The sequence below is a fragment of the Triticum dicoccoides genome, chromosome 4B (genome assembly GCF_002162155.2).
Source record: "Triticum dicoccoides isolate Atlit2015 ecotype Zavitan chromosome 4B, WEW_v2.0, whole genome shotgun sequence".
NCBI lineage: Eukaryota > Viridiplantae > Streptophyta > Magnoliopsida > Poales > Poaceae > Triticum > Triticum dicoccoides.
In genome coordinates this window covers 127,362,479-127,434,567 of record NC_041387.1, presented here as the reverse complement: position 1 = coordinate 127,434,567, position 72,089 = coordinate 127,362,479, and the positions used below count along the sequence as shown (strand labels likewise).

The window sequence follows — 72,089 nt, the reverse complement described above, 5'->3', positions numbered from 1 at the left end:
ACATGGAGTAATGAATGCGGTCTTCTCCTCATCCTCTTCTGCCATGAAGATCTGATGATATCCTGAGTATGCGTCAAGAAATGAAAGCAAGTCACATCCGGCCGTGGAGTCAACAATCTGGTCAATGTGCGGCAAAGGAAATGGGTCTTTGGGACAAGCTTTATTAACATCGATAAAGTCGATACAAAGCCTCCATTTCCCGTTTGCCTTGCGCACGACTACAGGATTGGCCAACCACGTAGGATGGAGCACTCCTCCGACAAGGCCTGCTGCTTCCAGTTTCTTGATTTCTTCTGCGATGAATTCTTGGCGCTCCACTGCTTGCTTCCTGACCTTCTGCTTGACGGGCCGCGCATGAGGACAAACGGCAAGGTGGTGCTTGATTACTTTCCTGGGAACACCGGGGATGTCAGACGGTTGCCACGCAAACACGTCGACGTTCGCCCGCAGGAAAGCAACGAGCGCGCTTTCCTATTTAGGGTCAAGAGTGGCACTGATGGTGAAGGTACCACCAGTGCCGTCCTCCTTGGCGGACACCTTCTTGGTCTCTGGCGGAGCTGCCATTGCCTTCTTACACTTGCCGGTGGAGCTCGATGGTGCATCCTCGACGGTAGCGCAGTACTCCGAAGAGGTGCGCTTGCCGGAGTGGGCATCAGAACTCTTGCCGGACTTGGTCTTCTTCTTCCCCCCGGGAGCTTCAGCGGCAAGTGTCTTGCATTCTGCTGCAGCTGCTGCTTCCCGGTAGATCTTGTCGGCGCAGATAAGAGCATCCTTCTTGTCGCCAGGGACAGAGATGACACTTATCGGGACTGGCATCTTGAGCACGTTGTAGGCATAGTGAGAGACTGCCATGAACTTGGCGAGCACTGGATGGCCGAGTATCCCATTGTAAGGCAATGGAAAATCAGCAACGTCAAAAGTGACCCTCTCAGTCCTGAAGTTCAACTCGCTGCCAAATGTTACCGGCAACTTGATCTTTCCCTTTGGCTTGCTCCTTCCCGGGTTGATTCCTTGGAAAGTGCCAGTCTCTTCGAGCTCGCTGTCAGGGATCTGGAGTTTCTGGAGTACCGCGGAGGAGATCAGGTTCAAGCCAGCCCCGCCGTCAACTAGCATCTTAGTGACCTTGAGGTTGCGGATAGTTGGTGAGACCAACATCGGCAAGCACACGACCGCAGTTATGCGATCAGGGTGGTCCTCAATATCAAAGACGATAGGCGTGCCGGACCATCTCAGAGGCTTGCGTGACTCGATGGGTGGTTCTGCTACATTGACTTCCCGCACCCACTGTTTGAGCTGGCGGTGTGAAGTATGCAGAGAAGCATCGCCGTCAATGCACAGGACCTCTGTGGCTTTCTGAAACTCCTGCTCATCAGCCTCGTCATCATCCATATCTTCATCATCGTCGTCGTCTTCATCCTTGTCGCGGCCGCGGGGAGGCCTGTCTCCTTGCCGCTGCTTGGCCTTGCCGCGGCGTCCTCCCAGGCCGGGACGCTTCTTGCCGGATCCTCCAGTACCTTCCTGGGCCTTCTCCTTGTCGTGTCGCTCGTACTCAGCCTTCTGCTGCTCGACAAGCTGCTCGACCTTCTTGCAGCTCTGGAGATCATGGCCCTTGGTGCGATGGATCTTGCAGTACTGCTTGCCAGAGCCGTCCTGCTTGTCGGCGGCTGCCACAGCTTCGGCTTCCTTGGCGCCACCTCCGTTGCCGGACTGCTCGATGACTAGCACATCTTTGCCTTTCTTCTTCCTGTTGTTCCGCCGCCGGTTTTTCCTTGCCGGGGCAGCATCCTCGCTGTCAGATCCTCCTGCTCTTGTATTCTCTCTGGGGAGTTTCCTCCCTTCCTCAGCACGTGCACACTTGTCGACCAGGCATATAGCTCACTGACGTCTCTGATCTTGCACATCGCCATTTCCTCCCGCATCCTGCGGTTACGCACGTTCTGATGGAACGCGCTGATGACCGCGGCAGGGTGGACATCTGGGATGTTGCACTGTACTTGGCTGAATCTCTGAATATACTTGCGCAGGGGCTCTCCTTCCTTCTGGGCGAGCAGATGAAGGTCGCTCTCTTGGCCATGGGGCTTGTGGCCGCCTGTAAAGGCGCCGACAAACTGATGGCACAGATCCGCCCATGAGGATATGGAATTGTCCGGCAAGTGCATGAGCCAGGATCTGACATTGGGCTTGAGCACCAGCGGGAAGTAGTTGGCAAGGATCTTGTCATCTCGCCCCCCGGCAGCTTGCACCGCGATGGTGTAGATGCTGAGGAACTCTGACGGATGCAACTTGCCGTCGTACTTCTCTGGTACGTCTGGCTTGAAATTCTTTGTACTGGGCCACTGGACTTGCCGCAGCTCACGAGTGAACGTAGGGCAACATACCGCGTACGGCAAGTCGCCTGGTTCCCCTGGCGCATGCATGTCGACAGTGGGCCCAGCGCGCTGGTCCGATTGACGCCGCACTTCTCTTCGACGCTCGATGCGAGTACGAGCGTCTTCTTGCTGTCGTTCGTGAAGAACTTGGCGCTGATCGCGACGAGCTCGTGGATCTGATGACGCGGTGGAGTCGTCGTCGCGGTTGACCCGGCGAGTCGGTGATCTTGGCCTTCGGGGTGGGGAGTGCATGGTGGTTGCACCCCCACCGGTCTTGTCGCCATCGGCTCGTGCCTGGCAGTCTTGCCGCGGCTGCGATGTATTCGGCTGCCGTGGCTTGTCGCCGTTGGCGAAGCCGATGAGACTCTGAATGGTGGCCCTCCATTCGTCGATCTTGTCCGCCGTTGGAGGGTAATCCAGGAGCAATTGAGCTCATGCCAAAGCTTCTTCCAAAGTTTTGGGTGGCGGTGGCGAACGGTGCGAGGAGCGGGATATGCTCGGACTTCTAACTATGTTAGAAGGAGCAGGATCCCGTCCAGGCGACCGTGTCTTGCTCGTGCCAGCATGTTGGCGCGCATGCTGGTCTTGAGCATCCCGAGATCCACTAGCTCGATCGCGGTCCAACGAACGTATGGTACCGCGAGTACCATGACGCTGTCGGTCCCGCGCCTCCTGAGATGGGCGCGGTGCATGTACGGACGCCGAGGTCTGCGCGGCCTTGTCCTTGGACCTGGCAGCGGCTTGAGCTCCCTCGTTGACGCCCGTTCCTCCGCCGGCGTCTACCCCACCACCCGTTTGCTCCGGTGGCGGTGGGATCGACGTGGACGGAGCAGCCACCTCCGAAGCCTTCTTCTTCGGTGGCATGTCGATGAAGATGATGAAGAAGATGCAGATCTAGCCCGCGTGAACGCCGGATCGGGTTCACACAACCTCGACGCCCCCTACCTGGCGCGCCAAAGATGTCGTGGGAACGAACACCTATGGGACCGGAGCCCCTTTCGGTCCGGCGGGGGGCGGAGATCGCACGAAGAGCGGATCGAGGCGAAGCACACGAGCGGTTTACCCAGCTTCGGAGCTCTCCGGAGAGATAATACTCCTACTGTTGCTTGTCTGGTTGTATTGAGTTCTTGCTTGAGAGCGTGGATGTTTTCTGGTTTCGAATGCCTCCCCCCTCCTCTACGTTGCGCATGGGCCTCCTTTTATATGCTCAAGGGGTCACCGACAGGTGGCAACGTAGGCGAGGGCAAAAATGTAAAAAGAACTGCAGTTGGTATACCTACTTGCACAGTGTATCATACCTAACCCTGACGGCAGGGGACAAAGGCATTAAATGCCCGTCTACGTCGCCCAAACAGTGCAAAAAGGGACCATCAGAGGCGCCACCGCTCGCCACGATGGCAACCTTGTCAGTGCCGCTTGCCACCTCGCACCGCTGGCTGCACAGCTTCTTGCCACGCGCGCCTAGAAAGGCCCCAGGGTGACACGTTGGTGGATGCGCTGGAGCACGGGTACAGGATGGTGGCTTGCCGCGGCAAGCGCCTTGCCGCGGTTGTTGTCTTGTCGCGTCCGGAAGCTTGTCGCTCACCGGGCCTTGCCGGGACGCACGGCGCGTCGCGGCAAGTTCTTTGAGATGCCTAGGTTGGCCTTCCTGGCAAGCTCCTCTTGACGGGGCCTTGTCTCCTTCCCGGCAAGCTCCTCTTGCCGGGGCCTTGTCTCCTTGACTTGAACACTTTGTTCTTGAATGGCTCCAAAGGAACCACGGAGGACCTTGGCGGTGACCCAGCAAGCCTTGCCGCGGGGCGCTGCGACTACCCGTGCACAAGTTCGGGATACCAGGGTACCCCTACTCTAGTACACCGACAGCTTTAGGAGAGGAGATCTGTATATTGTTGATTTCTCTACAGGACCACAACCAGCCGTGTGTCTACTTGCAAAAGCTTCAGAAGGCTGGCTATGGCATCGACGACTTGGTCACGCAGGCATGAGGAATTTGCACACACTTGCGAAGAAGAAGCATGTCATTGGCATTGAGAATGTCAAATTCCTCAAGGATCACTTGTGCGGAGCCTGTGAAGCTGGAAAAATGACCAAGGCCAAGCATCCAGCGAAGACTATCATGGCCACTACCCGTCCATTCGAATTGCTTCACATGGACCTCTTCGGACCTAATCATTACTCATCAGTCACTAATGATGCATCTCTATATGGCTTTGTTATTGTTGATGATTATTCTCGATATACATGGGTACACATTGTCACTTACAAACATGAAGTGCAGGAAGTCTTCAAACGATTTTCCTCGAGGGCTTCAACCAACTTTGGTGTGAAGATCAAGCACATCAGAAGTGACAATGGAACTGAGTTCAAGAATTCCGGTCTTGATGCCTATCTTGATGAACTTGGTATTACTCATGAGTTATCTGCTCCCTATACTCCTCAGCAAAATGGCGTCGTGGAGCGCAAGAACAGAACTCTTGTTGAGATGGCTCGCACTATGCTTGATGAATACAAAACGCCTCAGCGTTTTTGGATTGATGCAATTGATACTGCGTGCCACATCATCAACAGAGTATATCTTCACAAATTCTTCAAGAAGACTGCCTATGAACTCCTCACTGACAAGAAACCCAATGTGAGTTATTTCAAAGTCTTCGGTGCTAAATGTTGTATTAGAGATCCTCACCACAACTCTAAATTTGCACCGAAAGCACATGAAGGTTTTATGCTTGGTTACGGAAAGGACTCGCACACCTACAAAGTCTTCAACATTGTTCTTCACAAGATTGTTGACACTGTAGATGTGCGGTTTGATGAAACTAATGGCTCGCAAAGAGAGCACCTACCTTCTGTGTTAGATGAACCAGCACCTGAGGATTCTATCAAGTTCAAGGCAACTGAGGATGTCATTCCTACTAAAGAATCTGCTGAAGAATTCATTCCTGTTCATGAAGAACGTCGAGCTGATGCACCTGAAGAACATGATGAGGAAAATGGTGCTGAAGAAAATGCTGACCAAATTCCTCAGCGACAACCAGCTCATCCTCGCGTTGCAAAATAAGTACAAGTGGAGAAGATCATCGATGACATTAGCGCACCAGGTCCTCTCACACGCTCAAAAGCTTCACATTTATCTAACTTTTGTGGGCACTATGCTTTTGTCTCTATCACAGAGCCCACTAAGGTAGATGAAGCATTTCTGGAGCCGGAGTGGATTCAGGCTATGCAAGAAGAATTACATCAGTTCGAGCTTAACAATGTCTGGGAACTGTTCAATCGCCCAGATCCTCGCAAGCATAATATCATTGGCACAAAGTGGATCTACCGCAACAAGCAAGATGAAAATGGCCTTGTGTTGAGGAATAAGGCACGACTAGTAGCTCAAGGCTACACACAGGTTGAAGGAATTGATTTCGATGAAACTTTTGCACCTGTTGCTAGACTTGAGGCTATTCGCATATTACTTGCTTATGCTAACCATCATGATATCATCTTATATAAAATGGATGTGAAAAGTGCATTCCTCAATGGTAAGCTTGAGGAAGAAGTATATGTTGCTCAACCCCCAGGTTTTGAAGATCCAAAGAATCCTGACAAAGTCTTCAGACTCAATAAGGTCCTCTATGGCCTCAAGCAATCCCCTCGGGCGTGGTATGATACATTGAAGGAATTCTTCGTGAAGAATGGCTTCACACCCGGTTCACTCGACCCTATTCTCTTTACTAAATCCTATGATGGTGAACTGTTTGTGTGCCAAATATATGTTGATGATATTATCTTTGGCTGTACTGACCAACGTTATAGTGATGAATTTGCCTATATGATGAGTGAAGAATATCAAATGTCTATGATGGGAGATTTGAAATTCTTCTTAGGTCTTCAAATTCGTCAGCGGCGCAATGGCATATTCATATCTCAGGAGAAATACCTCAAAGATGTACTGAGGAAATTCGGCATGCAAGATTGCAAAGGCGTCAAAATTCCTATGCCTACAAATGGCCATCTATGCACTGATGAAAATGGTATTGACTTCGATCACAAGGTATACCGCTCCATGATTGGTTCTTTATTGTACTTATGTGCATCTAGGCCAGATATAATGCTTAGTGTTTGCATGTGTGCCCGATTTCAAGCTGCACCGAAGGAATCACACCATAAGGCTGTGAAGCATATTCTTCGATATCTAGCTCACACACCAACACTAGGGTTATGGTACCCCAAGGGCTCTGCTTTTGATCTCATTGGATATTCTGACTCTGACTATGCTGGTGATCGTGTGGACCGCAAGTCAACATCTGGCACTTGTCATTTCCTCGGACGATCTTTGGTCTGTTGGTCCTCGAAGAAACAGAACTGTGTATCACTGTCTACTGCTGAAGTTGAATACATTGCTGCTGGCTCTTGCTGTGCTCAACTGCTTTCGATGAAGCAAACCCTCAAGGACTATGGCGTCAACGTGAAGAATGTGCCTCTCCTCTGCGACAATGAGAGTGCCATCAAGATTGCTCACAACCCAGTTCAGCACTCGAAGACAAAGCACATTCAGATTCGTCATCATTTTCTTCGTGATCATGTGTTGAAGGGCGATATCTCCATCGAGCACATGAAGACTGAAGAACAGCTAGCTGATATCTTCACTAAGCCCTTGGATGAGAAGAGATTTAGCAAGTTGCGGTGTGAGCTAAATATCTTAGAATCTTCGAATGTTCTTTGAAAAGGACACACATCCTAACACTTATGCAAAATTGATAACTTAGATGGGCAACACATGAAGAAACGTTTTTCTTCAATCAATGAAGAATAACACTCTAAGTGTGAAGAAATTAATGAAGAATTTGATTCTCAGAACCCTACGACAATTGTACGCGGTGTCTGAAATCATCATTCTTATACGGTGGGTCACGCCACCACAAAAAGTTGAAAATCTTCAATTTGAGTTTTTCCTCAATTTTTGAAATTCTTCAGTTTTTCAAATTCTTCAACTTTGCAAAATCTTCACTGGTTCCGTCGTTTTTCTTCATTGGCTATATATATATATGAGTTTATGTCCTCTACAGCATTCACTTATGGCTATTTCTTCAAGTTGCGTTTTCTGCTAGGTGAATGTGATCGGACCCTTCCCCCTCTATGCTATACTCAACCCAATCTATTCACAAATTCTTCATGTGCATTCTAATTGAAACTCGTTCAAAGTCTTCACTAAGTCCTTGTCAGCTGAAGAAATTAAGAACGAAACTTTAAAACAAATCTTATCCAGTTTTTCGGTTTTGCCGCTCAAACCGTTCCGCATCCCACGATGCATTATTATATTCACCCACGATCTTACACGATCTCATCTGCACAGTACGTGGGTGATACATGTCGCGTGAAGGAGAAAGGGCAGGGGCATGTTCATCCCAAAATCTTCGGGCGAACAGTTTTTCACCGTGGCTATAAATACCCCCCTCCCCTTCCTCACTTCATTTACTCCGCTCGGTCGCTGTCTCTCGCTCGAGCTCCTCAAACCCTAGCGCCGCTGCTACTTCATCGTCGCTGGTGAGGAAGAGCTTCACTGCCTCGACCTCGTCGCCGTCGTACTCGCGCCGGTTGCGGAAATCTTCACTCCGCCGCCGTCGTAGCTGTCTCCCTTTGCCAAGTTAGGACGTGGGAGATCTAACTTGACGAACTTCACCTCTGTTCATCTCAGTTCGTCGTGTTCTTCAGTTCGGGTAATTAAAAGTTACTTTTATTACTCACTTTGATTCTCAAGCTTTCCTGAAAATCTTCAAAGGTGTTTTATTCTTCAAATCTTCACACAGATGAACACCTCACACACTGTATGCTCTTGATCCATTTCTCTAAGCACTCATTTTCTTCAAGATTCCTCAATTGTGTGGATTTTCGATCTGTACAACTCTGGAACCTAAGACAAAGAACGCTTAGTGAAATTCCTCAAGGCTCAACTGGTCAAATTCCTCAAAACTTGTCTTTTCGAAAAACCTTCTGAGAACGCATATGACCTCTCCAAATTACTCGCACCTACACTCTGTTCACAGGTACTCATGTCCGCTGCTGAATCACTAGGTTCTCATCAACTTAACTCATTTGCAGCGTTCCTCAAAGAAAAACTGCATACTTCTTCAGAGTGTTCAATTGTTCAAATTCCTCATCTGAAGAATATGGCTGAAGGAAAGAGACTGCAGAAAGGAGGAAAGAAACCTGAGGTCATGACTGCTTTCGAAATCCCTGATGACATATACAAGGATTATTGCACACCTGATGAAGCCAAATTTGGCAAAGAGAACAAAAATCAGCGCAAGGTGCGCATTCAGAGGATTGAACGGAGATGGGCAAGAGAATGGAGGGAATACAGATATGTAACTCCAAAGTACATGAAGAAATTCGCTTTAAATCCTCCATGCCCAAGAGCTCCATTGGCACCTGGCCAAGTAGCTGATCCCACCAGCATCAAGCGTGGTGAGGACTTTCCTGAAGAATGGGCTAGGCGCCAAGCTAAATTGGCAAGACAAGCCAAGGAGGCAGTGAGGAAATTCAATAAGGATTCTGCTGCTGCTACTGAGGCCTCGGTCAAGCCGAGGAAATCAATGCCAAAGAAGCCTGCTCGCAAGCCAAGTGCTTCACCAACAGCGCCCTCACGGCCAAGTTCCTCAGCTATGCCCTCACGGCAAATTCCTCAGACCGACACTGCTCCACCAAAGTCCTCAACTCCTGTGCATCTGGCTACATGTCAAAGGACTACGGGTTTCTTGATTGCTTCTGGTGTCTCAGCAAGTTCCTCGGCTGCACCAATGTCCTCATCAGGCCCCACACTATTGAAGACTAAAGCAACAGCTGGACGCGGTCCTTGGCCAAGTCCAAGGAAGAAACAGGTCGCATTCCAAGTGCCCTCTGATGATGAAGCTTCTGATGAAGAACTTGCAGAAATCATCAGAGACAGGCAAGTGAAGGCTGCTAGAGCCAAAGGCACATCTGTGCCACTGCTTTTGGATCCGAGGAAAATCCTCGATTACATTGACCTCTAGCACAAGGATCCAAACACCCCCATGCCTGATTTCCAACTGACTCCTGGTCAAAGTCACATGCTGACCCATTTCATCACTCAAGAGAAATGGAAGTTTGAAAAGGCCAGAGAAATCAAGAAGGCTCAATACAGGAAGGAGAAGCTCCTGAAGAAAAATGTTGTCAGAATGACACCTAAGGAACTTCTCCAGGCTCAGTCTGAAATCCAATCCCTCAGCAAAGACTTCGATGCATACTATGCTGATTGGCAAGGAGCCAAAGTGAGATTTGTCAACCTGACGAAGAAAATGCCAACTGTTGCAGCCCCATCGCAACAAGAAAATCCTCAGGCTGCAGACTCTGCTCAGCCTGCTGAAGAACATGCCAGCACCGCTGATGACTTTCAGCCTGCTGAAGAAAATGTAAGTTCCAGGGCTGATGACTCCATTCCAGCCGCTGATGAAATTGCCAGGGCATCCACTAGTGGTGCGCCTGAAGAAACTGAAGAGATCAGGGCAACTGCATCAGTTGCGCCTGAAGAAAATCAACCAAAGTCCTCAGCTCCTCCCGCGCCTACACCAACTCCAATTCTTCCTTCTGCCTATGAAGTGAAGAAGACCAAGGCTGCAGAGCGAGCTGCTGCGAAGAAAAGGAAGGCATCAGCTGCGTCAAATTCTTCGGTTGTGAAGAAAATGAAGCCTATGACCAGCTCTCTTGAACATCCAATTGATGTCGTTCCGATTTCCTCCATGTCATCAAAGGAAATTGTTCCTTTTGGAGAAGATTACAAGATTCCAAGCGGATCTGATGAAGAAAATCATTCTGCTGCTTCGTCAGAGCAGATTGATGAAGAAATTGAAGTCGATACCATCCCTTCAACTACAGTCAATTCCTCACTTATGCCTTAGTTCACAGCTGAAGAGGCTGGTGTTGAGGAAATTGAAGATGAAGATGTGGATATTGGATGCTCCACACCAGTGATGAATGATGACTTTTGGGAAAGTCAGCATCCCAATACTCCTCTCTTCACTCCTATTCAACAGATTCCTCAGTCCCCGGCAACCACAGTTCAAATGGGCTCTGAAGAAACTCATCCCACTTCCTCTGTTCATGAAGATATTCCAGCCGCTAGTGCTGAAGAACCTGCTGCTGCTGATCCACAGATTGCACAAGAAGAGGAACCAGAAATTCCTCAGCCTGAAGAACCTAAGCTTGTGATTCCTGAGGTAGTGATGCAACTCACTGACATTCCTCTGCCAAAACCGAAGGATCCGTTCTCAAGCAAACAGAAGTTCAAGGCTGAAGACTTCTTTTCCGAGCATGTGTTCTTCACTGACTACAACCCATATGACTCTGCTCGCATAAGGAAGAGGCGTTTCTGGACTGCCAGTCAAGCCAACTTCTATTCCTCAGTGCTGTTTGACAAGGACAAAATCTTCGATCATGAACATATTCCTCACGTGGATATGGAATCTCTGCCATGCTTCGAGCCAGTCCTCAGTGTTATTCATGATGCAGGATTACTGAATTTCTGCACTGACATATGCGATTGGAATGAAGAACTCATTCTTCAGTTCTACGCCACACTGCATATCACTGGAGACGCTGAAGATGTCAACTCATGGGTGTTGGATTGGATGACCGAAAACACTCACTACAAGGCACCGGCAACTGAATTGCTTCGTGTCCTTCCTCTTGATCCTCCCCATGACAGTGCACATTGCATCTACAATGACCCTGAATTGTCAAATCATTATATGCAAGTGCTCATGAAGCCTTTGAAGCTAGGGCAGGCCCCACGAACCAAATTCCTCGTCAAGGAATTGCTCTATGTGCCTCGGACTGTCTATCGCATCCTGACGAAGACAATGAGTCCTATCAAAGGCCACGACTCAAATGATGAAGATGTCGTTGGCATCATGAAGAACATGCTTTTCAACATCATTCATGGCGTTCCCGTCAACTTCCATGATTTCTTCATGAGGACTCTGGCAAATGTTGCTATGTCACCTTTCGAGCTGAAGCCCTATGCGCCTTGGATTATGAGATTCATAAGGGCAAGATCTTCACTGAATTACAAAGCTGACACTCTGAACCATGGTAGCTACTTGCCTCCCATTGAAGTCCTCAAACGGACAGTTTCTTCAGCTGATGATAAAGGCAAGGCAGCTGCTGTGATCGATGAAGGCATTCGTCCATTGGATGGTCAATTTTGCCTGGCTACATTTTACTCTACAAATGATGACTCTGCCACACACGATACTACGGCAGGCCCTACTCCAACAAACAACCCCGACAACGCTGGCGCTCCTCCATCAACTTGAAATTCTTCAGGGGCGTTAGTCCTCAGTTTCACTCCTTTTGGTCATTTGATGCCAAAGGGGGAGAAATCTGAGTTAGTCTTCAAGCGGGTCTATACTAAGGGCGTTTTTTTAAGTTACAACTCTCGTTCTTCCGAAACTTTTATTGGATCGAGTTGTAATCTTAAACCCGGTGGTGCCCTGATACTTTTGGACAGTGCTCTGATACTTTTGATGCACTGTGCTCTGATACTTTTGATGCTTTCGGCATGCTTATTCCTCACTAATATTATTGCACGCATGCTGAACTTCATCAGGCACCATATTTCATCATGCATTTCAAATTCTTCATATTATATATCAAATGCATGTATGAATTACAAGATATAGGGGGAGATCTCCATGATTCAACTCTTCAAATGTGCATTGCCTCAAAAGCAAATTCCTCACTATGCACATCTTCAGGGGGAGTTCTTCTATATCTTGTAATCAAATTCCTCAATATCAGTATTTACACTTCATATGTTTATCCCCGTTGAAAACTTAACCTATGTTGTCATCAATCACCGAAAAGGGGGAGATTGTAAGTGCATATAGTGCCCCTTAGTGATTTTGGTGTATTGAAGACTTATAGGTTAAGGGACTGATGCATTTGTGAGTGTACACAGGTCTATAAGTCTATGAGGAGTATGATATTTACAGAGAAAGTCGACCCCTAAAAATGAAGTTCTTCAACTGAAGACTTTGATATTCTGAAGACTTTCTGAAGACTTTGAAAGTGAAGAAATTGGTGTGACCTTGAAGACTTGCTATTCACTTGAGGAACATGAAGCGTGACGACTTTTGTTTTCGTAGTTTCATTTTCTCTTTCTTGAGTCATAGGAAACACCGTACTGTTAAAGGGGGTCGAGGAAATACTAAGGAAAAATTTCCATGTGATGCTCAACTCAAAATCCTACACCTACCAATCCCTTTGAGTGAAGCCATTGGAAATCTCATACAGTTCAGTCAAGTTCTTCAGTGACAGAGACGCAGTTCTTTTGGTCACTGATGACTTTGCTCTGACTGAGGAGTTAGGAATTCGCCAGTGCGAATTGCCTACACAGTGAGGAATATGATAGCCCTGAGGAATTTGAGAGTCAAATTTCCGACCGTTGCTGTGCTGCGCGCCGGCTGTCCCAAAATATCTTATCCACCTAACGGTCATATCATTGAAGGGCATTTATGTCTTATCATGCCGGGCTGCTCCCTAGGCTATAAATAGCCGCCCCCTACAACCACTAGTTGGTTGGCTGCTCCGAGAGAACTTGACACTTGTCATTTGAGAGCAACCCATCCTCCGAGGACTTTGAGCGAAAATCATCAAGTGAGGAAAATCCCAAAACCAAACCCCCACAAACCCAAAGTGATTGAGCATCACTGAAGAAATTGATCCTGCGTGGATCCGACGCTTGTTACCTTTGAAGACTGTGCTTCTTCCAGACGGTTAGGCGTCAAGGTCTAGAGCATCCAAGAGGAATTGTGGATCGCCGAGTGACCAAGTCTGTGAAGGTTTGGAAGTCACCTGAAGACTTACCACGAGCGATTGGACGAGGCCTGCGTGGTCTTAGTTCAAGGAGAATACGGTGAGGACTGGGTGTCCTGAGTTGCGGCTCAGTGACTGGGTGTCCGGGACTGCGTGTCCTTGAGTTTAAATACTCAGCCGCTCCAACCAGACGTACAACTGAGACAGCAGTTGGAACTGGTTTACCAAATCATTGTCTTCACCAACTAACTGGTTCTATTTCCTCAACCCTTTCATTTCCTCATTACTGTGTTGAATGTTTGTTCATATCTGTGCTTGAAGACTTTGACTGAAGACTTTCTCAAATTCCTCAGTTCAATTTCTTCAGTCTGTTTGTCTTCATCTTGTGTTATCCTGTGATTACGCTTTCTGTACTCTGTGCTTGTCTTCATTTCATCATGATGACCATGCTTGTATTCTGTTATGCTTACTTCTGAGTACTTATTCCGCTGCAAGTAGTTCTTCGCTAAGGAATTTCCTCACCAGCAAATTCCTCAGTGAAGAATTCATAAAAATCGCCTATTCACCCCCCCTCTAGTCGACATAACGCACTTTCAGAGTCGGTCTACTTGTCACGGACGTGATGCCTATATTCATGATCATTGCCTTAGATATCGTCATAACTATGTTCTTTTCTATCAATTGCTCAATAGTAATTTGTTTACCCACAATATGCTTTCTTTCAAGAGAGAAGCTCTAGTGAAAACTATGGCCCCTGGGTCTATTTTTATCATATTATTTTCAGAACTATAAAATCAAAAACACAAAAATACCTTGCTGCAATTTATTTACTTTTATCTTATTTTGCACTTTTACTTATCTTTTATATCTATCACTATCAGATCTCATCCTTGCAAATAACCGTGAAGGGATTGACAACCCCTTTATCGTGTTGGGGGCAAGTATTTGTTTGTTTGTGTAGGTGCAACGATTGGTGACTTGTGTGTTCCTCCTATTGGATTGATACCTTGGTTCTCAACTGAGAGAAATACTTATCTCTACTTTGCTGCATCACCCTTTCCTCTTCAAGGGAAAAACTAACGCAAGCTCAAGAAGTAGCACGAAGAATTTCTGGCACCGTTGCCGGGGAGGATCAACATCAAGCCTACCAAGTTCCCATCATAAACTCTCATCTCTTGAATTTACATTATTTGCCATTTGCCTCTCGTTTTCATCCACTTCTAAAACATTTTCAAAAAAATACAAAAATATTTTTTTGTTGCATTTTTCTTGTTTGCTTCTTTGCTTACTTTGAACCTATCATCATGAGTGATTTTGGTATGGCACAAACAGATGATGGTAGAACTCCTAAAATTTGACGTTCTACTAATCTGGATGCTAAAACTTTTGTTTTGGGACAAGGGAATGTTATAGGAAAAGGTGCCATCCAAGAATTCTTTAATTGTGTTGGAACTTTGACTTGTGATGATGCTCCTATACTTAAAAGAACTAAAACATATGCAGAAGCTGTTTCAGCACTTGTTCTTAAACTTGAGAAAAGATTCATTTGTACTCATCCTACTTTGCAAAGATTGTTTCATGAGTTGATTGTTATAAAAGATCTTAGAGCTAAGAAGATAGATACCCTTGTCCTTATGAATGAGTTTGACTACATAGTGCGGGAAGCTAGGGAGATTTTTGACTTTTATGATATGAGCCATGAAAAAAGGGTAATAGATGAGATCATTTACAATAGTGATTATTTATTAAGACATTTTCTTGGGAATGATCGCATCTTTATGAGAACCTTAAAAAGGAAGTTCCCATTTTGGATATGATCCAACAAGTTTTCACTTATGTTAATCAACAATATTCTTGGATTGTAGTCGGTAATCAAAGGGGATATGAAGATGGACAACTTGATAATGCTAAAATTTCTATCGATGATGTGTTTCATGTTATATTTGAAAAGCCTCCTAACAAAAACACATCTATGGGAACTAAGAAGAAAGAGGACAATACCTAGATCTATGCAATATGCCTAGCTAGAGGCGTAAAACAATAACGCTTGTTGGGAGGCAACCCAATTTTATTTTATGTTTTTTGCTTTTTTCTTCTGTTTTTCAATAAATATGCAATTATACTTCTGTTATGATTGTGTTTTAGTGTTTTAGTTAGTGTTTGTGCCAAGTAAGACCTTCGGGATGATTTGGAAGATTGTTGATTTGATTCTGTGAAAAAATAGAAACTTTTGCGTATAGTAGCAGAATTGTTAAAAAAATAGAGCATGATAAAATTCTGATTTTTTTACACTTTATTGATATACAAATTTCCCACGTTGTCCTAATTTTTCAGAATTTTTGGAGTTACAGAAGTTTGGATAAAGTCCATATTACTACAGACTGTTTTGTTTTTGATAGATTATGGTTTTATTGTGTTGTTTGCTTATTTTGATGAATCTATGGGTTGTATCGGGGGGTATGAACCATGATGAAGTTAGAATACAGTAGATATAATGCAAATTTAAAATTGGAATGAGTTTACAACGGTACCTAAAAGTGGTGATTTGCTTTATTATACTAACGTATCTCACGAGTTTTATGTTGAGTTTTGTGTTGTGAAGTTTTGGGTGAAGTTTCAGTGGACAACGGAATAAGGAGTGGCAAGAGCCCAAGCTTGGGGATGGCCCATGGCACCCCAAAGTAATATTCAAGGACAACCAAACGTCTAAGCTTGGGGATTCCCTGGAAGGCATCCCCTCTTTTGTCTACAATCCATCGGTAAATTACTTGAGGCTATATTTTTATTCACCACATGATATGTGTTTTGCTTGGAGCGTCTTGTATTATATGAGTTCTTGCTTTATTTGCTTTTTAGTTTGTCACAATCATCCTTGATGGACACACCTTTTGAGAGGGACACACATCAATCATGAATTTTTTAGAATACTCTATCTGCTTCACTTATATTTTTTGATCCAGCTAGTTGCTCTAGTGCTTCACTTATATCTTTTAGAGCATGACGATGGTTATATTTTACAGAAATTTATGAACTCCCATGCTTCACTTATATTATTTTGAGAGTCTTATAGATAGTATGGCAATTTGCTTGGGTTATGAATTTAGTCCTAATATGATGGGTATTCAAGAAGGATATAATAAAACTTTCATGAAGATCATTGAATATATGAGAAGTTTGATTCCTTGCATTTGTTTTGAGATATAAAGATGGTGATATTAGAGTCATGCTAGTGAGTAATTGTTGTTTAGTAAGAATATTTATGTTAAGGTTTGTGATTCCCGGAGCATGCACTATGGTCTCTTCTTATGCTATGAAATTGGAGCAATTATTGATTTTCATCCTTTGTGTGGAGGTCGGGAGTGTGCGATGGTTAACTCCTACCAACCTATCCCCTAGGAGCATGTGTAGTAGTACTTTGCTTGAGGGCTAATAAACTTTTGCAATAAGTATGTGAGTTCTTTATGACTAATGTGAGTCCATGTATTATACGCACCCTATACCTTTCCTCATTTTGCTAGCTTCTTCAGTACCGTGCATTGCCCTTTCTCACCTTGAGTTGTGGTGCAAACTTCGCTGGTGCATCCAATCCCGTGATATGATACGCTCTATCACACGTAAGCCACCTTATATCTTCCTCAAAACAGCCACCATACCTACCTACTATGGCATTTCCATAACCATTCCGAGATATATTGCCATGCAACTTCCATCGTTCCGTTTTATTATGACACATATCATCATTGTCATATTACTTTGCATGATCATATAGTTGGCATAGTATTTGTGGCTTGGCCACCATTCATATTCTTTTATACATGTCACGCTAGATCATTGTGCATCCCGATACACCGTCAGAGGCATTCATATAGTCATATATTTTAGTTGTAATTCTTGAGTTGTAAGTAAATAAAAGTGTCATGATCATCATTATTAGAGCATTATCTCATGTGAGGAAAGGATGACAGAGACTATGATTCCCTCACAAGTCGGGATGAGACTCCAGACGAAAATAAAAAAGAGGCCAAAGAGCCCAAAACAAAAAAAAAAGGCCAAAGAGCCCAAAGAAAAAATATATAATAAAAAATGAAAAATGAAAAGAAAAAATGAGAGAAAAGTAGAGAAGGGACAATGTTACTATTCTTTTCCACACTTGTGCTTCAAAGTAGCACCATGTTCTTCATGATAGAGAGTCTTCTATTTTGTCACTTTCATATATTACTAGTGCGAATTTTTCATTATAGAACTCGGCTTGTATATTCCAATGATGGGCTTCCTCAAATTCCCTAGGTCTTCATGAGCAAGCAAGTTGGATGCACACCCACTTAGTTTTCTTTTGAGCTTTCATACACTTATAGCTCTAGTGCATCTGTTGCATGGCAATCCCTACTCCTTGCATTGACATCAATTGATGGGCATCTCCATAGCCCGTTGATTAGCCTCGTCAATGTGAGACTTTCTCCTTTTTTGTCTTCTCCACACAACCTCTATTATCATACCCTATTCCACCCATAGTGCTATATCCATGGCTCATGCTCATATATTGCATGAGAGTTGAAAAACTGAAGCGCGTTAAAAAGTATGAACTAATTGCTTGACTAACATTGGGTTGTGCATGATAAATACTTTGTGTTAAGAAGACGGAGCATGACAAGACTATATGATTTTGTAGGGATAACTTTCTTTAGCCATTATATTTCAAAAAGACATGATTGCTTTTTAGTATGCTTGAAGTATTATTGTTTTTATGTCAACATTAAACTTTTGTTTTGAATCAAATCTGAATATTCATTCCACATAAAGAAAGATTACATGATAAACATGTTAGGTAGCATTCCACATCAAAAAAATCTGTTTTTATCATTTACCTACTCGAGGACGAGCAGGAATTAAGCTTGGGAATGCTTGATACGTCTCCAACATATCTATAACTTTTATTTATTGTTCCATGCTATTATATTATCAATCTTGTATGTTTTATATGCATTATTATGCTATTTTATATCATTTTTTGGAACCAACCTATTAACCTAGTGCCAAGTGTCAGTTGCTATTTTTTCCTTGTTTTTGCATTTACAGAAAATCAATACCAAATGAAGTTCAAATGAAACAAAACTTTTTGACGTTTTTTCTTGGACCACAAGACACCCTAGAAGCTTCGGGAGGAGGCCGGAGGAGCCACAAGGTGGCTCATCTAACCCTAATTCTTATTCTACAAATACCCAAATATTCCCTGTAGACCAGGGGCACACCAAAAATACTTTTCCATTGCCGCAAGTTTCTGTCTTCATGAGATCCCGTCTTGAGGCCTTTCCCGGTACTCTGCTGGAGGCGGATTCGATCACGGAGGGCTTCTACGTCAACCTTGCTACCCTTCCGATGATGTGTGAGTAGTTTACCACAGACCTATGAGTCCATAGTTAGTATCTAGATGACTTCTTCTCTCTCTTTAATCTTCAATACAATGTTCTCCTCGATGCCCTTGGAGATCTATTCGATGTAATCTTCTTTTGCGGTGCGTTTGTTGAGATTCGATGAATTGTGAGTTTATGACCAAATTATCTATGAATATTATTTGAGTCTTCTCTGAACTCTTTTATGCATGATTAAGATAGCTTTGTATTTCTCTCTGATCTATTAATTTGGTTTGGCAACTAGATTGATTTTTCTTGCCATGTGAGAGGTGCTTTGTAATGGGTTCAATCTTGCGGTGCTTATTCCCAGTGACAGAAAGGGACATGACACATATTTGTATTGTTGCCATTAAGGATAAAAAGACGGGGTTTGTTCATATTGATTGGATCTATCCCTCTACATCATGTCATCTTGCTTAAGGTGTTACTCCGTTCTTGTTGACTTAATACACTAGATGCATGCTGCATAGCGGTTGTGTGGACTAATAGTAGTAGATGCAGCCAGGAGTCGGTCTACTTGTCACGGACGTGATGCCTATAATGATGATAATTGCCTTAGATATCGTCACAACTATGCGCTTTTCTATCAATTGCTCAACAGTAATTTGTTTACCCATGGTATGCTTTCTTTCAAGAGAGAAGCCTATAGTGAAAACTATGTCCCCCGGGTATATATTTATCATATTATTTTCAGAACTATCAAATCAAAAACACAAAAATACCTTACTACAATTTATTACCTTTATCTTATTTTGCACTTTTACTTATCTTTTATATCTATCACTATCAGATCTCATCCTTGCAAGTAACCATGAAGGGATTGAAGACCCCTTTATCACGTTGATGACTTGTGTGTTCCTGCTACTGTATTGATACCTTGGTTCTCAAGTAAGGGAAATACTTATCTCTACTTTGCTGCATCACCCTTTCCTCTTCAAAGGAAAAAAACCAACGCAGGCTCAAGAAGTAGCACATGGTAGTATGAATTAATAATTCATCACCTATTATCCTCATGTGGCATAAATATTAGAGATAATGTTGAATAATATTGACTAAATTTCTCAAGGGTTTACTTTAGAAAGAAGACCGATATGTACAGTCTTGCCATGATGTGGTTTCTCCCCAGTTAAATCCGAGCTCCAACCTGCTTGTCTTCAATCTCTCCTAGGCTTCTCCCATCACACGTCATTCTCTAGTCGCTTTTGACTAAAGTGGAGAACTTTAAGTGGGGCGATTAGTAACATGTGATTGAAAGTTTGTTTATAGCGCAGAAGAAGAGAGCCGAGAGTGTGACATCTGTAGAGGAAAGGCTACATGAACGAGGATGCTTTAACTGTTTGGGTTACCCTAAGGTTGCTCACTCTGGTTATGGAGATGTTTATCTATTAGTTGTTTCATTAGCCTAGTTACCCAGATAATTTAAGAACCAGACAAAAGGTATTCTTCTTGCGTAAATAATCTGCTAGGTGTTGTACATATTTATTCTTTTTATATTCTAGAATGGTAGTTTAACAGATAATCCCATTACAATGATCCAATTACACTAATTATTAGCACATATTAATTTTATGTTATTACAGTAACAAGCAAGGAGGATTACCAAATTCTCAAGAGTAATAATCAAAACGATGAAAACAAGAAGGTTTAATTTTTTCTTGGGTTAGACCATAGATCGCGGGGGTCCTCTTTCTTGACCTCGAAGGCTCAATGAGATTTGGCTAGGTGAGGGGAGCTTCCTAAGTTTTGGAGCTCCAACAACGGTGTCTGTGAGAGAGTTTTATTTGGCTCAAATTGGAGTATCCTTTGGAGAAAATGAGGCAGGCTTATATATGGCCCACTAAAATCTACTCATTATGCTTTCTACACACCAGTTCGAAACCTCCAAACCATCTGGACCTCTGAGTTGGTTCCGTACCCACCTCCGGTCCAATCCAGTAGTCTTTGCACTCGTCTTGCACCTCAATAAGAGAGCCATATGGAACTCCGGGGCATCCAGAACTCCCGTCAGGAACCTTCGGGCCACACAGAGAGCAAAACCTAGGTTAACTTTGCGGCTTTTTTACTTACGTCTCTCTCTCGGGGTTTTCTCTCAAGTTTGGATGTGGGTGTATGATCCCAGAGGATGTTTGTCTCTCACATTTAAGTTCAACACATCCTCTTAATAGTTCAACTTTCTTATAACTCAATCATACGATAAATCGCAAAGATTTAAACACATGATCTTTTCTCGTTTTTGCTTGGGATCTTCAACCACCTTTTCTTTTCAACCATGGGACAATACCTGTTCAAACTAGTGGATACCTCACGTGTTGCCGAGGGATTTGTTTGATGAAAATTTGGGTTCATATCATGAGAACCAAAATTAAAATATACAAGACTTATTATATTTGATTACATATACTTGTAACAATATTTATTGAATATAAGTAGAATAACCGAATGAAAAATATTTTCCGATGCATGGTTGAATGTTGTGGTGGGTCTTTTCCCATGCATGATTGCATGTTGATGTGTGGGTTATCCCATTCATAATTGTATCGTGTGTGAGCATGCTTGCATGTTGAGATAAATAAGTCGGTGAGGATGATTCTTCTAGGAATATAGGATAACTTGTAACATCATTAGTCCGCTAATTACTTGTCATTTATGTCAAAATTCACTTAGAAGTTTAGATGTCTTTTCAATGTCCCCGTCTCCAAATTGCGCAACTGGACAAAGAGGAAGCAGAATGATGCATCGAGCCATGCGTCATAATCGGTTTGATGAAAACATCCTTATCTCCAAATTCTGCAATTGGAAGAAGAGGAACTAAAATAATGCATCAATTCTTGTCCATGCGAGAAGTAAACAAATTTGATGAGCACAACCCTACGGTAGTGTTTTGTCTAATACCAAACTCATATGCACCCGGGGTAGGTAAAATCCTAGAAAGGAAAAATGATTATTTTAAAAAATATGACTGTTTTTGGCAACAAACACGATTGAGCGTTCTATGTATGCACAGAGTTTTGGGAAGAAATAGCATTCATGGTGGTTCAGAGAAGAAAGAAAACCAATACCCCAATAAGCTTTACAAAATGACCATTTTAGAGCATCATTTTCTTCTTTCTAGAACAACATAAATTTCATTCATTTTCATGAAAATTCATACGTAGATAGAAACTCAGCCATGTTTGTTGCCAAACAAATTAAGAATTTTTAATATTTTTTGAATTTTATTGTTTACACTGGTGCATGTGAACTCAGAGAGAAATAATCCAGGTCCACATCACTATCTCTAAATTGTGTAATTAGACTACCCCTAAAAAAATTGTGTAATAATTAGACAAAGCAAAAGCAAAAGAAAACGGTGAGGGCATGTACAATGGTTCTATCTTAACAATGTCACGTCGGATAAATGATGAAGTGGAGGAGAGAGAAATCATAAGAGAATGCTTGTCTTCTCTTAATTAAGAGAAGGCAAGAGATGATCTCTTAGCACAATATGTCTCACCATGTTTTTAGGAATAACTAGTTATTGAAGATAAGGCTAAGAGATGACCCTTGTAGACATATTTTTTTGTCATCTCTAAATTACATGCAAGATTTAAGATAAAACTACCTTATCGACCATTGTATATACCCTGAGGAAGCAAAAGGTCCACACGTTGTGATGAAGGGGAAGTAAATAAATCTGAAGCACAATGGCTCTATCTTAGCAATGTCACGTAGGATAAATGATGAGGTGGAGGAGAGAGAAATCGTAAGAGAATGCTTGTCTTCTCTTAATCAAGAGAAGGCAAGAGATGATCTCTTAACACAATATGTCTCACCATGTTTTTAGGAATAACTAGTTATTGAAGATAAGGCTAAGAGATGATCCATTGTAGACATATTTTTTTGTCATTTCTAAATTACATGCAAGATTTAAGATAAAACTACCTTATCGACCATTGTATATGCCCTGAGGAAGCAAAAGGTCCACACGTTGTGATGAAGGGGAAGTAAATAAATCTGAAGCACATCCGCATTTTCAAACTGTGGGAAGGGTAAGCTAAAAAAACTGTGGAAAAGGAATAACAAAATTAAAAGTGGGGCATTCCGAGAATTGAACTCGGGACCTCTCGCACCCTAAGCGAGAATCATACCACTAGACCAAATGCCCTTGATACTATAATCGTCCTAACATTATATTCAGATGAACACTTGGGATCATCGCTGCCATGCGGCCCCGGTTCCTGCCCCGTCGACTTCAATCCCCACCTCATTCCTCTCCTCACGTCTCGCCGCCGCCTCGTCTCCTCCTCCTCGTCCGCCTCAACGCGCCTCGACCTACTTCGTCCACCGAATGCTCGTACGGCTGCGGCAGTTAGGGACGTCGTTGTCTTTGCACGGCCTCTCAAATCCCTGGATCTTGGGGTGCGGAGCCCTTTTTCGCCATCCAAGGAAGTTTCTTCGACAGAAACATGCGGCTCAGGGCGACGGCGATGACGGCGGCTGCTGCCGTGCGAAGCGCGGCGAGCTTCTTCTGCAGGCAAACCGCCGCGCCTAACTCTGGCAAACGTGGGGAGCGGAGCAGCATTTCCTGCAGTGAGGTGGAGCAGGGCATCTCTTCTCAACTTCTCTTGGGATGGAAGATGCGGTTGACATCCAACCCCTAATGACAGTCGCAGAAGCTCATCGATTATTTATTTTGTTCTGGAGAAGAACCTCGTCATTATTGTTATCTAGGAGATGAAGGCCATTAAGTATTGTTTGTGCCTTTTCTCCCTGTTGTCGCCTGCCAAGCAGAATTACGGCACTCATTACGGTATCCTATCTTTCGGCCTGATTTCAACTGCATATGGTGGATTCAAGTATGTGGTCTAGTTTTTCACTAATTGGTTCCATTTCACATGGCCAAGATTGCAGATCATTTTGTGGTGGATCTTGTCACAGATGGCCATGACATGCCAGGGTAGCTCCAAGAGGTGGACAGTTCGTGACCTGAACTAGGTGAGCACATTCCTGGAGGTTGAGTCAACTAGCAGATCTTATTTCTTATTATCCTCTTATTTCTGCTCCCTCAACCTCTATCCAGCAGAAAATGGGATGCCCCGTGCGGTTTATCCTGCCTGGAACAATCGGAACATGGCATCAAAGCACGCTTGCAGAATTTCGATGCGTGGGATATGGATCATTCTGTAGGTAGCAGGCGGTCCTCCAACAAACACCAATAACACTGCTCACATTTCTTTTCTTCTGGTTGCTGCCTGTCAGTCAACAATGTAGATTAATTCTGAGTAATGTTAAACGCTCGTGCATATGCTTTGCCACCAATTGTAGGGACATCACCTGCTTGTAAGCTCACTTATTGATGTCTGCTGCACAAACAAGATGAAACAACATGAACTTGTCTATGACACGAATGACTACACCATGTAACCATAGCACAAAACTTGCTCCATATTGTTTAGATGATCACCGGCTTTGCTTCCATTGGCCTTTTGATTCTCAACTATAAATGGAGTACGCCTGAAGAGCTGAACGGTGTGCAACTTTTCTTCCTTTCTCTTCTCTTCCATGTCCTGAAGAAATATACCATCACTCATTCGCGCCATCCATCACAAACATGTCTTGCCATCTAAGATCTACAAGTCTGCCTTCTAGGCCTCATTTTAGTGAGATCAAAGCAGAAGAAGAGTTGCACAGCCTAAAAACACACTTCTGTAGGCAGCCTACTAGCATCGTCACACTGAGTGATGGTTTGAGGAAGCTTGTACATGTCTACAACTGTGTTGATCGAGGAGATTGTACGCTTGCCAAGGAACCAAGTTGACCTCTGCTTGCCTCAGCAAAAGAAAATGGTGGAGAAAGAACTGGAACACCCTCTTGTGCTGCTTCATATCTGCAATGCTATGCAAGAGAACTTTGCCGAGTTGAAGATGAGCATCCAAGAGCTACAACTAGTCCTTAAAAGAGGAGATCATGCCACTGCCAATCTCAAAATTGAGCCTTTCTTCCGTTCAGCAACGAATATGCAAAAGCATTTCAAGAAATACAGCAGCAAAGCTACTCCTGAAGGTCTCAGCCTTGTCAGGCTACTAGTAGAAGCCAGAGAGATAGCTGTGTCCCTACTTGAATGTACATCATACCTCATGCCCAAGCAGACTGTCACATCCAATTCTAGCAAATGGCATCTGGTGTCCAAATGGTTCCAGAAAAGAAAGTTGTATGTGAGGAGGATCAGCTACAAGCATTAGAGTGCAGAATTGGGGATCTTGAGAACAGTGTAGGATTTCTGTGATCCAGACTAGGGTTTCTTTCCTGAACATTCTTAGCTCATCCATATGCTTTGCTGCTCTGGCGCCCTGTGAATGGCATCCACCTTTTAAGGGGTTTGCCAACCTTGTGTAAGTCTATCTAGTGTGTATGCTGAGACCACATGCAGATATTACTGGCAGACTAAAAGGAAAAATGCTTTCATCATGTTTATGTTGCCAATGATCCTTTGTATGTACTTCTTAATTCTGACTCTGGTGAAATGCGATTTTGCTTATTCCTGGCTGAATACTGGTATCCTCAGTATGACAATACTTCTAATCTGTTGTGTGTTGGTTATAACCGGAGCTATTGTATTGTCACTTGACGCTTTTACCTCATATTTTTCCTGTACTTGCATTAAGCTTATTATTTTGTGATTGATTTGCTCTACATGCATGAGTACATAAGATCCAGGCTATGTGTGTAGGCTCTTAATTAGACTGAATAATAAGAAAGAAGAGAAAACTTGGAAAACTAACAACTGTGCAGGAACCAAACTTAAGCGCATGCTACCTATGACACGGATACTTTGAGTTTCATTGAAGTTTAGAATCTTACCATTTATCCATGATACTTTTAATATGGTCAAAGATGCTGATCCTTTTATGATGGATCTTATTGTAGGTGGATGAAACTTGCCTGCACTACTCCCTGAGGTGTTGAGCTCCTTATCTTGAACCCTACGTGGCCCAGATTAGCATTGAACACGTTTTTGGAGGTTTGCGTGTCAACGTTTCTTCTCATTAACTGCGATTCTTGCTCACCACCTTATAGCAGAAAACAACTCTGTATACTCGTGCAGTCTGTTTTGTCAGGCATAATTTAAACATCACATAGCAATACCAAATAGCAACCTGTCTTCCTGTACTATCAAGTAGTCGTGCAGACCACAGTTTCCCTACATTTGGAACATGTGAAAGGTGCATTATTTAGCACTTAGCAACGCGTGCTGTTTTAAACTAAGATAGACAAGGCATCAACTTGTCTGAGGCTGTGGTGGCCATTTGAGTACATGGGTTCTGCAGAGATAAAGATACTTTCTGTCTGTGCCGTATTCTCAAGTTTCACATGTAATTGAGCAACTTTACCTCTGCTACTGAAGGATCACACCACAGATTCTTACAGAAACAGGTATTAGCTTTTAATATCTGGAACTTCGCAAGCTAGAACCCGTTGCACTGAGATTTATAAGTTAGTTTTTGTAAGTTGCTTATGTTCTAAGCAAGTAAACGTTGCAGCGGAAGAATTGAAGCATCTATTGATGATTATAATGCATGTGTGGTGGATCAGGCTGCAGCCAGCACTCATACCAGCACAGCAACAGTGCTGCACGGCAATTGAGGCGAAGGTGCAGCTGTCATAAGTTGAGAAGCAAATTGACAGGCTGTTCGAAGGTAAAGCCATCTGGTCCTTCATCATACATCTCAGTTGCATGACTTGTATTCTAGTTTATTTTGCCTCGGTTTGCTGATCCGGTTTCTATGTTAAGCTAAGCACTTGCGCAGATGCTTTGCCGCCAATTGTTGAGACTTGCGTTGCAGTTAGTGATTCTTGTCTCCTTAACAAGATTGTAATGGATTTAGAGGGTTATGCTGCTCCAAAAAGATTTGATCCATTGTTGGCAACAAATGGAGCATGGTGCGCATTATTCTTGCTGCCGAATGGGCTTTGCCAGCAAGACTGCTTTGTTTCTTGACTATAAATAGAGTGTGCTGCAAAGGCCTGAGCACCAACAAAGCACATCTGCTCTTCTCTTTCTCTTCCATTTCAAACAGAAACACATCATCACTTCATCTATTAGAAACATGGCTTGCCATCAAAGATCTGCAAGTTTGCCTTCTATCGCTCACTCCAGTGAATCCAAAGTAGATATAGAGCTGTAGCGCCTGAAGTCATGCATCTCTTCACCCTCCGCAACCATCGTCACAATGTGTGGTGGCTACGCAAGGCTTGGAGACATCTACAAGAGCATAGAGGAGATCATGGACTTGCCCAGCAACCAAGTTGGCCTCTCCTTTCCCCAAAACAAGAAAATGGTGGAAGAGGAACTGGAACGGTCCCTTGTGCTGATCGATCTCTGCAATTCCATGCAAGAGAATTTAGCAGGGCTGAAGATGAGTACTCAGGAGCTGGAACTGGTTCTCAAAAGAGGAGATGATGCGGCTGTTCAGCTCAAGGTCGAGTCTTTCATTCGCCTCGCAAAGCAGGCCCAGAAGCCTTTCAAGAAGATCACAAGCAGCAAAGCTGTTGCTGAGGATTGCAGGATGGTCAGGGTACTGGCGGAAGCCAGAGAGATGTCTGTCTCTCTACTCGAGTCCACATCGCATCTGTTGCTGAAGCAGTTCACCACCACCAAAGGAAGCAAATGGTCTCTTGTCCAGAAAAGAAAGGTCGTTTGTGAGGAGGAACAGTTGCAAGTGCTAGAGCAAAGCATGGGAGATCTTGAAAACGGCGCTGAGCTTCTGTTCAGGAGATTGATCCAAAGCAGGATTTCGCTCCTGAACATTCTCAGCTCCTAGACACTCTCAGGCCTTGTTTCTCTAGCATATTGCGATTGGCATCCACCTTTTAAAGGATTCACCAGTCATATAGAACCTTTCTAGCTTGTGTACTGAGTACACTACTAAATGTACATACAAATGGTCAGTTGACGAAAGCAGTTTTAACCATGCCCATAAAATTACTTGTGATTTCACCGATCTTTACCGTGCGATGATTTAGTTTATTTTTCATACCTGAATATCATGTCGATATGTTCTCTTTCAAGTATACGATGAATGCTAAGGAACCGAAAAGGAAATTCCTCTTGAGAAAATGGCATGCGGAGTCTAGGTGAAGATTAAATCACTCTGAATTTGTGTGTAATTATTTCTAGCTATAAGTTGTAGACATGTACAATATTTATTTGATCTTACCTTCGAAACGGCCATGTTACGTCACACCAACTACAGCTTGCAATCGGCGCCATCATCTTTTGCCTAATGTACTCTTTAACAACCATGAACATGCCAGCTCTAGGCCATGTGGTAGCTGCTCATTATTAGCCTGATCACTAGCATAAGGTGGAAGCGCATTATGCCTAGCAGATGTACCAGACTTAATTAAACACATGCCACCAATGAATTAGATCCTCTGAATAGAGGCAATAACCATTATCTCAGCTCATATTCTATTGCACCTGAAGTTATCTCACGCCTCTTAATGAGAGTTGCTGTTTCGGCTGGTCAAGAATAATGCTGATCCTTCTGTTCTGCGGCGGATGTTGTTGCAGGTTGATGAAACAAGACAGCGATGCTCCACGAGGTGTTGAGTTCATGCTTATCTAGATGTTGTTTGGATCTATCATGACTGAGCGTGTTTCTGTAGGTTAAGTCAACTCTTTCCTCTCTCTTAACTACTTATAGACACTGTGCCCTAGGGGGTTCACTAGCCATATGAGATGTAATCTGATGTATCCTATGCCAGTTTTTTCTCTGGATCAACAGCAATGACAGATAGGAAAAGTTAATTAGTATCTCCCCATCTAATATTATGAAGTACTCGTGAAGACTGCACATTCTAACAGTTGTTTGTTATCATCTCGGCTGTTAGTAGGTTAAAACAGAAACCTGCAGTATTAAGCAAGATGGACCGGTAATTTATCCAATCAAAGTTGTTCTATATTCTCTTCTCAGTGAAAATACGGCGCATTGTCACTTTGTGTCTGAGACAGAAAAAAGAGTTTACTTTCTCTATTACTGCACCTAGATTAACGGCCAGGCATTCCTTTTTACTCTCTCAAACAACTGAAAAATGACAGATAGGGAATACTAATTAGATACATTTATCTCATTATCTATAATTATGAAGTACTCGTGAAACAATAATTGGATCTTATTGTAGGTGGATGAAACTTGCCGGTGGTACTCCATGAGGTGTCGAGTTCATGCTTATCTTGAAGCTGCCTGGCCCATATCAGCATTGAACACGTTTTTGGAGGTTCTGTGTCTCAACTTTTCCTCTCATGAACTGCGATTCTTGCCCACCACCTTATAGCAGAAAACAACTCTGAATACTCGTGCAGTCCATTTTGTCGGACATAATTGAAGCATGACAGATTGGCAATACCAAATAGCAACTTGTTTGCCTACGTTTGGAACAAGTCAAAGTTGCTTGTATAGTATTTAGCAACGTGTGCTCTTTTAAACTAAGATAGATAAGGGTACCAACTTGCCTGAGGCTATGGTGACCATGTGAGTACATGGGGTCTTCAGAGATAGAGATACTTTCTGCCTGTATATCAATCCGTTGTGCCTTATTCTCATGTTTCTTATGTAATTGGCACCTCTACATCTGCTACTGAAGGACGGCACCACAGAGACATGCATTACCTTCTAGTATAGTATTGGAATTTTGTAAGCTAGAACCCATTCCAGTGACGTTAATGAGTTAGTTTTCATAAGTTGCTTATGTTCTAAATGAGTAAATGGCGCAACAGAAGAAGTGAAACATCTATTGATGATTCTAATGCATGCGTGGGCGTGGTGGATCATGCTGCAGATAGCAGAGACATACCAGCAAAGCAACAGTGCTGCATGGCAATTGAGGCGAAGGTGCAGCTGACATCAGTTGAGAACCAAATTGACAGGCTGTTGGAAGGTAATGTCTTCTGGTCCTTCCAACATACACCTCAGTTGCACGACTTGCATTCTAGTTTATTTTTCCTCTGTTTGCTGATCTGGATTCTCTGTTAAGCTAAGCACTTGTGCTGATGCTTTGCCTCCAATCGTCGAGACATGGCATGCACTTAGTGATGCATGTCTCCTTAACAAGATTGTAACAGATAGAGATGGTTATGCTGCTCCAAAAAATTGATTCATCATTGGCAATACATGGAGCGTGGTGCACAATATTCCTTGCCAGCAAGACTGCTTTTGTTTCTTGACTATAAATAGAGTGCACCACAATGGTTGAGCACCAACAAAGCGCATCTGCTCTTCACTTTCTCTTCCATTACGAACATAAACACATCATCAGTTCATCCATTAGAAACATGGCTTGCCATCAAAGATCCGCAAGTTTGCCTTACTCCAGTGAATCCCAAGTGGAGGTGGAGCTGCAGGGCCTGAAGTCATGCATCTCTTCACCCTCCGCAACCATCGACACAATGTGTGGTGGTTACGCAAGGCTTGGAGACATCTACAAGTGCATAGAGGAGATCATGGGCTTGCCCAGCAACCAAGTTGGCCTCTCCTTCCCCGAAAACAAGAAAATGGTGGAAGAGGAACTGGAGCGATCCCTCCTGCTGATTGATCTCTGCAATTCAATGCAAGAGAATTTAGCAGAGCTGAAGATGAGTACCCAGGAGCTGCAACTGGTTCTCAAAAGAGGAGATGATGCGTCTGTTCAACTCAAGGTTGAGTCTTTCATTCGCCTCGCCAAGCAGGCGCAGAAGCCTTTCAAGAAGATCACAAGCAGCAAAGCTAGTGGTGAGGATTGCAGGCTGGTCAGGCTACTGGCGGAAGCCAGAGAGATGTCTGTCTCTCTACTCGAGTCCACGACGCTGCTGTTGCCGAAGCAGTTCGCCACCACCAAAGGAAGCAAATGGTCTCTTGTCCAGAAGAGAAAGGTCATTTGTGAGGAGGAACAGTTGCAAGTGCTAGAGCGAAGCATGGGAGATCTTGAGAATGGTTCGGAGCTTCTGTTCAGGAGATTGATCCAAAGCAGGGTTTCACTCCTGAACATTCTCAGCTCGTAGACACTCTCAGGCCTTGTTTCTCTAGCATACTGCGACTGGCATCCGCCTTTTAAAGGATTCACCAGTCATATAGAACCTTTCTAGCTTGTGTACTGAGTACACTACTAAATGTACATACAAATGATCAGTTGACGAAAGCAGTTTTGACTAAGACCATAAAATCACTTGTGACTTCACCGATCTTTACCGGGCGATGATTTGATTTATTTTTCATATATAGTTGAATGTCATGTCGATATGTTCTCTTTCAAGTATATATGAATGCTAAGGAACCGAAAAGAAATTCCTCTTAAGAAAATGGCATGCAGAGTCTAGGTGAAGATTATATCATTCTGCATTTATGTGTAATTATTTCTAGCTATAAGTTGTAGACATGTACAATTTTAATTTGATCTTACCTTTGAAATGGCCATGTTACGTCACCACCAATTACAGCTTGCAATCAGCGCCATCATCTTTTGCCCACAGTACTCTTAACAGCCATGAACATGCCAGCTCCAGGCCATGTGGTAGCGGCTCATTATTAGCTGATCACTAGCATAAGGTGGAAGCACATTATGCCCAGCAGATGTACCAGACTTAATTAAACACATGCCACCAATTATTTAGATCCTCTGAATAGAGGCAATAACCATTAGCTCAGCTCATATTCTATTGCACGTGAAGTTATCTCACACCTCTTCATGAGAGTTTCTGTTTCGGCTGGTCAGGAATAATGCTGATCCTTCTGTTCTGCGGCGGATCTTGTTGCAGGTTGATGAAACAAGACAGCGATGCTCCACGAGGTGTTGAGTTCATGCTTATCTAGATGTTACCTGGACTGAGCATGTTTCTGTAGGTAAAGTCAACTCTTTCCTCTCTCTTAACAATTTATAGACACTGTCCTAGCCATATGAGATGTAATATGATGTATCCTATCTTTCATGAATCTTTCTCTCTGGTGCTATGGCCAAATCAAACATGAACCCTTGTGCATATCATTTTTTTTTCTTGGGATCAACTGCAACGTATTTAGATATATTAATTTATCTCCTCATCCAGTACTCGTGAAGACTACACATTCTAACAGTTGTTTCTTATCATCTGGGCTGTTAGTAGGTTATTAAAACAGCAACCTGCAGTATTAAGCGAGATAGACCAGTAATTTATCCAATCGAAGTTGTTTCTATTCTCACTGAAATTAGGGTGCATTGTCACTTTCTGTCCAAGACAGAAAAAAGAGTTAACTTTCTCTATTACCGCACCTAGATTATCAGCTGTGCATTCCGTTTTTTTCTCTCCACCAGCTGAAAAATGATACATAGGAAACACTAATTAGATGCATTTATCCCCTTATCTATAAAATGAAGTACTCTTGAAACAATAGTTGGATCTTACTTTAGGTTGGATGAAACTTGCCAGTCGTACTCCAAGAGGCGTTGAGTTCATGCTTATCTTGAAGCTGACTGGCCCATATTAGCATTGAACACGTTTTTGGAGGTTCTGTGTCTCAAATTTTCCCCTCATGAACTGCGATTCTTGCCCATCATAGCAGAAACAACTCTGGGTACTCGTGCAGTCCATTTTGCCGGACATAATTGAAACATGACAGATTGGCAATACCAAATAGCAACTTGTCTTCCTGTAGTGTCAAGTAGTCATGCAGACCACAGTTTGCCTATGTTTGGAATATGTCAAGGCTGCACTGTTTAGTACTCCCTCCGTCCCATAATATAAGAGCGTTTTTGGCACTACACATGCTGTTTTAAACTAAGACAAAGGTAACAACTTGGCTGAGGCTGTGGTGGCCATATGAGTATATGGGATCTGCAGAGATCTTTATGTTTGTGTATCAATCTTCTGTGCCTTATTCCCAATTTTCTCATACAATTGGCCAAATTGGGCCCCTCTACTTCTGCTACTGAAGGATGACACAACATATTTCTTACAGAAGCAGAATATCTAGACTTGTGCAAGTTAGAGCCTGTTCCAGTCACGTTTACGAGTTAGTTTTCGCTTATGTTCTAAACGAGCAAATGTTGCATGAGAATAAGCGAAGCATCTGTGGATGATTAGAATGCATGTGTGGTGGACATACCAGCACAGCAACGGTGCTTCACAGCAATTGGGGCGAAGGAGCATCTGTCATGAATTGGGAACCAAATTGACACGCTGTTGGAAGGTGAAGTCATCTGGTCCTTCAACATACACTACACCACAGTTGCATGGCCTGCATTCTAGTTTATTTTGCCTCGGTTTGCTGATCTGGATTCTCCGTTAAGCTAAGCACTTGTGCTGATGCTTTGCCTCCAATCGTCGAGACAGGGCATGCACTTAGTGATGCTTGTCTCCTTAACAAGATTATATAGATAGAGATGGTTATGCTGGTCCAGAAAATTGATCCATTATTGGTCGCAAATGGAGCGTCATGCATAATATTCTTGCTGCCTAATGGGCTTTGCCAGCAAGACTGCTTTTGTTCCTTGACTATAAATAGAGTGCATCACAATGGTTGAGCACCTACAAAGCGCATCTGCTCTTCACTTTCTCTTCCATTACAAACATAAACACATCATCAGTTCATCCATTAGAAACATGGCTTGCCATCAAAGATCCGCAAGTTTGCCTTACTCCAGTGAATCCAAAGTGGAGGTGGAGCTGCAGGGCCTGAAGTCATGCATCTCTTCACCCTCCGCAACCATCGACACAATGTGTGGTGGTTACGCAAGGCTTGGGGACATCTACAAGTGCATAGAGGAGATCATGGGCTTGCCCAGCAACCAAATTGGCCTCTCCTTCCCCCAAAACAAGAAAATGGTAGAAGAGGAACTGGAGAGATCCCTCGTGCTGATTGATCTCTGCAATTCCATGCAAGAGAATTTAGCAGAGCTGAAGATGAGTACCCAGGAGCTCCAACTGGTTCTCAAAAGAGGAGATGATGTGTCTGTTCAACTCAAGGTTGATTCTTTCATTCGCCTCGCCAAGCAGGCGCAGAAGCCTTTCAAGAAGATCGCAAGCAGCAAAGCTAGTGGTGAGGATTGCAGGCTGGTCAGGCTACTGGCGGAAGCCAGAGAGATGTCTGTCTCTCTACTCGAGTCCACATCGCAGCTGTTGCCGAAGCAGTTCGCCACCACCAAAGGAAGCAAATGGTCTCTTGTCCAGAAGAGAAAGGTCATTTGCGAAGAGGAACAGTTGCAAACGCTAGAGCGAAGCATGGGAGATCTTGAGAACGGTGCGGAGCTTCTGTTCAGGAGATTGATCCAAAGCAGGGTTTCACTCCTGAACATTCTCAGCTCGTAGACACTCTCAGGCCTTGTTTCTCTAGCATATTGCGATTGGCATCCGCCTTTTAAAGGATTCACCAGTCATATAGAACCTTTCTAGCTTGTGTACTGAGTACACTACTAAATGTACATACAAATGATCAGTTGACGAAAGCAGTTTTGACTATGCCCATATCATTACTTGTGATTTCACCGATCTTTACCGGGCGATGATTTAGACTTATTTTTCTTAGCTGAATGTCATGTCGATATGTTCTATTTCAAGCATATGATGAATGCTAAGGAACCGAAAAGGAAATTCCTCTTAAGTAAATGGCATGCAGTGTCTAGGTGAAGATTAATCGTTCTGAATTTTGGTAGGAGCTTTATGTGTACTTATTTCTAACTATATGTTGTAGACATGTACGATTTTTATTTGATCTTACCTTCGAAACGGCCATGTTACGTCAGTCAGTGCCATTATCTTTTGCCTACAATACTCTTAACAACCATGAACATGCCAGGTCTGGGCCATGTGATAGCCGCTCATTATTAGCCTGATCACTAGCATAAGGTGGAAGCACATTATGCCCAGCAGATGTACCAGACTTAATTAAACACATGCCACCAATGATTTAGATCCTCTGAATAGAGGCAATACTAACCACTATCTCAGCTCATATTCTATTGCACGTGAAGTTATCTCACACCTCTTTAAGCGAGTTTCTTTTTCGGCTGGTCAAGAATACTGCTGATCCTTCTGTTCTGCGGCAGATCTTGTTGCAAGTTGACGAAACAGGACAGCGATGTTCCATGAGGTGTTGAGTTCATGCTTATCTAGATGTTACCTGGACTGAGTGTGCTTCTGTAGGTTAAGTCAACTCTTTTCCTCTCTCTCTCTTAACAACTTATAGACACCGTGTCCTAGGGAAAACATTAGGTGCACTAGCCATATGAGATGTAATCTGATGTATCCTATGCTTTCATGAATCTTTCTCCCTGGTGCTATGGCCAGATCAAACATGAATCCCCGTGCATTCCATTTTTTTCTCGGGGTCAACTGCAACGTGACAGATAGGAAACACCATTTAGATATATTAATTTATCTTATCCAGTACTCGTGAAGACTGCACATTCTAATAGTTGTTTGTTATCATCTGGGCTGTTAGTAGGTTAAAACAGAAACCTGCAGTATTAAGCGAGATAGACCGGTAATTTATCCAATCGAAGTTGTTCTATATTCTCTTCTCGGTGTAATTAGGGTGCATTGTCACTTTGTGTCCAAGACAGAAAAGAGTTAACTTTCTATATTACCGCACCTAGATTATCGGCCGTGCATTCCATTTTTTCTCTCTCGGACAGCTGAAAAATGACACATAGGGAACACTAGTTGGATGCATTTATTTCCTTATCTATATTATGAAGTACTCTTGAAGCAATAATTGGATCTTACTGTAGGTGGATGAAACTTGCCAGTCGTACTCCATGAGGTTCATGCTTATCTTGAAGCTGACTGGCCCATATTAGTGTTGAACACGTTTTTGGAGGTTCTGTGTCTCAACTTTTCCTCTCATGAACTGCGATTCTTGCCCACCACCTTATAGCAGAAAACAACTCTGGGTACTCGTGCAGTCCATTTTGCCGGGGCATAATTGAAACATGACAGATTGGCAATACTATATAGCAACTTGTCTTCCTGTAGTATTTAGCAACGCGTGCTGTTTTAAACTAAGATAGACAAAGGTACCAACTTGGCTGAGGCTGTGGTGGCCATGTGAGTACATGGGATCTGCAGAGATAGAGATACTTTCTGTCTGTATATCAATCCGTTGTGCCTTATTCTCAAATTTCTCATGCAATTGGCCCAAATTGCGCACCTCTACTTCTGCTACTGAAGGATAACACAACATATTTCTTACAGAAGCAGAATATCTAGAATTTTGCAAGCTAGAATCCATTCCAGTGACGTTTATGAGTTAGTTTTCGTTTATGTTCTAAACGAGTAAATGTTGCATGAGAAGAAGTGAAGCATCTATTGATGATTATAATACATGTGTGGTGGATCATGCCACAGGTAGCAGAGACATACCAGCACAGCAACAGTGCTTCACGGAAATTGGGGCGAAGGTGCGACTATCGGAACCAAATTAACAGACTGTTGGAAGGTGAAGTCTTCTAGTCCTTCAACATACACCTCAGCTGCATGACTTGCATTCTAGTTTATTTTGTCTCTGTTTGGTGATCTGGATTCTGTCTTAAGCATTGTGCTGATGCTTTGCTGCCAATTGTTAAAACATGGCATGCACTTAATGATTCTTGTCTCCTAACAAGATTGCATTGGACAGAGATGGTTATGCACAATATTCTTGCTGCTTAACTGGCTTTGCCAGCAAGACTGTTTTTGTTTCTTGACTATAAATAGAGTCCACCACAATGGTTGAGCACCAAGAATGCACACCTGCCCTTCACTTCCTCTTCCACTACAAACAGAAACACATCATCAGCTCATCCATTACAAACATGGCTTGCCATCAAAGATCTGCAAGTTTGCCTTCTATCGCCCACTCCAGTGAATCCACAGTGGAGGTGGAGCTGCAGGGCCTGGAGTCATGCATCTCTTCACCCTCCGCAACCATCGACACGATGTGTGATGGTTACGCAAGGCTTGGAGACATCTACAACTGCATAGAGGAGATCATGGGCTTGCCCAGCAACCAAGTTGGCCTCTCCTTCCCCCAAAACAAGAAAATGGTGGAAGAGGAACTGGAGCGATCCCTCGTGCTGATTGATCTTTGCAATTCCATGCAAGAGAATTAAGCAGAGCTGAAGATGAGTACCCAGGAGCTGCAACTGGTTCTCAAAAGAGGAGATGATGCGGCTGTTCAACTCAAGGTTGAGTCCTTCATTCGCCTGGCGAAGCAGGCTCAGAAGCCTTTCAAGAAGATCACAAGCAGCAAAGCTAGTGGTGAGGATTGCAGGCTGGTCAGGCTACTGGCGGAAGCCAGAGAGATGTCTGTCTCTCTACTCGAGTCCATGTCGCAGCTGTTGCCGAAGCAGTTCGCCACCACCAAAGGAAGCAAATGGTCTCTTGTCCAGAAGAGAAAGGTCGTTTGCGAGGAGGAACAGTTGCAAACGCTAGAGCGAAGCATGGGAGATCTTGAGAACGGTGCGGAGCTTCTGTTCAGGAGACTGATCCAAAGCAGGGTTTCCCTCCTGAACATTCTCAGCTCGTAGACACCCCCAGGCCTTGTTTCTCTAGCATATTGCGATTGGCATCCGCCTTTTAAAGGATTCACCAGTCATATAGAACCTTCCTAGCTTGTGTACAGAGCACAGTGCCAAATGTACGTGCAAATGATCAGTTGATGAAAACAGTTTTGACTATGTTCATACCATCACTTGTGACTTCGCTCACATTGATATTTACTGGGCAGTGATTCTGATTACTTTTCATAGCTGAGTGTACGTGAAGATTAAATTCAGAATTTCGGAGGGAGCTGTATGTGTAGTAATTTCTAGCTGTAACTGTAAGTTCTACACATGTACAATTTTATTCGATCTTATCTTTGAAATGGCCATGTTAGGTCACAGCAATTACAGTTTACAACTGGCGCCACCATCTTTTACCTGCAGTACTCTTAAGAACCATGGACATGCCAGCTCTAAGCCATGTGGTAGCCGCTCATCATTAGCCTGATGGCTAGCACAAGGTAGAAGCCCTGTTATTCCCACGGATGTACCAGACTTAAGCATATGCCACCAATTATTTAGATCCTCTGAACAGAGGCAATAATAACCACTATATCAGCTCATATTCTATTGCGCGTGGAGTTATCGCACACCTCTTTAAGCGAGTTTTTGTTTCGGTTGGTCAAGAATAATGCTGATCTTTCTGTTGTGCGGCGGATCCTGTTGCAGGCTGATGAAACAATACAGCGATGCTCCACGAGGTGTTGAGTTCATGCTCATCTAGATGTTGCCTGGACCGTATCATGACCGATCATGTTTCTGTAGGTAAAGTCAGCTCTTCCCTATCTCTTAACAACTTGTTTTTTGAATTAAAACTCTTAGCATATTAGGTGCACCAGCCATATGAGATGCAATCTGATGTATGTATCCTATGCTTTCATGAATCTTTCTCCCTCGTGCTATGGCCAAGTCTGAACTTGTACACCCGTGCATTCTATTTCTTTTTCTCGAATAACCGAAACATGACAGATAGGCAATACTAATTAAATACATACATACATGTATCTCATTATCCTATATTATGAAGTACTCCTGAAGATTGCGCGTACTATCAGGTTAAACCAGCAACCTGCAGTAAGCGATAGACCGGTAATTTATCCTGTCAAACTTGTTCTATATATTCTCTTCTCAGTGAAAATGGGCGCAGTCAGTGTCACTGTGTGTGTTTAAGACAGAATATTTTTTATTACTCCTTCTGTAAAGGGAGTACTTTCTACGTTACCGCACCTAGATTCATGGCCTTCTATAGTTCCCATGTTAAGATCTGCTGAGCTGATGCCCTTGTTATGTTTTCCAACATTGAAATACTATGGCATTTATGAAATACAGAATTATAGCTATTCTAGTTTGATTCGAATTTGGCCATGATATAAAGATTTGAAGCGTCTGTTAAGAATTCTGGTGCATGTGTGGTGGACCATGATGCAATTAGCAGAGACATGCCAAGAAGGCAACAGTTCTGCACGAGGGTTGAGGTGCGGGTGCAACCATCACACGTTGACAACCAAATTGCCAGAAGGTATTTGCCAATCTCGATTATGAGACGAATCACTCGTGCGGATACTTTGCCATCTATAGACGAAACATGCACACGCTCTCATTCTCACTCATTGATGTCAGTTGCACTAACCAAAATAAGAGAGCACCCGTTTTGCCTAGGCAGCCGATGATTAGGCCGCAGCAGAGAACTTGCTCGATTATTTCCTTTTGGTTCTCAACTATAAATAGAGCGCGCTGCAAAGTTCTCAGCACCAACAAATTAAGCGCATCTGCCCTTCATTCTCTCTTCCATCACCACAAACAGAAATAGTACATCATCAGTTGAGTTCATCCATTAGAAACATGGCCTGCCATCAAAGATCTGCAAGTCTGCCTTCTATCCCTCACTCCACCGAATCAAAAGTGGAGGTGGAACTGCAGGGCCTGCAGACACGCATATCCTCGCCTTCCGCGACCATCGACACAATGTGCGGCGGTCTGAGGAGTCTCGGAGACATCTACAGCTCCATAGAAGAGATCATGAGCCTGCCCAGCAACCGAGTCCCCTTGCAAAGGAAGATGATCGAGGAAGAGCTTGACAGGTCACTTGTCCTGGTGGATCTCTGCAATGCCATGCAGGAGAGCCTGGCAGAGCTGAAGGTGAGCATCCAGGACCTGCAGCTCGCCCTCAAGAGAGGAGATGGCGCGGCTGTTCAGATCAAGACCGAGTCCTTCGTTCGCCTCGCGAAGAAGGCACAGAAGCCTTTCAAGAAGATCACAAGCGGCAAGGCTACCGCCCAAGGCTGCGGGACGGTCAGGCTACTGGTAGAGGCAAGAGACATGGCGGTCTGTCTGCTTGAATCCGCGTCATGCCTCCTACTGAAGCAAGCTGGGGTTGCCAGTGGAAGCAGATGGTCGCTGGTCTCACAGAGGTTCCAGAAGAAGAGGGTTGTCTGCGAGGCGGCGCAGCTGCAAGCGCTGGAGCGTGGCGTGGCTGACCTTGAGAACGGCGTAGAGTCCCTGTTCAGGAGGTTGATCCAGAGCAGGGTTTCACTCCTGAACATCCTTAGCTCCTAGATGCTTCTCAACTCTCAAGCCTTGTTACTCTACCCATCTTTTGTACATTATACCAATTACCAAACATACATACAATCGAATGATGATTACACAGTTTTGATCATGTATTTTGTCAACTGATCACTTCTATCCATGTTTCTTTCTTGTTTACGATGCTTCAACCATGTCCATACCGTGGATTATCTTTCTTTTGTGTATGTGATGGATACAGTAGGAAACAAAAAAAAAGGCTGAATATGCAGAATCTATTGTATATATGCATTATGTTTATTTAGATCATCTAAGAGAGGCAAAAATAAGCACTACCTCAGCTCATATTCTATTGCACGTGAAGTTATCTCGTGGAGAATTGCTGTCTTGTTTCTTCTTGGGCTGGTCAAGAATAATGCTGATCTTTCTGTTGTGCGGCGGATCTTGTTGCAGGTTTATGAAACAAGACAGCAATTCTCCACGAGGTGTTGAGTTCATGCTCATCTAGATGTGGCCTGGACAGTATCATGACCGAGCGTGTTTCTGTAGGTAAAGTCAGCTCTTCCCCCTCTCTTAACAACTTGTTTTCTCAATAAAGCTGTTAGCATATTAGGTGCACTAGCCATATGAGATATAATCTGATGCATCCTATGCTTCCATGAATCTTTCTCCCTCGTGCATTTTATTTCTTTTTCTTGAATAACCGAAACATGACAAATAGGCAATACCAATTACATGCATACATGTATCTCATTATCATATTATTATGAAGTACTACTCGTGGGGTTGTAACAGTTGTTGGAGCTCAGCGATAGAGCGCTAATTTATCCAATCAAACTTGTTATATATTCTCTTCTCAGTGAAAATAGGGTGCAGTCAGAGTCCATGTCAAGATCCCATGTTATTACTTTCTACATTACTGCACCTAGATTCATGGCCTTCCATAGTTCCCAAGAGCCAAGATCCGATGAGCTCGTGCTCCTGTTATGTTTTCCAGTGCTCCCTTCGAACTAGAGTAACATATCTTATGAGAGCTATTTCATAAATGTCATATTTTAGTCTACTAAGAATTATAGCGCATGTGTGGTGGACCATGATGCAATTAGCAGACATGCCAAGAAGGCAACAGTCCTGCTGCACGAGGGTTGAGGTGCGGGTGCAACCATCACACGTTGACAACCAAATTGCCAGAAGGTATTTCGCCAATCTGGATGATGAGACGAACCACTCGTGCGGATGCTTTGCCATCTATAGACGAGACATGTACACGCTCTGCATCTCACTCATTGATGTCAGTTGCACTAACCAAAATAAGAGAGCATCAGTTTCGCCTTGGCGGCAGATGATTAAGCTGCAGCGGAGAACTTGCTCCGTTACCAATTCCTTTTGGTTCTCGACTATAAATAGAGCGCGCTGCAAAGGTCTCAGCACCAACAAAGCACATATGCTCTTCACTTTCTCTTCCATCATTACAAACAGAAACAACACATCATCAGCTCAGTTCATCCATTAGAAACATGGCCTGCCATCAAAGATCTGCGAGTCTGCCTTTCATCCCCCACTCCACCGAATCCAAAGTGGAGGTGGAGCTGCAGGGCCTGCAGACATGCATCTCCTCGCCTTCCGCGACCATCGGCACGATGTGCAGCGGTCTGAGGAGGCTCGGAGACATCTACAGCTCCGTAGAAGAGATCATGAGCCTGCCCAGCAACCAAATCGGCCTCTCCCTGCCCCTGCAGAGGAAGATGGTCGAGGAGGAGCTTGACAGGTCACTTGTCCTGGTGGATCTCTGCAATGCCATGCAGGAGAGCCTGGCAGAGCTGAAGGCGAGCATCCAGGACCTGCAGCTCGCCCTCAAGAGGGGAGATGCCGCGGCTGTTCAGCTCAAGATCGAGTCCTTCGTTCGCCTCGCGAAGAAGGCGCAGAAGCCTTTCAAGAAGATCACAAGCGGCAAGGCTACCGCCCAAGGCTGCGGGACGGTCAGGCTACTGGCAGAAGCAAGAGGCATGGCGGTCTCTCTGCTTGAATCCGCGTCGCCCCTCCTACTGAAGCAAATTGGGGTTGCCAGTGGAAGCAGATGGTCGCTGGTCTCACAGAGGTTCCAGAAGAAGAGGGTTGTCTGCGAGGCGAACGGCGTGGCGGGTCTCGAGAACGGCGTTGAGTCCCTGTTCAGGAGGCTGATCCAGAGCAGGGTTTCACTCCTGAACATCCTTAGCTCCTAGATGCTTCTCAACCCTCAAGCCTTGTTACTCCACACATCTTCTGTACATTATACCAAACATACATAATCGAATGATGATTACACAGTTTTGATCATGTATTTTGTGAACTGATCAGTTCTATCCATGTTTCTTTTTTTTTTTTTACGTTGCCTCCACCGTGGATATGTGATGGATACAGTGGAAAACAAGAAGAAAAAAAGTGCATCTATTATCTTTAGGCTTCACCCAAGTTAACTGAAACTTACTATTTTACTATTTTCCTTCTACACGGTGATCGTCTTACCCAGGTTAACTCACATTGGCACGTAGGAGTAATCTTCATGTGATTGATCTTGCTGCTTGAGCTTGGGTTCATGTGGAACTGCAATGTCCCAGCAACTTCAAATAAGATGGAACTGCAATTGTCATTGTGAATTTTCAACGGTTCATGTGGTTACTTCACGAAGGTTACTCAACAGTTCAGTGTGGCAAGAATCACAAGGAGCAAAGGATAATAGCTCCATGCGCATCATATTGTATTATGGCAATAAAAGATGAACCGATGAACTGATGATAATTTGCGCATCATATTGTACAGAGGAGATGCTTTCACAGTACACTCGGCAAAATTGGCTCAAAACTTGTACAACTTGCACAACAGAAAAGTAAGCTCAGCTAAGTCGGCTCTTAATACATCATACAGAGAGCGAACACCGCCACAGTTCAGTCCTCAACATGACAGGGGCTAGCCATAGCAGAAAAACAGAGACGGACATAGAAGGTGCAAGGCACAATGAGCCCGCACTGAAGCTAAAGAACTCTCAGGTCTACTGCTAGTCTGTTTCTACCCCAAGAGTGACCACCGCTGCACGCCGCTCCTTAAGAGGAAACAGCTCCAGGTATGCTCCTCTGAAACCACAGCATGGTTGCCACGGACATGTTCTGATCCTATACCACTGAGCCAGGTTCTGTCATCACCTGCTGCACAGCAAACAGTAATGCACCTTCCTTCTGCATCTCCTGGATGAGTTGCGCAGATCTTGGTGTCCGTGAGACAACAAAACCACAGAGTTTAGGTGGCGGGGCTTCTGGATTTGAGCAGCGCTGTCCATGATCAGCTGGGCCGATATTTGCAGAAACTAGAGCTCCCACGTCAACAGGGGGCAGGACATTGCCAGACAACGCTTCCTTTCCTAGTTGGTTTGCATCCAGTAAGGGTTGATTCTCGGGATGCACGACCAGGTCAAGGGTGTTGCTTTGTGCCTTGTCTTCCTGGTCCAAGGAATGCTGTTCTTGGGCATGTTCTTCCTTTGAAACATGTGCAGTACAATCTTGTTCCACTGGAGGTAATCTTCTGATCTTACCTTTTCTGGGCTTGAACATTCCCCATAGATAGGGTTTCCCTTGGAACGCTGCGACAAGACAGAAACTAAGAGCATGCTTGGATACGTTTTAGTCCCATGACTAAAAGTAGTGGGACTAAAACTTGCTAGTCTCACCCATGCTTGGATCCAAATACTAAAGAGACTAAAATCTAGTTATTGAGCATTTATTATCCTCCAAATCCTCCAATCCAGAACTAAGGAGAGGAATTAAATGAGGAGAGAGAGAGCTAATACATATTTTAGTAGGTTTCCCATGACTAAAAGATTTTAGCCTCAAGACTAGTCCTAGCCTCTCTTTAGTCAGGGGTGCTTGGAACTTTAGCCTCTAAAAGAGACTATTTTTAGTCAGACTAAAAATAGTCCCTTGTATCCAAGCACCACCCTCTAATGACTGACTGACAAATTACTAAAAAAGGGCAGCCCGGTGCATGTAGCTCCCGCTTGCGCAGGGTCCGGGGAAGGGTCCGACCACTTTGGGTCTATAGTACGCAGCCTTTCCCTACATTTTTGTAAGAGGCTGTTTCCAGGACTTGAACCCGTGACCTCTTGGTCACAAGGCAGCAGCTTTACCACTGCGCCAAGGCTCCCCTTCACTGACTGACAAATTACTGCAAAAGAAAAATTGACATGGAGCAAAAGCTTTGTATAAACCATGCATGCTCCACCATGACAAACAAAACAATGTTCAAGTAGGCAGTATGAAAGATCATGCACAACTGCATTACACATTACTATACCAAATACAGTTTACTACATTAGTGGTAGCATAGGCAGATTAGGTGTAATATGGTATATTTTGCAGGATACTCATAATTTTGAATAATGAAACCTGCCATATGACCTACTCTGATGTTGCACTGGTAGTGCACCAGAAGGGAAGAGAAACAGCTTCCTCAAACCAACAACAGCTTCTAGAACAATTCCACTATCAGCGAGATGCTTCACCAGCTCATCCAGCTCTTTAGTTTGCCTAGAGGATCAAAGAATGTCAGACCCTAGTATGTGTAGAAGAAATAAGACAGACAAACATGCACAGGCTCAACAAACCTCATATCACCCGAAAAGAAATACAAGCCAATGCTGTCAGCTGTAGGTATCGGTGCCTCAAAGTGCGGACATGATTTTGATGTAGAAAACTTGGCCACTTTCATTATTGGTGGCAGTGATCTTGACAGTTCTTGCACCTTCTTGCCTGCTTTGGTTGACAGGTGTGCAGCCAATGGAATATAGTTATTGTTGATCTTCATGATTCCACTATCAACATAAAGAGAACATATTAGCACTCTACAGACGAAAAAAAAAGTATGCAAGTAATGGAATAAAGGGCATGTAACATACGTCCAACAAGGTATATCAAGGGGTTGCCCGCCAATACATTCTGAAATGACTGGCATCCTTGAACATCCAGCATTCAGATTTCTTACAGATGCATTTTCATCTTCCTCTGCCTCTATGCTTCTCTGCTTCTTCACCTGCTTATGATTCTTCGAACATCGATTCAAATTTCCTGACCCCAAAGCTTCTTTACCTTCTTCTATAGATCTTCTCTGGTTCTCCGCAGCATTTTCCACGCATTTTCTTTGCTTCTTCACATGTTCATCGTCATCACAAGACCAGGAATTCAGATCTTCTGCCTGTAAGGCCACAGCATCTTCCTCTTCGTCATAAGATAAAATGAGTTTTCTTCGTTTCTTTGGCTCATCGCGCTCGTGTAATTCTTTCGATTTTGAAGAGAAACCTGATGCTTGCGCTGCACAACTGCTGCTTGGATTATTCAATGCGCAGCTGCTTTCCATCAGCGCCAGATCCATGTTTTCTGAAGGTTTTGATCTGTCCACATAACGTCTGCGCAGAGAGTAGGGCTGCAAGACGCTGGTAACCATACCTCTCTCCTGTGAAGGTCTTGATCTGTCCACAGAACGTCTACGCAGAGAGTAGGGCTGCAAGACACTGGTAACAACACCACTCTCCTGTGAAGGTCTTGATCTGTCCACAGAACGTCTACGCAGAGAGTAGGGCTGCAAGACACTGGTAACCATACCTCTCTTCCGTGAAGGTCTTGATCTGTCCACAGAACGTCTACGAAGAGAGTAGGGCTGCAAGACACCTGTAACCATCCCTCTCTTCCGTGAATATCGTATGCCCTTGTTAGCCAGCCATGACTTAACAATTTTCTTATCTTTTCCCATCTTTGAGTGCCCAATAACGTTATCACTGCTACCATTGTCTTTCCTAGGCGTGTTCTGGCAAGTTCGTGCTGGTCTACCACTTTTTGACCATGCAACATTGGCATTTTCATTCCCACTTATAATACAGGCTTTCTGATATTTTGTTCCATCAGGAGCGTAATTTCCTGATTGCTTACGCTTTCTAGGGTTGATTTTTGTTGACTCACATGGACCAACAAACTTGGAAGGCAATAACTCATTGTTAGTGCCTTCCTCTTGCAATAACTCATTGCTAATGCCTTCCTCTTGCAATAACTCATTGCTAATGCCTTCCTCTTGCAATAACTCATTGCTAATGCCTTCATCTTGCAATAACTCATTGCTAATGCCTTCCTCTTGCAATAACTCATTGCTAATGCCTTCCTCTTGCAATAACTCATTGCTAATGCCTTCCTCTTGCAATAACTCATTGTTAATGCCTTCCTCTTGCAATATCAGCTGAAGAGGCACCTTTTTGACGGCAAGAGAAGTCTTTCCTGCATTACATTGGAGCTTTATTGCATCTCGGTTACCATGTGCTGGCTCAGGATCTGTAATTCCATTTACCTTGCAAGAGTTAACTATCTTTCTAGCAACACACATTCGCCTTCGCATCTTATTGTCTTTGGTGCTTGATAAAAGCTCATCTGATCTTCTATTTGCTTCATCTGAGTTACCTTCACCACAACTCAAGCTTTCATTTGCCATTTTGGGATTTGATTCTTTGTGGTTCTCCAATTCAGAGGCAACGGTTTCCATGTCCACCAAGCACCTTGTTCTTTCAGCACCGTTTTCCTGAGTAGCCGCATCTTCTGGTTCATTTGAGGGACTTGATTGCATCAGCGGCATTGCCCAAGAGTCCAGACGCTGCTCTAGAGGATTCAAGACATCCACACTCCCTGTCTCCAGATCTGATCCTTGCATCGGCTTTGAATGATTTGGTGCAAACTTTGATGCTACAACAGTCTCCTCCAATCCTTTAACCAACTTCAAAGGTTCAGATTTCTCTATTTTTACCAATAAACCATCTGCTTGCTCCATGCTTGCCGATGTAGAACAAGACTTGTCCACAATTATTGGGCGGGATCCCTCGACCTCATTCATTAGAGAAAAAATATCACCCTTCCTTCCTGGTGGAACAAAACCCTCAACATACTTCAATGAAGCAAAGCAGCCACTCCTTGCATTTGGGAGATCAGGCCAGTCCATAGAATCTGAAGCAAGTTTAGAACCACCAACTGCCTTTTGCAAATTGTTGGGTTCAATACTTGAAGCATGATCCAAAGCCAAATTACTTGAACCATCAAAACTCTCCGGTGTGCAAATTAAGTGTCCATTTATATCCTCCCCTTCCTTCTTACAATCAATGAGGTTGGGTATATCCCGGACAGAGATTTCACGAGAATCTAATGGCTCCTCAACACATCGTCCCCGATTCGATGTGTCTCCACCCGGGACATGTTCAATACTTTCATCAAAACTAGCTTCTCTTTCTCGGCATGGTCTATTTCTACGAAGTACTCGTGCCTTCGTTACCTTCTCTTGCTCCACATTTGGTTCATTGACTACAGAGAAATCCAACTTGGTGTTCCTTAGTTGCCTTTGACAATTTGCGTCTCCTGGCGGCTTAATGGCTTCATTGTGTTTTGGGATACAATCACTACATGACCACTCCACTGCCGAATCAAAGTTTATCTCGTCCAAACAATATCTACAAAACAACAAACCATGTTAAGTTAAAGATATAGCTTGGATTATTCAAGATGTTTATAAAACAACCACATGTCAAGAAGGGGTTTGCCCTCTCTTTACAAAGGCATAGATATCTAGGCCCCTCAATGTGATTGGATTTAGAGAGTACATGGCAATGTAAAATGTTGTTGTAGAGTAGACTATAATGATGATTGGTTAGTCATCATCTCATAGTAAGTTCCATCCACTATAGAGCCAAACCACTTACACAACACAACAGAGCCTTTGAAATATCTTCAAAACACAGCTAGTGACTCTCGGCGACCCTGTAGCGCTTCACGAGCGGTTACTGGATTGGAATAGGTGCCAAGCAATTCGCTTATGTGTCGGGAGTTACGGAACCCAACCATTGAGGGTTGCCCTATGTGTCGGTTTGTTTAGAGGTGGTGTAATAGCCCCGGACCAACATTTCCTTAGAAATTGATTGTGCATCATGATCATCTAATCAAGATTATACTCCAAATGTCCGTCCCGAATTACTTGTCGCAGAAATGGATAAAAATGGCTGAATCTAAAACTAAAATACGTCTAGATACATACATTCTACAGGTAATTCCGGATGGAGGGAGTATTTATTTAATTTTGATATGGGATTGAGGATTAATTCAACACTCCAATTTTTCTTAAAGGGCTAAAACCCTAAATTGTGCCAATTGTCCAAAATGCCCTTCTTGAAACCTACAATTGGCAAAAACCTCATTCATTATGCGGGCCCACCTAGAATTTTAAGGTTTAAAAAGGATTTAAAATAACTCCGCCTATGTCTTCTAGGCATAGCCGGTCCCAAGCCCGGGTAAAGGAGGAGGGTTGTGATAGGCTTGGCAAGCCAACGTAAAAACTAGCCAGTCCCATGGGTATGAAACCCGTTTGAGCGAGAGTAGTACTAGGATGGTGACCTCCCGGGAAGTCCTCATGAAAGGGTTTCATATCTAAGGGTTGTGATAGGCTTGGCGAGCCAACGTAAAAACTAGCCAATCCTATGAAACCCATTTGGGCAAGACTAGTACTAGGATCGGTGACCTCCTAGGAAGTCCTCGTGGAAGAGTTTCATATCTAACCTACCTCAACTTGTTTGGGACAAAAGGCTTAAAAAGGTTTTAAAATGGATCTCTACTTATATATATACTACTAAAAAGAACATAAGGTTCCCATTTCACCTCTCCTTCGTCTAACCTTCTTATCCCCCCTCTTCCCTTCCCCTCTTTGATTTTTTTCTCCCATCTCTGCTTTTCTCTCACATTGATTTTCCGTAAAATGGAATCAGTTGTCCCATGTTTTATTAACATTGTCCCATGTGTTCATTAACAATAAGATGGCAGGTAAATTATGGTGATTGCATACAAAATCTTGCTAAGATTTTAGCGCATCATGTACTAAGAGCTAAGGTTTCATCTTTCACTTTTCTCCCCATCATCCCTTCATCCACCCTCCACCCTTTTTTTCTAGATTTTCATCCCCTTATGGTATAGCAATAAATTCATAGCCATACAAGCAAATAAATACAGTATCAATCAATCTCTTATTTATTTGCTTGATTCACCGCCCACCCTTTATACCCCCTCCCTCTCCTAGATCGTGCCATGACCGCAGCATTCCAACAACCGACATCTCCTACACCGACCATGGCGATTGTCGTGCCTCGCCGCACCACAGCCGTACCTACGCTACCTCTAGCGCTCGACCACCTGGCCATGGATCTCGACGCACATGGCTCCCCATCATCGATCGCTAGCCTGACGCCCGACCATCAGCCTTCCCAATCTACGGGCACGCCCCTGCACCTCGTCGACGAGCCACCGCATCCAACATATCAATCGTCCTCCTCGACCACAACCACCTCGAGCGCCTCCCTATGCCCTCTATTAGCAACGAAGCCAGACTCAAGTATCCATGGCCTCATTGCTAATTTTTTGAAAACAAAATCTTCACAGTGAACAGTAAGTATACAGTGTTTTAGGTTGTTTTATTCAAAAGTTATTAGGTCAGCTAACCCACAACCAACATGTAGAATCACCTCTGCCCTCCGTCGACCCACCAGCCCTGTCACCGACTCTGACCGACTCTGGCAGCCCCTACCCAAGATCATCGACGAGCTCAATTCCGCTTCCACCGATCGCCCACATCCACCGCCTCTGGATTCGCTCACTCACCGGCCCCACTACACATGTCGTCCACCGTTGCCTCTGAATCAGCGCCACTCTAGACCCGACCATCAACGACCGTTGAATCTGTTTCCAACACCGAACAACCCCTGACAACACCGCCACCGAGTCCAACAAGGCCCCGCCAAATTCGTCGACAACCAAAACCACCGCCCCGCAAGTACCTCACTGCCAATGACCACCGCAAACCCACCACCAAGTTCAATGACGACCCACAGAGCCGATCTGCATCACCTTTGAGGCAACCACCGAGTGCGATGGCATGCATACCATTGATTACGAGTCGAAGGACTAGTCGAGACTAGTCGATGGACTAGTCTATGAGTCGCAACTGTGGTGTCGACTGCGAATCTCGTGTAGACTAATCCGATGAGTCAAGCGGTCGAGAGACTAGTCTACCTAGTCTACGACTAGTCTGGACTAGTCCTGCTGTCTGAGTCGCTCGACTCAAATTTGGGAGGGGGAAATTGGAGAGCGAGCTATGAGAACGAGCCGCCTGGACGAGGCCACCACCAGCACCCACTGACCCGCCGCCGGGACGGCGGATGGCGAAGCAAGGCGCGGCAGCCGGCCGGAGCTCGTGCTCGGGCGGCGGCCATGGCCGTGCCCCGTAGGCGCGTGTGGCCCTATGAGAGAGAGAGAGAGAGAGAGAGAGAGAGAGGAGAGGAGAGGATGCACGCCGGTGGTTTGCTGGCTCGCCGGCGGCAGCGGTCGGAGGCGCGGGTCGCGCGCGCGTGCTTCTGTGCGTGATGACGCAGGTGGTGGCGACGGGATCGATCGGGAGCTAGGGTTACAGAGACTGGGATGGGAAGTAGGCTAAGTAGGCTGGCTACTTGGGCCCAAATGGGCCAGCTGGGGGTGGCGTGCTGAGCGGCACTGGGCTGGGCCTGGCGAGCGTTGGCGAGCAATGCTGGTTTTATTGTATATACTACTACATACTACACATACTGCTACTAGGTATTAGTAGTTGACTACTACAGTACTTTGTCGACTAGTCTAGCACTAGTCTAAGACTAGTCTGATTAGTCTATGAGTCTCAACCTCGGAATGACTCAACGACTCGTCGACTCGTAATCCTTGATGCATACTCAAATAACGTGTAGGTACTTGCTCCATGGTCGAGATTTCACGTATGCATGTGATGTATGAGATGCACCTAGGGCGTGTTCGAGAGCCCTCCAACTCCTGGCTCCTTCGACTCCAACTCTGGAGTTTGACCGAATGCTCCAGCTCCTGGAGTTTAGCGAGAGAAGCTGGCGGCGAGCGCAGTGTAAAAAACGAGGATTCGCGAAGCTGGACAAACCGAGCTCCCAGAAAAAAGAGAAGCTTGAGTTGATGGATATTACCAGCCCCTGCCACCGCCAAGTGAGTTCCTCACGTACCGATTCGCTAGCTGACCGGGCCTATGGGCCATCCCCAGGCCTAGTACACTAAACGAGGTCAGCCCAAACGAACAGGACGCTGGCTCCAGGTTTTGGTGCACCGAACAGATCGCTGGCTCTAGAATTTCACATGAGAAGCTGGTGGTGGAGTTCAGGATTTTGCGGCCACGGAGGAGTACCGAACACACCCCTAGTGTATTATCTCTCCCGATGACCGGGATCACTCCCTGTAGCAAAACACGACACACACACACACAATTACGACCAATTGCACCAAAATCTCTAACGAGAAACTAGACAAGCACATTGTTGTTGTAAGCCCAAATCACTGCCATGGCTACCAAGTTGTGCTTGTCGTGGCACGAAATGGTAAAACGCATATTATATATCAAATTATTTAAAAAATTGCATTTAACCTTGATGTGTCATTCTAATGCATGTTAACACCATAAAAAAATTATTTACTCAAATAACAATAATTGACTTCCTATTGATATGGAGAAGGAATTGCTTTATATAAATGATTCTTCTTCATTTAACTTGTGCAATTTGACTAGTGCATCCCCATCATAATCTTATGCCATGTTCGGATGAACCCTATCATTATTTGTTGCAATTAGTGTAATCTCACTTAGTGTGTTTTGACTCCAAATAACTTGGGGCCTGTTTGGTTCATAACTAACTTTGCCACAACTAACCTTAGGCAAAGTGTGGCTGCCACAAAAAGTGTGGCTAACAAAATGGCCACCACAAGTGTGGCAAGATTTGGCAAAAAATTGAGCCTATGACATGTGGGCCATATAACTAGAAAAGTGTGGCAAGCCACAAGTGCGGCAATAAACCAAACACATGCCTAAGGTGTTGTGGCATGACTAAGGTTAGGCGTGGCAACCTTAGGCTGGGAACCAAACAGCCCCTTGATGGTGTTCATTAGATTATTTTCAACTCCGCACCATGTTCATGCTTGTTACACTTCATGTACTAGCCAACGCAACTAGAAGCCCGAACTGATGGAAAGAGCTAGGCAACAAATACACTTCAACACTCCCTCTCTTGTGTGATGCGGGAAGTCAACACATGGACAGACCCAGAGTAACAACAATTTTTAGATAAATTGCAAAAGCCAGGACTTGAACTCAAAACCATGGGCTCTGATACCATGTTAAGCTTAATGTAGTAGCCAACGCAACCAAAAGTCTGAATTGATGGAAATGGCTAGGCAATGTTTACTTGCGTTCATGTAAGTGCCACTAAATGAATGCCCAGTTTGGGGTCTTTTGAAAATGCTTCATGTGATGCATTCCAAGTTCAATTAACATTTAGGATAATCCTGCATAACCATATGACATGCCATGCATTGCATTTCATGAATACACTACATCTTTGTTGGCTTCTTCAACATAGGATTTGAAGATGGCATGAGTCGCTCTGAAATTACCTTTACTTTCTAGTCCTATCATGAGTACTTGGTTGTGTTCTTTGCCTGTTTAGCCCATCTTACCAGTCATAGTATGCATGCTTAGGATTGTTGCTTGAGTCATGTTATATCTACTTACCATTGTTTATGAGTAGTTGAACCTGGCTCTGATACATTGTTGTTGTGTTACGAATATACTTATGTTTATATGTAGCGAAGGCTTGGAGCCCATGTTTGAGCACATGGTGTTTTGTTCAACTGAGCTAACACTAGGATCCGACGTGTTTGGTAATCTTGGGAAGGGGAAGGGGAATCTAGGAGGGAGTTGTGACAAGATTAGACATGAGAAGTGCTATTTTGATCCCAATTCCTTGTTTAGTATGGGTGAGATTACATGTGGAAATTTAAGAGGGGCGTTTATTCCCTCATTTTGTTAGTGGGAATTCATGTGGCCTTAGCCGAGAGATGGGAACATAAGTTATGATGAAGGGACGAGATGTTTTGTGTAAATCAATTCCCACCCACTCCCCTTCAATAAAATGGTGGGACTTTTACCAATTCTTTCTAAATTCCCATTCGTTCTAACCAAACAGGCAACTTTATGTTTTAGATCTCCTAAATTTCCATTTCCATTGTAGTTCTTTGTCTTGATCAAAGACCGAGCGTACCAAACTCTCAATGGGAGAGAATAGGCCCCTCTCACGACCTAGTACCTAATCCCCAGACCTATCCAAGGGCCCCATAGTTCAGGCTTTCCTTTTGGAATACAGGTAGTTGCATGAATCATCTTCGTCTACGACAAGTATGAGATGTTAATTTTTATCATGGGATGGTGTTTTCACCTAATGTTTTCATACATATAGGAATGTGGCCGAGCCAAGTGATTATCCTGGTCAAGGCTCTAGACATCTTGGACCACGCGCACAATGGTCGGGTCCGACTCAAAGCTATGGTTGGACTATCGATTCGGGTACAACTTAGTTGCCTGGCTCGTTGGACTTGTTCTACAGCGTGTGGGAAGTGTTCATGGATTATCTCACTCCGCCAACATACCGTGTGTGCTACTCGCACAAGCACCAAGAGCAATAGGCACGTGTTAAGGTACAATGTTAATCCCTATAGGATTAAATTTATCGAAATAGCCATGTCCAAGGTTATGGATAACTTGGTGATTTTTTACTTGATACTAGAACAACTTCAACTAATAACTAATAAAACTTGCCAACTTAGATGTGAGTGCCATGGATTTACTTCCTTATGGGTGATGCGAGGGGGATTCATGGTGTGGTGTCATGCTTAACGTTAGGATACCTGAAGCAAGTTATCATGTGTGCATTCATTGTCATTGTTTCAAGCATTGTTTGGAGAACTTGGTGTATCTGATTACAAAACCGTCGCCCCTATAAGATGAGAATCTTGAAGCATAATGGCTCTTTTCTCTAGGTTGCCTCTATAAGGCATCAACCCCTTAGGCTCGGGCAGACTTTATGATACCATTGAAACTCTCATAGCCTTTGTATTCCCAACCACCACTTGTTCTTGAGTCACTTCTTAGGGCGACAGGCAAGCGATCTCGGTGATCAGTGATAGGCCAAAGGGGAGGTAAGCAACGGCAAGGAGAAGGAATTAGGGGCTAGAGAGCTTGGAAAGTGTCTTCAATGGCCACATTGGAGAAATTGAGGAAGAGAAGGTCACGCACAAGAACAGGGATAGGCTAGTTTATTACTTTCCTAACCCAAACATGATATTCTATAAACTGGTTATTCAAGAAATACATGAAACCAATTTTGCCAAAAACTAGTTATAAACCCGTCGCCCCTATAAGATGAGAATCTTGAAGCATAATGGCTCTTTTCTCCTGGTAAGGCATGAACCCCCTTTGACTCCGGTGGACTTTATGTTACCGTTCAAACTCTCATAGCCTTTGTATTTCCAACCACCTCTTGTTCTTGAGCCCCACCTTAGGGCGACAGGCAAGCGATCTCAACGACCAGTCGTAGGCCTAAGGGGAGGAAAGCAGCAGCAAGGAGAAAGAATTAGGGGCTAGGGAGCTTGGAAAGTGTCTTCAATGGTCACATTGGAGAATAGGAATAGGCTAATTTATTACTTTCCTAACAAAAACATGATTTTCTATGAACTAGTTATTCAAAAAGAAGTTTGTAAAACCAATTTTGCTAGAAACCGGTTAGGAACTCTTACTATACGTGTGGCTAGTGTTCAACATGGTGCCCTCCGGCAAAGGAGGCAAACTGGTGTGCCTTGAGACCATTGGTGGCATAATGGTTGTGCGCTCCTTGCCTGATGTTTTAATGCTCTGCTAATGCACAATTAGTAGAGGTCCATCTTTAATTTAGATCAACAATATATGTGAGGTTAAGATCATTTGGATTCCTTGATAGTGATGTTTTTTTATAATATAGGGCAGTGCTACACAACATCGTCATATTTCAGTTCTATATGCGGTGATCACTCCTCTCTCTTCCTCTCACATACATGCATTATAATGTATATAAATGGACATTGCTACAGAACGGCGTCACATTCAGTACTACCACGCGACCACCACTCCTCTCTTTCTCTAGACATGCATGCAACCAAAAAGAGGCCAATGTATATAAGCATCAACGAAGATTCCTTAGTTTTTTAAAAAATGTTTTATCCCCAAACCGCTAATCTAATGGATCCTGTGATATATGTTTTGGCAATTTCTCTTCCATAGATAATTGCTAGATTAATATCACTTCCTAGATTGTAGCCACTTCGTTACTTAGTTCTTAGTTATACCAAATTAAAGCAACTAAGTTAGGTTACTACTAGATGCCCCCACCCATGTAAGACTTGCCTGGAATACTTGAAAACTCATTTTGTAGTCCTACATAGCACTGGAGTGCTTGAAAACACATGTAAAATATTGCATGGTAACCACACAATATTATTGTGGCAATTGTTCATTGCTAATATGGCAACCATGTTATACATATAGCAACTTGTAGTGATAACATGCCAACATGGGTTCTTGTTTTGAAGCTCTCAAGACGAACTCAACGACAAAGACAAATTTATAATTGGATTAATGGTTTAGTATTTATAATTGGATTATATGTTTGACCAAGATGTATTTTCATATTTTTATTTATTTAGTATTAATAATGTTGATATTTTATTCTAGAATCCCATATACATGTTTGACTTTCACAAAAAATTATGCACCTTATATTATGAAACTATGCACCTTATATTATAAAACTATATGCACCTTATATCACGAAACAAAAGGAGCAACAGATATAGATATAATAGATCAAAGGAGGACCAAATTAGGGAAGGAACCATAGGATGAGCAAATTAGGAAAAAAGGACAAAGTGTCATCAGTTGGGGGGATAAGACTAAATTATCCCAAGATATTTGTATATCTTTCCCCAAAATATGACACCCACTAAACTATGAAAACTAGCATCATAATAAATATGCATGGCCTTAATCATTTGGATTCCAAAACATAGGTGCTTTTTAATACCGGTATAATATACTCAGAAAAGCAAAAACGCCCTTCTTTGAGAGTCAAAGGTAGTAATAGATATGGATAGGGGGGAAGATCAAAGGATGGCCAAATTAGGGAGAAAGAACAAAATGTCATCAGCTTTGGGGCACGCGATCAAATTAATCCAAGAATTTGGTATTAATTCTCCCCAAATTCCCAAATTATGGCTGCCACTAAATAGCATCAAGAAGATGCGTAGCAAACTACGCAACCACTTTAGCCTCGACCACAAGTGGCATGAATAAATAAAATCTATGCATTTAGTAGTCTGGACCAAAAGTGGCATGAATAAATAAAATCTATGCATTTAGTAAGAAGTAAAATCCTTTGATATTGCGTTTTCAAAGGGGCATGTCGATTACTAAGAGCAAATATTTAGCAAGATCAAGAAGCATACCGATGTCTAGCAGCATTGTTGCAATTGATGCATCGCAGCAGAAGATGACTGTAGCCGACATCTCCGCACTCGTCACACACATCATCCTGCACAAGAAAATTCACCAAAAGATGTATTGTTGGATTAGCATTGGCTTCACAGATCGATCTCCCAAATAAATACAGTCTCAATTAATCTCATCCACTCTAAACACATGACGCGTTTGGTTGGCAAATTTTTCGTTGTCTTCCTATTACACCGGCTCGTGATTACGTTATCGGTGTTTGTTTAGGTCAGTCCGGTTTCAGATCCCTGTAATGCTCTTCTCAAAACCAAAAACAGCCCAAACGGACTGGTATGGGAAAACACCGCTCCTCCGATAACGGCCCCCTTTCTCTATTCTCCGCTAGTCCTGATTATTTTTCACCACGAGCACGCTGCAACGACCAGCAGCGCCCCAGATCTTCCTTCGCGTCCATGGAAAACACAGCCGACGATCTCCCTCTGCTGTGAGCAGCAGCGTCGTGATCTTGCGTCACCGCCATTGGCAGCAGCGCCGGCTTCCTTTTACGGCCGTGAGGAGCAGCGCCGGCAATCTCCCCCGCCGTGAGGAGCAGCACCGACGATCTACCCCCCGCCGTGTGCAGCAGCGCCGGCAATCTCCCCCTCCGTGAGGAGCAGCACCGACGATCTACCCCCCGCCGTGTGCAGCAGCGCCAAAGATCCCGCCGTCGTCGTCGGCAACAGTGTGGCCGATTTACGTCCGCCGTCGTGAGCAGCTGGCACCCTCGTTTTTCGATGCAACCCAACCCACCGCTTCCTCTTCCCTTGCTTGAACCAAACACATCGTGCAATCGCATAGTTCCCGATCTAATACAGCGGATTCTCGTTACAACACTGAATACATTACCTGTACCCAACCAAACGCGTCAGACAGATCTCCCATCCCTCCTACAAAAGGGCCATGTCGCCGGCGGAGATCAAGGCAAATCCGCTGCGACCCCGGCCCCGCCGCCTCCACCGGGAGAGGAAACCTCCAGAAACCCCACAGGAGGAGGAGAGAGACGATGCCCAGAGTATGAAGCAGAGAGAGAGAAGACGTACCATCTCACGGCGTTCCCTCGGATCTTCCGCCTCCCGAACTAGAAGAGCTTCGCAAACCCAGCACCGCCAGACGAAGCAGCATCAGCAGCAGGGGAAGGAGAGAGCGCCGGTGGCGGCGGAGGGCTGAAACAGAAAGAACAGAAGCGGCGCTAATAAGGGAAACGCTGCCCGTATATAGGGGCGATTTGATAATTTGCCACCCCTTACTTCTCCCTTTCACAATTTGCCACCCATTGTCTCAATGACGGGCGGGCCCGGGCCCCACCTGTCATTCTCAGAGGGGCAAATTATGAAAAGGGGAGGTAAGAGGTGGCAAATTATCAAATTTGCCCGTATATAGGGCTTTGCGAGGTGTCTAGGGTTTCTTTTTTTCTTGAGATCTGCAACGTGTCTAGGTGGTGGGGCCGGCGGCTGCCGCGTTTCACCCCAACGGCTGGTTGTGCGGGGCATCACCTCCCTTTTAACCTGCGGATCCTGACGCAGGTGGGCCGGCCCACATCACGGCAGCGCTGCTTCGTTTACCTTTCTGTTCCCTAAAAAAACCTCCGTCTTTCCTTTTTTTTTTAGTGTCACTTTCCGTTTTTTTTGCTGTTGGTGTCTTCTTTTGCTCGTTTTACCAGGAAGTTGATTTGTCTAAAAAAACCTGGAAATTTATTTGTTCCTTAAAAAATCTGTAAGTTGATTTTTTTTCATTCTTTTTATTTGTGCGATTTTCTTCTTTGGTTTTTTTTTGTGTTTTCATTTTTGTTGTTTCCTTTTTTAAGATTTGGTTTTTCTTCTGCTTTTTTCACATCCTTTTATTTAGTTTCGTGATATATGGTGAGCATTTTTTAAATATAAAATGAACTTACTTTAGTGCACAATGTTTTTTTTAAATACACATTGCATATTTTAAAATATATGATAAATAATTTTGTAATATACTTAAACATTTTCTAATCTGTTTTCAATTATACAATGACTATTTCGTAATACACACTGAATATTTTTTTAATACTGTGACCCTTTTTAAATCACATACTAATAAATTTTTAAAATATATTAATTATGTTTTAATACATTTTTAAATGTCTTGCTTCTAATAAACAACATTCTTTTTTTTTAAAACAGCAAAGGAACCAAAGACAAAAATAAAAATTCCTCCTAGGTAGAATGAGCCGGCCCATTTTCCTCGGCTTCAAGGGGAGATTTCCCTATTTTGACACCCACGTGCGTCCAATAGGAGCTCTCCCTTTTAACGATGGTGGATCATATTTGCTGCCCGAGGCTACTACACTCGCACAAAGGGTGAGGTAGGCCAGCCTAGTTCTGGATTCTATCTACGCGATGCTGCTTTTTGCCTTTTTTCTTTTGTGGTTTTTTATGTTTTTTTCTTTTTCTTTAAGGTATAGTTTCTGTCGGAGTAATGGGCCACGGGTAGGCTAACCCGAGTCCCAGAACCTTTCAAGACATCGTGGCAGACTGCGCCCCTCAAGTATCTACGGCGACTCCAAGATGGCCGAGTCCCAGAGGCGACTCCCATTCAAGCCGAGTCCAGGAGGCGACTCCAAGATGGCCGAGTCCCAGAGGCGACTCCCATTTAAGCCGAGTCCCAGAAGCGATTCAGAGGAAGCCGACTGTGGGGAGTCGGCCCGCGACTTCCAACCACCCCGATAATTAAAGGCGAGCATGGCCACAGTGCGCCGTACTCGCGGAGATCTCCGCCCGGCGCGGCACTGTTGCCATGTCGGCCCTGACATCAGCCCCGGGGACGGGGCCCTGTACCCACGACCTCCTGTCTGTACGGCCCGGAGACGGCGGGGCCTATCAGCCAGCGAGAGTATTGAAGACGGCGAGAGCACTGAAAGTCGGACCCGTTGGGAGTCGGCCCCCTGGAGTCGGCCGGCCCCTCCCACGGGCCCCGCACGCCATTAACCAGACGCGACAGGGGAATGGCAACAGCGATCGTCCGTCAGGCGGTGGCACTGTTGCCATGACCCCACGACCAAGCCCGCGTCATTAGAAGCACGGCTACAGTAATCCGCAGCCGGCAAGACCCGCCCGCGGCGGACACGGGCTGACGCCCTCATACCAGGCCAGTCGGCGGGACCCACCAGTCGGCGGGCCCCAGGAGTCGGCGAAGAAGACGGCGCCTGAGAGACAGACGGCTGGGACCCGCGCCTAGCCGGTGTACCATTGTACCCCTGGGGGGTAGGCCTATATAAACCCCTAGGGCACCCATGCAAAGGGTTGGCATCCAGTAGCAATAGACAGACCACACAGGAGGGAAAGAGCTAGCCTTGCCCTCTCCTACCTCTAGAAAAAGCTCTAGGAGCACCCTTGTATTCACTTTGCCTTAGTGATCGTGCGGTGATCCCGCAGAGCAGCACTAGGGGTGTTATCTCCTCGGAGAGCCCTGAAGCTGGGTAAGATCCGCCGGCGTGCATGTCTTCACCTCATCCCGTTTCCAGGCACCGGCAACGTTCGACTCGCCCCCACCATGATAAGCCATCCTTTGGCATATGTCGCACCCAACCCCCAACATTTGGCACCCACCGTGGGGCTAGGTGCACCGTCGTCCGGAGATTTGTTCTGGACGGGAACCCTCTTCCTCCCTGGCGAGCGCAGCCAGCCAGGCTCGCCAGACGGAGTCTGCATCGACGCGCTGCGCGGCGCTGAGGCCGCCTGTGCAGTGAGCAGCCCCGCCGAACTTGTCGGCGAGGTTCGCCTCTCCGACGAGTCTGCATCCGACGCGGGCACGGGTGGCCCCGAGAGTCTCCTTGCGGGCCTCCTCGATCAACTCCATGTCACCGGCGAGCCTGCCGTGGACTTGGAGTCCGTAGGCTCCACCGACCCGATGCTGGTCGACTCCGACGTCGTGTCTCTTGACACTTTCCCCACCAACGTGGTGGTCTACGACGAGCCGCTTCCCCACGAGGAGAGCGGGGGAAGCGTCGTCACGGAGGTGCTCGTCATCAGTCATGCTGAGCGCTCCGGTGAGGAAGCTCAGGACCCGCTCGCCGCGGCCCTGCAAGACCTAACTGTGCCCATTCCAGAGGACGCAGACGCCGAGACGCTGGAGACACGCCGCCTTCAGATCATCGAAGGCGCCAAGAAGCTGGCGAGCATGAGGCGCCTGTCAGAAGCCTACCAGTGCGAGATGGATCGCGCCGTGGGCGGCTTGCCGGCTCCGACTGGGCCTAGCCGCCTAGGCGCGGTCCGACAACGCGGCGCGACCATTGCCGACTTGTTTGGGCCAATCGCCCCGTATACGCCACCCCTGCGGAGAACATCCGCGCCGCCCAAGCGGCGACTGGCGAGCTGAAGAACTTCGAGGGCGAAGAGCACCGCATGATGACGGAGCAAGTCCAACAGCTCCTCGATGCGGTTGCTGCGCAGAACGCGGCCGGCGGCCGCGTGGATGCGCTACAGCAACCAAATGACGACTTGCCTCCCCGCCGAGATCAAGGCGCGACATCTCAGACGCCGACTGGCGAAGTCCGCGGAAGGAAAGAAAAAGAGCCGGTTGTCAGTCACAGTCAGACTCGCATCACCATTGAGCGCGACTAAGACGGCCGTCCGAGAGGAGTGGAGCGGCGGGACGACTACCTGCCTCCCCCACCAAGAAGAGAACGGCGAGTTTCCCCGCCGCCCGTCGAGCACCCGACTCTCGGTGGCCGCCTTGGCCGCAGGGAGGGAGTCGGAGAAAACGACGCTCGCCACCGGATCGACCGACTCCACCGATCCCTGGCGCTAGAAGAAGAAGATGAGCTAGGTCCGCCTTGCTTTGGACCCCGCATCCGAGACGAGTCTTTCCCCAAAGGGTTCACGCTTCCCCGAGACACACCCAGGTACACTGGCTCCATGAAGCCAGAAGACTGGCTAATTGATTACTCCAGGACGTCAGTATAGCGAACGGCAACAAGCGAGTTGCCGTGAAGTATGTTCCACTCATGCTCCAGGGCACGGCCCGGACATGGTTGAACAGTTTGAAGCCCCGCAGCATCAACAGCTGGGTCGACTTCACCGAAGCCTTCATCTGCAACTTCACAAGCACGTACAAGCGACCTCCCAAGCCACGCCAGCTTTCCTTGTGCGTGCAAGGCCCTGATGAGTCAACACGCAACTACCTCACGCGCTGGGGCGAGCTTCGGAACTCCTGCGAGGGCGTGCACGAGGTGCAGGCTATCGAGTACTTCACTGCCGGGTGCCGAGAAGGCACCCTCCTCAAGCACAAGCTCCTCTGCGACGAGCCAGAAACCCTCGACGAATTGCTGGTCATAGCAGACAAATACGCCACAGCCGACTCCTCCATGAAGACAGAGATTCAAGTCAATGCGGCTGGCAAAGTGGCCCCTCGGGATCCCAGAACTCCAGCTGGAGACACCAGTCGGCAACAATAACAGAGCGACAACAAACGCAAGGCCCAACAGCCGACTTCCAGCAGTCGGCAGGTTGCAACAGTCGAAGATCAACAGCCGGAGGGGCAACCTCCGGCCAAACGGCAGAAAGGCGGCAAATCCAATTGGTTGCCGGCCTTTTCCTATGAACAGACTCTGGATGGTCCCTGCAAGTTCCACAATGGCGCGAAGCCGTCAAATCATACCACCCGAAAGTGCCACTGGCTCACCAGAATCGTCAAGGGAGATGGCCTCCTTCCCCCTTCGCCTGCTGGGTCGCCGCCTCCACCGCCGCCCCAGCAGCCGGCTGCTCGGCCAGTCGGCGCAGTACAAGATGAGTACCCCGAAGAGCATGGAGCTTATGTGGTGTTCACCAGTGTGGCTGATGATCGACGCAGCAGACGGCAGCAGCAGAAAGAAGTAAACGCAGTGGCAACAGATACTCCAGAGTTCATGCACTGGTCCGAGAAACCTATCAGTTGGAGCAGAGCGGATCACCCAGAGGTGATGCCGAATCTGGGCTCCTATGCCCTGGTCCTAGGTGCCACCTTGGCCACTGATAGGTGGGCCGCCCGCTTTTCGAGAGTGCTGATAGACGGAGGCAGTAGCATCAACATCCTGTACAAAGATACTATGGAGAAGCTAGGAATCAAGCAAAGACAGCTGCAGAGCAGCCGGACTGTGTTCCATGGTATTGTACCCGGCCTTTCCTGCTCACCGATCGGCAAGATCCTGATAGACGTCCTCTTCGGAGACAAAGATCATTTCCGCCGAGAGCCAGTCTGGTTTGAAGTAGTGGACCTGGAAAGCCCATACCACGCACTTCTCGGCCGACCTGCATTGGCCAAGTTCATGGCGGTTCCTCATTACGCCTACCTAAAGATGAAGATGCCGAGTTCCAAGGGAATTCTTACCGTAGCCGGCGATTATAGGAAGTCGTCCGGATGCGCGGCCGAGAGCAGCCGGCTGGCCGAGTCCCTGGTGATCGCAGCTGAGAAGCGGCTCCTTGATCGGGTCGTGGCGATGGCCGGAAAGCAGCCAGAGATGTCGCCTGACCCCAAGGAGTCGGAAGCTGAGGGTGTAGGGGAACGTAGCAGAAATTCAAAATTTTTTCCTACGAATCACCAAGATCTATCTATGGAGAGACCAGCAACGAGTAGAAAGGAGGAGAGTTTGCATCTACATACCCTTGTAGATCGCTAAGCGGAAGCGTTCAAGTGAACGGGGTTGATGGAGTCGTACTCGTCGTGATTCAAATCACCGATGACCAAGTGCCGAACGGACGGCACCTCCGCGTTCAACACACGTACAGCCCGGTGACGTCTCCCACGCCTTGATCCAGCAAGGAGAGAGGGAGAGGTTGAGGAAGACTCCATCCAACAGCAGCACAACAGCGTGGTGGTGGTGGAGGAGCGTGGCAATCCCGCAGGGCTTCGCCAAGCACCATGGGAGAGGAGGAGGAGGGAGAGGGGCAGGGCTGCACCAACGAGAGATCAAATCGCGTGTTATGGGCAGCCCTATGCCTCACTATTTATAGGGGGAGAGGGGGCTGCGCCCCCCTTCTAGGGTTTCCCACCCCCAAGGGGTGCGGCCAGCCCTAGATGGCAAAGGGGGCGGCGGCCAGGAGGGGGAGAGAGGGGAGGCGCCCACTAGGTGGGCCTTAAGGCCCATCTGGACTAGGGTTTGCCCCCTCCCACTCTCCCTTGCGCCTTGGCCCCTTGTGGGGGGCGCACCAGCCCACCTAGGGGCTGGTCCCCTCCCACACATGGCCCACGCAGCCTTCTGGGGCAGGTGGCCCCACTTGGTGGACCCCCGGGACCCTCCCGGTGGTCCCGGTACAATACCGATATCGCCCGAAACTTTTCCGGTGACCAAAACAGGACTTCCCATATATAAATCTTTACCTCTGGACCATTCCGGAACTCCTCGTGACGTCCGGGATCTCATCCGGGACTCCGAACAACATTCGGTAACCACATACAAGCTTCCTTTATAACCCTAGCGTCATCGAACCTTAAGTGTGTAGACCCTACGGGTTCGGGAGACATGCAGACATGACCGAGACGTTCTCCGGTCAATAACCAACAGCGGGATCTGGATACCCATGTTGGCTCCCACATGTTCCACGATGATCTCATCGGATGAACCACGATGTCAAGGACTCAATCGATCCCGTATACAATTCCCTTTGTCTAGCGGTATTTTACTTGCCCGAGATTCGATCGTCGGTATCCAATACCTTGTTCAATCTCGTTACCGGCAAGTCACTTTACTCGTTCCATAACACATCATCCCGTGATCAACTCCTTGGTCACATTGCGCATATGATGATGTCCTACCGAGTGGGCCCAGAGATACCTCTCCGTTTACACGGAGTGACAAATCCCAGTCTCAATCCGCATAAAACAATAGATACTTTCGGAGATACCCATAGTGCACCTTTATAGTCACCCAGTTACGTTGTGACGTTTGATACACCCAAAGCACTCCTACGGTATCCAGGAGTTACACGATCTCATGGTCAAAGGAAGAGATACTTGACATTGGCAAAGCTCTAGCAAATGAACTACACGATCTTTTGTGCTAGTCTTAGGATTGGGTCTTGTCCATCACATCATTCTCCTAATGATGTGATCCCGTTATCAACGACATCCAATGTCCATAGCCAGGAAACCATGACTATCTGTTGATCACAACGAGCTAGTCAACTAGAGGCTCACTAGGGACATATTGTGGTCTATGTATTCACACGTGTATTACGATTTCCGGATAATACAGTTATAGCATGAATAAAAGACATTTATCATGAACATTGAAATATAATAATACTTTTATTATTGCCTCTAGGGCATATTTCCAACAGTCTCCCACTTGCACTAGAGTCAATAATCTAGTTCTCATCGCCATGTGATTAACACTCACAGGTCACATCGCCATGTGACTAATACCCAAGAGTTTACTAGAGTCAGTAGTCTAGTTCACATCACTATGTGATTAACACTCAATGAGTTTTATGTTTGATCATGTTGCTTGTGAGAGAGGTTTTAGTCAACGGGTCTGAACCTTTCAGATCCGTGTGTGCTTTACAAATCTCTATGTCATCTCCTAGATGCAGCTACCACGCTCTATTTGGAGCTATTCCAAACAACTGTTCTACTTGGAGCTATTCTAAATTATTGCTCCATTATATGTATCCGGTCTCTCTACTCAGAGCTATCCGGATAGGTGTCAAGCTTGCATCGTCGTAACCTTTACGACAAACTCTTTTACCACCTCCATAATCGAGAAAATTCCTTAGTCCACTAGTTACTAAGGATAACTTTGACCGCTGTCCTGTGAGCCATTCTTGGATCACTCTTGTACCCCTTGACTGACTCATGGCAAGGCACACTTCAGGTGCGGTACACAGCATAGCATACTGAAGAGCCTACGTCTTAAGCCTAGGGGACGACCTTCGTCCTTTCTCTCTATTCTGCCGTGGTCGAGCTTTAAGTCTTAACTTCGTACCTTACAACTCAGGCAAGAACTCCTTCTTTGACTGGTCCATCTTGAACACCTTCAAGATCATGTCAAGGTATGTGCTCATTTGAAAGTATTATTAAGCATTTTGATCTATCCTTATAGATCTTGATGCTCAATGTTCAAGTAGCTTAATCCAGGCTTTCCATTGAAAAACACTTTCAAAATAACCCTATATGCTTTCTAGAAATTCTACATCATTTCTGATCAACAATATGTCAACAACATATACTCATCAGAAATTCTATAGTGCTCCCACTCACTTCTTTGGAAATACAAGTTTCTCATAAACTTTGTACAAACCCAAAATCTTTGATCATCATCAAAGCATACATTCCAACTCCGAGATGCTCACTCCAGTCCTTGGAAGGATTGCTGGAGCTAGCATACCTTTTAGCATCCTTAGGATCGACAAAACCTTTCTGATTGTATCACATACAACCTTTCCTTACGAAAGTTGGTAAGGAAACTCGTTTTGACATCCATCTGCCAGATTTCATAAATGCAGCTTATGCTAACATGAATCCGACGGACTTTAAGCATCGCTACGGATGAGAAAATCTCATCATAGTCAACTCCTTGAACTTGTGAAAAACTTTTCGCCACAAGTCGAGCTTTATGGACGGTGACATTACCATCCACGTCCGTCTTCTTCTTAAAGATCCATTTATCTTAATGGCTTGCCGATCATCGGGCAAGTCCACCAAAGTCCATGGATCCGTTCTCGGATTTTATGGCCTCGAGCCATTTATCGGAATCCGGGCCCACCATCGCTTCTCCATAGCTCATAGGTTCATTGTTGTCTAGCAACATGACTTCCAAGACAGGATTACTGTACCACTCTGAAGTAGTACGTATCCTTGTCATCCCACGAGGTTTGGGAGTGACTTGATCCGAAGTCTCATGATCAATATCATAAGCTTCCACTTCAATTGGTGTAGGTGACACAGGAACAACTTCCCGTGCCCTGCTACACACTAGTTGAAGTGACGGTTCAATAACCTCATCAAGTCTCCACCATCCTCCCACTCAATTCTTTCGAGAGAAACCTTTCCTCGAGAAAGGACCCGATTCAAGAAAAAACAATCCATATTGCTTTCGGATCTGAATTAGGAGGTATACCCAACTGTTTTGGGTGTCCTATGAAGATGCATTTTATCCGCTTTGGGTTCGAGCTTAATCCTGAAACTTTTTCACATAAGCGTCGCAGCCCCAAACCTTTAAGAAACGACAACTTAGGTTTCTCTAAACCATAATTCATACGGTGTCATCTCATCGGAATTACGTGGTGCCCTATTTAAAGTGAATGTGGTTGTCTTTAATGCCTAACCCATAAACTATCGTGGCAGTTCGATAAGAGACATCATGGTACGCACCATATCCAATAGGGTGCAACTATGATGTTCGGACACACCATCACACTATGGTGTTCCAGGCGGTATTAATTATGAAACAATTTCCACAATGTCTTAATTGTGTGCCAAAACTCGTAACTCAGATATTTATCTCTATGATCGTATCATAGACATTTTATCCTCTTGTCACAATGATCTTCTACTTCACTCTGAAATTACTTGAACTATTCAATAATTCAGACTTGTGTTTTATCAAGTAAATATACTCAACATTTACTCGAATCATCTGTGAAGTAAGAACATAATGATATTCACTGCATGCCTCAGCACTCATTCGACTGCACACATCAAAATGTGTTACTTCCAACAAGTTGCTATCTTGTTCCATCTTACTGAAAATGAGGCTTTTCAGTCATCTTGCCCATGTGGTATGATTTGCATATCTCAAGTGATTCAAAATCAAGTGAGTCCGAACAATCCATTTGCATGGAGTTTCTTCATGCATATACACCAATAGACATGGTTCGCATGCCTCAAATCTTTTCAAAAACGAGTGAGTCCAAAGATCCATCAACATGGAGCTTCTTCATGCGTTTTATACCATTATGACTTACATGGCAGTGCCACAAGTAAGTGGTACTATCATTACTATCTTATATCTTTTGGCATGAAAATGTGTATCACTACGATCGAGATTCAATAAACCATTTATTTAGGTGCAAGACCATCGAAGGTATTATTCAAATAAATAGAGTAACCATTATTCTCTTTAAATGAATAACCGTATTGCGATAGACGTAATCCAATCATGTCTATGCTCAACGCAAACACCAAATAACAATTATTTAGGTTTAACACCAATCTCTTTGGTAGAGGGAGCGTGCGATGCTTGATCATATCAAGCTTGGAAAAACTTCCAACACATATCGTCAGCTCACCTTTAGCTAGTCTCCGTTTATTCCGTAGCCTTTTGTTTCGAGTTACTAATACTCAGCAACCGAACCGGCATCTAATACCCTGGTGCTACTAGGAGTACTAGTAAAGTACACATTAACATAATGTATATCCAATATACTTCTATCGACCTTGCCAGCCTTCTCATCTACCAAGTATCTAGGGTAATTCTGCTCTAGTGACTGTTCCCCTTATTACAGAAGCACTTAGTCTCGGGTTTGGGTTCAACCTTTGGGTTTCTTCACTTGAGCAGCAGCTGAATTGCCGTTTCATGAAGTATCCCTTTGTTCCCTTGCCCTTCTTGAAACTAGTGGTTTCACCAACCATCAACAATTGATGCTCCTTCTTGATTTCTACTTTCGCGGTGTCAAACATCATGAATATTTCAAGGATCATCATATCTATCCCTGATATGTTATAGTTCATCACGAAGCTCTAGCAGCTCGGTGGCAATGACTTTGGGGAAACATCACTATCTCATCTGGAAGATCAACTCCCACTCGATTCAAGTGATTGTTGCACTCAGACAATCTGAGCACAAGCTCAACGATTGAGCTTTTCTCCCTTAGTTTGCAGGCTAAGAAAATCGTCGGAGGTCTCATACCTCTTGACGTGGGCACGAGCCTGAAATCCCAATTTCAGCCCTCGAAACATCTCATATGTTTCGTGACGTTTCGAAAACGTCTTTAGTGCCTCAACTCTAAACCGTTTAACTGAACTATCACGTAGTTATCAAAACGTGTATGTTCGATGTTCGAAACATCCACAAACGAGGTTTGGGGTTCAGCACACTGAGCGGTGCATTAAGGACATAAGCTTTCTACTATCCGCATAATCGCTACTATCAACTTTCAACTATAATTTCTCTAGGAACATATCTAAAACAGTAGAACTATAGCGCGAGCTACGACATAATTTGCAAAAGGTCTTTTGACTATGTTCAGGATAATTAAGTTCATCTTATGAACTCCCACTCAGATAGACATCCCTCTAGTCATCTAAGTGATTACATGATCCGAGTCAACTAGCCCGTGTCCGATCATCACGTGAGACGGACTAGTTATCATCGGTGAACATCTTCATGTTGATCGTATCTTCTATACGACTCATGCTCGACCTTTCGGTCTCCGTGTTCCGAGGCCATGTCTGTACATGCTAGGCTCGTCAAGTTAACCCTAAGTGTTTTCGCTGTGTAAAACTGTCTTACACCCGTTGTATGTGAACGTAAGAATCTATCACACCCGATCATCACGTGGTGCTTCGAAACGACGAACTGTAGCAACGGTGCACAGTTAGGGGAGAACACTTCTTGAAATTTTAATGAGGGATCATCTTATTTACTACCGTCGTTCTAAGCAAATAAGATGTATAAACATGATAAACATCACATGCAATCAAATAAGAGTAGTGACATGATATGGCCAATATCATATAGCTCCTTTGATCTTCATCTTCGGGGCTCCATGATCATCTTGTCACCGGCATGACACCATGATCTCCATCATCATGATCTCCATCATCGTGTCTTCATGAAGTTGTCACGCCAACGACTACTTCTACTTCTATGGCTAACGCGTTTAGCAATAAAGTAAAGTAATTTACATGGCGTTCTTCAATGACACGCAGGTCATACAAAAAATAAAGACAACTCCTATGGCTCCTGCCGGTTGTCATACTCATCGACATGCAAGTCGTGAATCCTATTACAAGAACATGATCAATCTCATACATTACATATATCATTCATCACATCCTTTTGGCCATATCATATCACATAGCATACCCTGCAAAAACAAGTTAGACGTCCTCTAATTGTTGTTTGCATGTTTTACGTGGCTGCTATGGGTTTCTAGCAAGAACGTTTCTTACCTACGCAAAGACCACAACGTGATATGCCAATTGCTATTTACCCTTCATAAGGACCCTTTTCATCGAATCCGATCCGACTAAAGTAGGAGAGACAGACACCCGCTAGCCACCTTATGCATCTAGTGCATATCAGTCGGTGGAACCAGTCTCACGTAAGAGTACGTGTAAGGTCGGTCCGGGCCGCTTCATCCCACGATGCCGCCGAATCAAGATAAGACTAGTAGCGGCAAGCATATTGAACAAAATCAACGCCCACAACTACTTTGTGTTCTACTCGTGCATAGAATCTACGCAATAGACCTAGCTCATGATGCCACTGTTGGGGAACGTAGCAGAAATTCAAAAATTTTCCTACGAAACACCAAGATCTATCTATGGAGAGACCAGCAACGAGTAGAAAGGGAGAGTGCATCTACATACCCTTGTAGATCGCTAAGCGGAAGCGTTCAAGTGAACGGGGTTGATGGAGTCGTACTCGTCGTGATTCAGATCACCGATGATCAAGTGCCGAACGGACGGCACCTCCGCGTTCAACACACGTACAGCCCGGTGACGTCTCCCACGCCTTGATCCAGCAAGGAGAGAGGGAGAGGTTGAGGAAGACTCCATCCAACAGCAGCACAACGGCGTGGTGGTGGTGGAGGAGTGTGGCAATCCTGCAGGGCTTCGCCAAGCACCCACGGGACAGGAGATGTGTCACGGGAGGGAGAGGGAGGCAACCAAAGGCCTTAGGTATGATTGCTCCTCCTTTTCCCCACTATATATAGGGCCAAGGGAGAGGGGGGAGGCGCAGCCTTGCCCCCTCCTCCAAGGAAGGGGTGCGGCTAAGGATGGGGAGGAGTCCATCCTCCCCAAGGCACCTCGGAGGTGCCTTCCCCCTTTAGGACTCTTCCCTTTTTCCTTTATCTTGGCGCATGGGCCTCTAGGGGCTGGTGCCCTTGGCCCATGTAGGCCAAGGCGCACCCCCTACAGACCATGTGGCCCCCCGGGGCAGGTGGCCCCACCCGGTGGGCCCCCGGGACCCTTCCGGTGGTCCCGGTACAATACCGATGACCCCGAAACTTGTTCCGATGGCCGAAACAGGACTTCCTATATATAAATCTTTACCTCCGGACCATTCCGGAACTCCTCGTGACGTCCGGGATCTCATCCGGGACTCCGAACAACATTCGGTAACCACATACAAGCTTCCTTTATAACCCTAGCGTCATCGAACCTTAAGTGTGTAGACCCTACGGGTTCGGGAGACATGCAGACATGACCGAGACGTTCTCCGGTCAATAACCAACAGCGGGATCTGGATACCCATGTTGGCTCCCACATGTTCCACGATGATCTCATCGGATGAACCACGATGTCAAGGACTCAATCGATCCCGTATACAATTCCCTTTGTCTAGCGGTATTTTACTTGCCCGAGATTCGATCGTCGGTATCCAATACCTTGTTCAATCTCGTTACCGGCAAGTCACTTTACTCGTTCCATAACACATCATCCCGTGATCAACTCCTTGGTCACATTGCGCATATGATGATGTCCTACCGAGTGGGCCCAGAGATACCTCTCCGTTTACACGGAGTGACAAATCCCAGTCTCAATCCGCATAAAACAATAGATACTTTCGGAGATACCCATAGTGCACCTTTATAGTCACCCAGTTACGTTGTGACGTTTGATACACCCAAAGCACTCCTACGGTATCCAGGAGTTACACGATCTCATGGTCAAAGGAAGAGATACTTGACATTGGCAAAGCTCTAGCAAATGAACTACACGATCTTTTGTGCTAGTCTTAGGATTGGGTCTTGTCCATCACATCATTCTCCTAATGATGTGATCCCGTTATCAACGACATCCAATGTCCATAGCCAGGAAACCATGACTATCTGTTGATCACAACGAGCTAGTCAACTAGAGGCTCACTAGGGACATATTGTGGTCTATGTATTCACACGTGTATTACGATTTCCGGATAATACAGTTATAGCATGAATAAAAGACAATTATCATGAACAAGGAAATATAATAATAATACTTTTATTATTGCCTCTAGGGCATATTTCCAACAGAGGGTTCGTTCAAGCCAGCCAAAGAGACCAAGAAGATACCCTTGGACCCGGAGCACCCAGAGAGGTACGCTGTCATGGGTATGAACCTTGACAGCAAATAGGAAGGCGAGCTCATCGATTTCCTCCGTGAGAATCGAGACATCTTTGCATGGTCCCCCAAAGACATGCCAGGTGTACCGACGGAATTCGCCGAGCACAAGCTACATGTCCGACCTGATGTGAAGCCCGTCAGGCAGCCCTTGCGCCGCCTGTCAGAAGAAAAGAGGAGAGTTGTTGGAGAAGAGATAGGCCGGCTCCTGGCAGCCGGCTTCATTATGGAGGTGTTCTTTCTAGAGTGGTTGGCAAACCCGGTCTTGGTACTGAAGAAAAACAAGCAGTGGCGGATGTGCATCGATTACACAAGCCTCAACAAAGCCTGCCCGAAGGACCCCTTCGCTTTGCCAAGAATCGATCAGGTGATAGACTCCACAACCGGATGCGAGCTGTTGAGTTTCTTGGATGCATATTCAGGATATCATCAGATCAAGCTGAACCCGCCAGACAGACTGAAGACCGCCTTCATCACGCCGTTCGGAGCCTTCTACTACCTGACCATGACGTTCGGCTTGAGGAATGCCGGCGCCACCTTTCAGCGTTGCATGCAGAAATGCCTCCTCAAGCAACTCGGCAGGAATGCCCACGTCTACGTGGACGATGTGGTGGTGAAGACGGAGAAGCATGGGACGCTGCTGGAAGACCTCAAGGAAACCTTTGAGAACCTGCGTCCATTCCAGATCAAT

The 72,089-nt window shown here is 45.1% G+C and overlaps 2 protein-coding genes, 1 non-coding gene and 1 pseudogene across 4 annotated transcripts; 2 read left to right on the top strand and 2 right to left on the bottom strand.

Annotated features, from left to right (window-relative positions):
* Positions 1 to 22,673: 22,673 nt before the first annotated feature.
* Positions 22,674 to 22,745, bottom strand: TRNAP-AGG. Its single transcript has one exon. It is a non-coding gene; the product is annotated as a tRNA-Pro (tRNA).
* An 8,700-nt stretch (positions 22,746 to 31,445) lies between these two features.
* Positions 31,446 to 39,770, top strand: LOC119295424. The gene is made up of 3 exons (XM_037573845.1): positions 31,446 to 31,458; positions 37,781 to 37,876; positions 38,547 to 39,770. Exon 3 carries the CDS (start codon positions 38,954 to 38,956, stop codon positions 39,665 to 39,667), a length of 714 nt encoding a protein of 237 aa, XP_037429742.1. The 5' UTR covers positions 31,446 to 31,458; positions 37,781 to 37,876; positions 38,547 to 38,953; the 3' UTR covers positions 39,668 to 39,770.
* On the top strand, positions 36,022 to 41,979 carry LOC119295423 (annotated as a pseudogene).
* A 393-nt stretch (positions 41,980 to 42,372) lies between these two features.
* On the bottom strand, positions 42,373 to 57,302 carry LOC119295422. 2 transcript variants are annotated; one of them, XM_037573843.1, is made up of 7 exons: positions 57,166 to 57,302; positions 56,083 to 56,168; positions 45,691 to 47,141; positions 44,562 to 45,660; positions 44,271 to 44,477; positions 44,069 to 44,193; positions 42,373 to 43,250 (listed from the first exon to the last, which is right to left on the bottom strand). In XM_037573843.1, the coding sequence occupies exons 1-7, from the start codon at positions 57,166 to 57,168 to the stop codon at positions 42,787 to 42,789; spliced, it is 3,435 nt and encodes a 1,144-aa protein (XP_037429740.1). In that variant the 5' UTR covers positions 57,169 to 57,302; the 3' UTR covers positions 42,373 to 42,786. The 2 variants fall into 2 exon arrangements, with proteins under 2 accessions (XP_037429740.1, XP_037429739.1); XM_037573842.1 differs by having other exon boundaries at positions 44,562 to 47,141.
* Between the last annotated feature and the right edge of the window lie 14,787 nt (positions 57,303 to 72,089).

Excerpts from the sequence above, each read along its gene's own strand:
- LOC119295422 (XM_037573842.1), bottom strand. Across the intron at positions 44,194-44,270 it reads TTCTTTTCGGGTGATATGAG|GCAAACTAAAGAGCTGGATG; the intron begins GTTTGTTGAGCC and ends TTGATCCTCTAG. Across the intron at positions 43,251-44,068 it reads ACTACCAGTGCAACATCAGA|CGTTCCAAGGGAAACCCTAT; the intron begins GTAGGTCATATG and ends GTCTTGTCGCAG.
- LOC119295424 (XM_037573845.1), top strand. The coding sequence starts at position 38,954 with ATGGCCTGCCATCAAAGATCTGCAAGTCTGCCTTCTATCCCTCACTCC.